The sequence below is a fragment of the Heterodontus francisci genome, unplaced genomic scaffold (genome assembly GCF_036365525.1).
Source record: "Heterodontus francisci isolate sHetFra1 unplaced genomic scaffold, sHetFra1.hap1 HAP1_SCAFFOLD_59, whole genome shotgun sequence".
Lineage (NCBI taxonomy): Eukaryota > Metazoa > Chordata > Chondrichthyes > Heterodontiformes > Heterodontidae > Heterodontus > Heterodontus francisci.
The window spans coordinates 2,734,805-2,806,893 of NW_027140758.1; the positions used below are offsets into that span (position 1 = coordinate 2,734,805).

Sequence of the window (72,089 nt, forward strand, 5' to 3'; positions counted from 1 at the left end):
AGATCGTGGATGCATTGGTTGTAATCATCTTAAATTCCCTAGATCCTGCAACAGTTCCAGTGGATATTAAACTGCAAATGTAATGTCCCTGTTCAAGAAAGCAGCAAAGAGAAAGCAGGCAACGATAGGCCTGTTAGCCTAATGTCTGCCATTGAGAAGATGCTGGAACCAATGATTAAGTCAGTCATCGCAGAAAACATAGAAAAATTGGAGCAGGAGTAGGCCATTCGGCCCTGCTCTGCCATTCATTAATGATCAAGTCTGATCATATAATTCAGTACCCTCTTCCCGCTTTCTCCCCATATCCCTTGATCCCTTTTGTATTAAGAAATATATCTATCTCCTTCTTGAATATATTTAATGTCTTGGCCTCCACTGCCTTCTGCAGTACAAAATCATGAGAGGTATAGACAGGGTGGATAGCAAGAAGCTTTTTCCCAGAGTGGGGGATTCAATTATTAGGGGTCATGAGTTCAAAGTGAGAGGGGAAAAGTTTCGGGGGGGATATGCGTGGAAGGTTCTTTACGCAGAGGGTGGTGGGTGTCTCGAACACGTTGCCAGCGGAGGTGGTAGACGTGGACACGATAGCGTCTTTTAAGATGTATCGAGACAGATACATGAATGGGCAGGAAGCAAAGAGATACAGACCCTTAGAAAATAGGCGACATGTTTAGATAGAGGATCTGGATCGGCGCAGGCTTGGAGGGCCGAAGGGCCTGTTCCTGTGCTGTAATTTTCTTTGTAGAGAATTCCACAAGTTCATCACCCTCTGAGTGAAGAAATTTCTCCTCATCTCGGTTCTAAATGGCATACCCATATCCTGAGACCGTGACCCCTGATTCTGGACTCCCCAGCCATCAGGAACATCCTCCCTGCATATAGCCTGACTAGTGCTGTTAGAATTTTATAGGTTTCTATGAGATTCCCTCTCATTGTTCTAAACTCTAGTGAATATAGGCCTAGTCAACCCAATCTCTCCTCATTGTCAATCCTGCCATCCCAGGAATCAGCCTGGTAAATCTTCTTTGCACTCCCTCCATGGCAAGAACATCCTTCCTCAGATAAGGAGACCAAAACTGCACACAATACTCCAGATGTGCTCTCACCAAAGCCCTGTATAACTGTAGTAAGACTTCCTTGCTCCTGTACTCAAATCCGCTTGCAATGAAGGCCAACATACCAATTGCCTTCCGAACTGCTTGCTGCACCTGAATATTTGCTTTCAGCGACTGGTGTAAAAGGACACCGAGGTCTCTTTGCACCTCCCCCTTTCCCAATCTGTCACCATTCAGATAATAATCTGCCTTTCTGTTTTTACAACCGAAGTGAATAACCTCACATTTATCCAAGTTATACTGCATCTGCCATGCATTTGCCCACTCACCCAACTTGTCCAAATCACATTGGAGCCTCTTTGCATACTCCTCACAACTCAGTTTCCTCCCCAGCTTTGTGTCGTCTGCAAACCTGGAAATGTTCCCTCACCCAAGTCATTAATATATATTGTGAATAGCTGGGGCCCAGGCACTGATCCCTGTAGTACGCCACTCGTCACTGCCTGCCACCTGGCAAAAGGCCCGTTTATTCCTACTCTCTGTTTCCTGTTTGTCAACCAATTCTCAATCAATGCCAGTATATTACCCCCAATCCCATCGGCTTTAATTTTGCACACGAACCTCTTATGTGGGACCTTATCAAAAGCCTTCTTAAAATCCAGATACAACACATCCCCTGGTTCTCCTTTATCTATTCTACTAGTTCCATCCTCAAAAAGCTCCAGCAGATTTGTTAAGCAAGATTTCCCTTTCGTTAACCCATGCTGTCTTTGTCCAAACCCGTTTATGCTTTCCAGGTGTTCTGCTACCACATCCTTTAGAATAGACTCTCGCACTTTCCCCACTACTGATGTAAGGCTAACTGGTCCGTAATTCCCTGTTTTTTCTCTCTCTCCTTTTTTAAATAGTGAGGTTACATTTGCCACCCTCCAATCTGTGGAACATTTAGAAAATTATAATACAATCATGCAGAGTCAACATGGATTTATGAAAAGGAAATCAAGTTTGCCAACATTATTAGCATTCTTTGAGGATGTAAGAAGCAGGGTAACTGAAGGGGAACCAGTAGATGTAGTGTATTTGTATTTTGAAAAGGCATTCGCTAAAGTGCCATGCAAAAGGTAAGAGCTTGTGGTGTTAACGGGTAATATATTGTTTATTTTATTTATTTAGAGATACAGTACTGAAACAGGCCCTTCAGCCACCGAGTCTGTGCTGACCATCAACCACCCATTTCTACTAATCCTACATTAATCCCATTACCCTCTCACATCCCCAACTTCCCTCAATTCCCCTACCACCTACCTATACTAGGGGCAATTTATAATGGCCAATTTACCTATCAACCTGCAAGTCTTTGGCTGTGGGAGGAAACTGGAGCACCCGGCGAAAACCCACGCGGTCACAGGGAAAACTTGCAAACTCTGCACAGGTAGTACCCAGAATCGAACCCAGGTCGCTGGTACATGCTTACTAACAAGAAACAGAGAATTAGGATAAATGTGTCATTTTCAGGTTTGCAAACTGGAACTCGTGGAGTGCCACAGGGATCAGTGCTGGGGCCTCAACTACTTCCAGTCTATATTAATGATTTGGATGAAGGGATCGAGTGTATTGTAACTAAATTTGCTGTTGATACAAAGAAAGGTGTGAAAGCAAGTTGTGCGGAGGACACAATGAGTCTGCAAAGAGATAAAGACAAGTTAAGTGTGTGGGAAAAATTTGGCATTTTAAGTATAATGTGGGAAAATGTGAGGTTATCCACTTTGGTATGATGTAGAGAAAAGAAGAATATTATTTAAATAAGGAGAGACTGCAGAATGCTGTGGTATAGAGGGATCTGGGTGTCCTCTTATATGAATCACAAAAAGTTAGCATGGAAGTACAGCAAGTAATTAGGAAGGCTATTGGAATTTTGGCCTTTATTGAAATGGGGATGGAGTAGAAATGTAGGGAAGTCTTGCTACAACTGTACAGCGTGTTGGTGAGACCACACCTTGAGTGTGTATACAGTTTTGGTCTCCTTATTTAAGGAGGAAAATACTTGCATTGAAGGTAGTTCAGGCAAACATCACTGGCTTGATTCCAAGGATGAATATGTTGTCTTATGAGGAACGTTTGACCTGGTTGTGCTACACTCATTGGAGTTTAGAAGAATGAGAGGTGATCTGATGAAACATATAAGATACTGAAGGGGCTTGACATGGTATTTACTGAGATGATGTTTCCCCTCATGAGGGAATCAAGAACTAGGGGGAACAGTTTCAACATAAGGGGACACCCATTTTCGATGGAATTGAAGAGGAATTTCTTCTCTCAAAGGGTTGTTGTTCTTTGGAATTCTCTACCCAAGAGGATGGTGGAAGCTGGTCATTGAATATATTCAAGGCTGAGTTAGACTGACTTTTGATTTACAAGGGAGTGAAGTGTTATTGGGACAGGCAGGATAGTGGAGTTGAGACTATGATCAGATCTGCCATCATCTTATTAAATGTTGGAACAGACTAGAGTGGCGGAATGGCCTAATCCTGCTCCTAGTTATTATGTTCTTGCATTATAATGCCAGGTGGAATTAAAAACTTGACTTGTGCAAATATCCCTGCTCCAGCAGGTATTCCCATTCATGGAGCAGTGCAGATGTTGGGTTGTTCCTGGCTGCCACTAAATTGTTATAAAACTACCAAAGAAAACCTGATCAGCAGAAGCTGAGTGCTGCAGTGGAATCAGACACTGACACTCTTTGTATTACTGATCATCCTTTGTGGTTGGTCATAATGATTATTAATTGAAATAGTATATTCATGTCTTTTCAAGCTTCCACCTCAATTGATCTTGAGTTACAAGAGATATTTTTCTTTCTTTCTGTCAGCAAATACTTGAAGGAACCAGAAGGATTGTGATGATTCCCCGGCACAAGGATATGTACAGTCCACTCCTTCTAACACAGAGTAGGTACATTATCAATCCCAGAGCTCAGAGACACAGACAGGCCATGAGTTCCACAGTCACAGAGAGCAGAAGCAGTCAGAGTCACACTGATCCCAAGTTCCAGAGACACATTTTCAATCCAGCAGACAATCAAACAAAGCAGGAGAGGCAGAAGTTGTTTCCAATTCACCCCAACTCAGTACTGCTGAAAGCTAGGTACATCAATCTTAGTTCAAAATCACACCCACTATCATATTGAAAAGCACCGGATCAATCCCACAAGAGTGCATCCTAAGCTACAAATTAAATATGAGGTAGAGCAGCTGATGGAAAGGTACAGAATGAATCCGAATAATGTAGCCCAGACTGCAGACTGAGTGACAGATTACAATGTAGTACAAACATCTGATACAGTATCAAAAGGAAAGTTACAGTATTATGTCAATTAGTGCACACTGCACTGCACATTCCATACCAATCCAATAATCTCTCCAAGAGCTGTACTGAATGATATCTTATCAATTGAATGATTCTGATTATACTGAGCATGCCATGTGTGAGTTTGAAATATATGTTGTCATTCACAAATGTGTTCATACAGTTACAGACTGAATACTAGTCCAAAAAGCTCAAACCACAACTCAGTAATACACACAGTTAAAATGTGCAGTGATCTATATTTTAAAATACTAGTGAGACAAGAAAATGGTGATACATTATGGCATTAAACAAATAGTTCTCAATACCATCCCGTAGATACATATTAAGTAAAGGTACAGAAGAATTCCACACTCATACAGCACCAGCGTCACATAGATACAGAATGTACACTTGCAGACATAACCAGCAGCTGAGAGGTACAAAATTAATCCCACTGTAATGGACTGTCCAAGAGACAGACACATAAAAAATGAATTGTAACGCATATTTCGTACCAGAGACTGCCAAATGCAAAATGAGCCGTGGATATGCGCACGCAGACTGTCCCAGAAACTGACTGATACAGAATGAGACCCATACTCATACGCGGTACCAGAGGCTAACAAGTAAAGAATAAATACAATATACACTTCCAGTACCAGAAAATAATATATGCATAACAGATATCACTCACGTACATTAGCAGAGATTGACAGACAACAGAATGAATCCCACAATCTCATTCAGTACCAGATACTGACAGGTACAGAATGAATCCCATACACACTGTACTAGGCACTGAAAGACATAGGAGGAATTGCACATTCACATACAATAGAAAACACTGACAGATACTGTTGGAGTCACATGCTCACAGTCAGTACCAGATACTGTTGAAAAGAGAGTTAATCCCACACTTGCATTCATTGCGAGAGACTGACAGATACATAAAGGATATCGACACTCACATGGAGTAACAGAGACTGACATGCAGAACTTGAACCACACATTATGCATAGTACCAAAGTCTGAAAGGTATTGAGTCAATCCCATAATCAGATACAGTGTCAAAGACTGACAGGCACATTCGAGTTCACGTGGCTAGAATACCAGAGATTTTCACGTACAGAATGAACCTTATTTCTCATTCAGTCTGGATACTGATAGATGCACAATGAATCCTACAATCATACTCGATACCAAGTTCAGACAGACACCATATATATTCCCCGCTTATTCACAGTATCATAGACTGACAGGCACAGAGTGAGTCACAAAATCAATTAATTTCAGAGACCAGCAGATAGAGAATTAATCTCACTCTCACAGAAAGAACCAGAGATTGACAGATATACAGTGAGACCATAAAATGACTCACATACAATGACAGAAACATTATTAAAACCACTGGCATATATAGTACCTGAGACTGACACATAGAGAATGAACCATACAGTCACATTCTGACTGTAAGATTGATGCATACACAATGAATCTCACACACACATTTAGTTCCGAACACTGACAGGTACCGAATGATATCCATATTCACCCACAGTAGCAGATAGATACAGAAGCTGCCACACATTCACATACAATACTCATGATTGACATACAGAATGAATCAAACAATCACATTTAGTTTCATAGACTGACACTGAAATAATCTCACACTCAGACACAGTACCACAGACAGATAGATGTAGAATTAAACTCGCTGTCACATAATGTACCAGTAAGTGTGTCAAAATTAATTTCATACAGTACAAAAGATGGATTGAATTTGTCCCACACTCAATGTAATAGGTTTTAAGCAAGTGAAGCGGGGGTGGGGGGAGGTGGGGAAGAGAACAAAAGGGAAGGTGTGTAATAGGGCAGAGGGCAGGAGATATTAACTGACAAGGAGGTCATGGGGCAAAGGCAAAGGGAGTGTGCTAATGGTGTAGTGAAAGACAAAATATTAGTGCAGTGAGAGTGTTAATGACAGAATAATCAATAGTTCTGTCCAAAAGCACATACTTGAAAAACCAAGTTTAAGGCAGGCACATGGTTAAAAAAAATGATAAAATAAAATAATAAAAAGGGTTGAGAGCCCTGTCAACCACAGTGAGGGGGAAATCGGAAACGAAGTTGATGAAATTTTCCAGTTCGGAGCGGGAGCAGGAAATGACGCTGATCCAGTCATCATTGTACCAGAAAAAGAGCTGGGGGTGGCGTCCTGAGTAGGACTGGAAAAAAGAATGTTTGACATACCTGACAAAAAGACAGGCATAACCATTTACAGAGATAGGGCACAAAGAATCATCATGGAAAGAGGCATGAGCTTCAAATCCAAAGCTGAAGTGACAGGATCAGAGGAACAGCTGTTTGTTCTGCAGTGTGGACTTCGGTCAGATCTGTAAACAAGAAGTTCCACAACAAAGGGGGAGAACTCAAAAATTAGAGTTCTGCCTTTCAGGAATATTGCCGGGAAGCACTTTTTCACACAAAGGGTAGTGGGAACCTGGAATTCTCTCCGGAAAATCAGATAAACCTGAGGGTCAATTGACAATTTCCAACCTGAGATTGAGAGATGTTTATCCAGTGATGGTCTGAGGGTTTATGAAATCACAGCAGGTAGCTGGAGTTAAGATACAGGTGAGCCAGGATCTAATTGAAAGGTGCAGCAGGCTCGAGGGGCAGAATGGCCTACCCCCATTTCTATGTTCCTCTGGCTGCAACAGGGCAGAAACAGCTGCGAACATACGTTGCATTTCATATTTCACAGCAAAAATACCAGCAGTCAGGAGCTGAAAAGGGAAAGATGACGCCTCGATGACCTGAGAATAAGTACAGAATGGCCTCCTTCAGAACTGGCGATTTTATCAGGATAAGATGCCGAACATTAGAAATTAATCCAACGGGAATCGCCATCCTCCGCCTCCAGGAATTGGACAATATAATGCTGGGATGTGGGAGTTTGGTTTGGGCAGGGGGTTGGCTGTGACACCACGAACACTCCCTCTCCACCTCCTCACTCCATCACCCCACCCCCTTCCCCTCTCCATGGGACCCCGGCATCATCCGATCCACAGATACTTTCCAGCAGACATCGCTGGGGAGTGACCGGAGTCCTGGTTCTCTGGCTCCATTTTCCCTGTCCCACCCATGGCCTTTCCAGAAAGCCGGAGCTTTTAAATATGGTTCCGCGACAATTAACACTCAGTAATATTCCCACCTAAACACAGTCCATTCTATAACAAATAACCTTTCTGGAAAGCCTTGACTATGAAGGCCGAGTCTGGAAGGGTTTGTGTGGAGAGCTGGGTTTCGGTTCCACTGTTAATAAAGGGTTTGAAATTGGCGAACCAGAGGAAACTGGAGGTGGAGCTGAAAGATGAGGGGCCGTTCTCTCTTCGTCTGTCACTCTGGGTGTCTCCTCCCCATCTGCTCTCTGTTCAATCTTCACTCTGTCTCCTCCCCTTCCTGCTCTCTCTCTGCCATTCTCAGGCAGGTCCGGGCGGTCTGCGTAAAGTAGAGCCTGCAAGAGTCTGCTTCTTATATTGTGTAGTGACCTGAGTGAAGAATCATCATGTCTGGCAGAGGTAAAGGAGGCAAAGGACTGGGCAAAGGCGGAGCAAAGCGGCACCGCAAAGTGCTTCGTGATAATATCCAAGGCATCACCAAACCAGCACTCCGCCGCCTGGCTCGCCGTGGCGGGGTCAAGCGGATCTCGGGTTTGATCTATGAGGAGACTCGCGGGGTGTTGAAGGTTTTCCTGGAGAATGTGATCAGGGATGCGGTCACCTGCACTGAGCACGCCAAGCGCAAGACGGTCACTGCCATGGATGTGGTGTACGCTCTGAAACGGCAGGGCCGCACTCTCTACGGATTCGGCGGTTGAACAATTTGACCCTTTCCAGCAAACACAAAACAAAGGCTCTTCTGAGAGCCACCCACCGCCTCACAGAGAGAGCAGTGACCGAGAAATGGGAGCTGGGATAGGCTGTTCAGAACAGTTCAATCAATCTGAAATATTTCAGATTTCCAGCATCCGCAGTATTTTACTTTTAATTCTTTGTTCAATCAATCTGCTGTGTTCGGGATGAAAAAAACTGGAATCCCCGAATTTGACATTTCATTTGCAGCAAGGATGTGCAGTGGATTTGATTTTCTAAACGGGCTGTGTAAACAGTGCCCGAGACTCTCCAGTTAGTTATTTCCCCAGTCGACACATGCCCTCAGTGAAAAGCCACATCACTCCTCCACATAGAACTTCAAAATGATTTCGCTGCAATGAGGGAATCTGGGAGTTTTGCAGCAGCCGTTGAATCGGTCACTGGAACCAAACCCACTTGTGATGTTATTTCCCCCGAGACGGTGTTTCCTGCACTGAAACTGACTTTTTTTTTATTTATTTCCAAAATATACTTTATTCATTAAAATCTGTAAAAATTACATTGCCAAACAGTTTCCAAACAGCACCAAAAAATACAAACATTGCAAGGGAGATCAGTTTCCTTCAATACTGTCATGAGTTTCTTCCCAACCCTTCCGTTTCACAATTGTCATGTCAATTACAGTTTTACATTTACAGCAATTGAGAATATTAACGGTACAGTTCGAGGGGTTTCCCATGGATCCAGCCCCTCAGTCCAGCTTGGTGGGGGGACCTGACACTGTGGTCTTTCCCCATTGAGCCTTTGCTGCGGCTGCCCCAAGCTTTAGTGCGTCCCTCAACACGTAGTCCTGGACCTTGGAATGTGCCAGTCTGCAACATTCGGTGGTGGACAACTCTTTGCGCTGGAAGACCAGCAAGTTTCGGGCAGACCAAAGGGCGTCTTTCACCGAATTGATAGTCCTCCAGCAGCAGTTGATGTTTGTCTCGGTGTGCGTCCCTGGGAACAGCCCGTAGAGCACAGACTCCTGTGTTACAGAGCTGCTTGGGATGAACCTTGACAAAAACCACTGCATCTCTTTCCACACCTGCTTTGCAAAGGCACATTCCAGGAGGAGGTGGGCGACCGTCTCTTCCCCACCACAGCCAACGCGGGGGCACTGTGCGGAGGGGGCGAGACTTCGGGTGTGCATGAAGGATCTGACGGGGAGGGCTCTTCTCACCACCAGCCAAGCTACGTCTTGGTGCTTGTTTGAAAGTTCTGGTGATGAGGCATTCCGCCAAATGACTTTGACGGTCTGCTCGGGGAACCATCCGACAGGATCCACCGTTTCCTTTTCCCGTAGGGCCTTGAGGAAATTCCGTGCAGACCACTGCCTGATGGACCGGTGGTCAAAGGTGTTTTTCCGCAGAACCTGCTCCACGAAGGATAGGTGGTACGGCGCCGCCCAACTGCATGGTGCGTTCCGCGGCAATGTGACCAGGCCCATCCTTCGCAACACCGGGGACAGATAGAACCTCAGCATGTAGTGACACTTGGAGTTTGCGTACTGGGGATCTACACATAGCTTGATGCAGCCGCACGAAGGTGGTCATCAGGATGAGGGCCACGTTGGGTACATTTTTCCCGCCCTTGTCCAGAGATTTGAACATCGTGTCCCTCCGGACCCGGTCCATTTTAGATCCCGAGACGAAGCGGAAAATGGCTCGGGTGACTGCCACGGCGCAGGAGTGGGGTATGGGCCAGACCTGCGCCACGTAGAGCAACAACGTGAGCGCCTCGCACCTGATGACCAGGTTCTTACCCACAGTGGAGAGAGATCGCTGCCCCCACAAGCCCAACTTTTATCGTACCTTGGCTACTCGCTCCTCCCAGGTTTTGGTGCACGCCCCGGCCCTTCCGAACCATCTCCCCAGCACCTTCAGGTAATCTGACGTGACGGTGAAGGGGACAAAGGATCGGTCAGCCCAGTTCCCAAAGAACATGGCCTCGCTCTTGCCGTGGTTAACTTTGGCTCCCGAGGCCAGTTCGAACTGGTCGCAGATGCTCATCAGTCTCCGCACGGACAGCGGATCCGAGCTGAAGACGGCGACGTCATCCATGTGCAGGGAGGTTTTGACCTGAGTGCCTCCGCTGCCTGGGATTGTCACCCCTCTTATGCTCGCTTCCTTCCTAATAGACTCAGCAAAGGGTTCAATACAGCAAACAAACAAGACCGGGGACAGAGGACAGCCCTGTCTGACTCCAGATTTGATCGGGAAACTTTCAGATTCCCACCCGTTGATTGACACTGCGCTACTGATGTTTGTGTAGAGCAGTTGGATCCAATTGCAGATTCCCTCCCCAAACCCCATTTTGGAAAGCACGTCCATCATGTAGGTGTGCGATATCCTGTCAAAAGCCTTCTCCTGGTCCAGGCTGATGAGGCAGGTGTCCACCCTCCTGTCCCGTACGTAGGCGATCGTATCCCTGAGTAGCGCGAGACTATCAGAGATCTTCCTGCCGGGTACAGTACAGGTCTGATCGGGGTGAATCACCAACTGCAGAGCAGACTTGACTCGACTGGCTATGACTTTGGACAGAATCTTGTAATCAATATTAAGCAGTGAGATGGGCCGCCAATTTCTGATTTCTGCCCTCTCCCCCTTCTGCTTGTAAATGAGGGTGATGATGCCTTTTCTCATGGATTCTGACATGCTGCCGGCCAGGAGCATACTCTCGTATGCTTCCAGCAGGTCCGGGCCGACCCAGTCCCACAGGGCCGAGTACAACTCGACCGGTAAGCCGTCGCTCCCGGGAGTTTTACTCGTCTCGAAAGACTCGACGGCCTTTGTCAGCTCGTCCAGAGTTAGCGGCTTGTCCAGTCCCTCCCTCCTGCTGTCATCTAAGACCTCTGTGATAGATGACAGGAAGGACTGGGAGGCTCAGCTGTCTGTGGGCTTCGCGTCATACAGCCCAGCATAAAAGGATTTGCTGATCCTGAGTATGTCGGACTGCGAAGACGTTACCGAGCCATCTTCTTCCTTCAGGCTGCTGATCACAGAGCTCTCTCTGTGTACCTTTTGGAAGAAGTAACGCGAGCACGTCTCATCCTGCTCGATGGAGCGGACTCTGGACCGGAAGATGATCTTGGAGGCCTCCTTGGCAAAGAGCCTGCTGGCTCTTCACCTCTTGGAGGTCCTCCTTGACCTCGACCCCCATTGACTGCAACCGGAGTAGATTTTGCATAATTTTCTGGAGTCGGGACAGTTCCCTCTGTCTCTCTCTCGCCTTCTGAACACCTTTGTGGATGAAGAACCTCTTGATGTTCTCCTTAATCGCTTCCCACCAGTGAACTGGAGACTCAAAGAGGGGTTTCACGGTCCTCCAACCATTGTAATCCCTTTTGCGTTCCTCAACGTTCTCTGGGGTCAGCAGTGTCGCATTGAGCTTCCACGTCCCTCTGCCAACCCGCTGGTCGTCCTGTAAGTGACAGTCGGCCAGTAAGAGGCAGTGGTCGGAAAAGAACACCGGCTTGACGTCGGTGGATCCGACCGTGACAGCACGGGACACAAACAGGAAGTCAATCCTGGAACGGGCAGACCCGTCCGATCTTGACCATGTGTATCTTCGCTGCGCTCCGTCTGCAGGTTTGCTGAAGACGTCGTGCAGTTTGGCATCCTTAACTGTTTCTATTAGGAATCTGGACGTAGCGTCCAGTTTGCTGTCGTCACTGCCGGATCGTCCAGCAGCATCGATGATGCAGTTGAAGTCACCGCCTAGGATGACTGGCCTGGACGTCGCCAGCAGCAGTGGGAGCTGCTGGAAGACGGTCAGCCGCTCGCTGCGTTGTACCGGGGTGTGCACGTTGATCAACCGGAGCGGAGCGTTGTTGCACATCACGTCTGCTACGAGGAGGCGGCCGCCCACCACCTCCTTAACTTCGGAGATGGTGAAGTTACCTCCCCGCAGCAGAATACCCAGGCCGGAGGAACGGCAGTCATTACCCCCCGACCAGATCGATGGCCCGTGGGACCACCATCGCGACCACTGCCTGTAGGTGCTGAGGTGTGGTATTCCACACTCCTGCAGAAACAGTAGGTCAGCTTTGACCTTGGCAAGGTAATCCAAGGTTGAAACACATCGCGTAGTCGATTTAATGCTACGCACATTAATGGAAGCAATTCTTACACCCATTTTTTACTAAAAATTAGTTGTTGCTTCCCATACCATTTGTCCTCGCTAGTCCCAGTCCTTCCCCTTCGGGATGTTCCTGCATACCCATCGTCTGCGCAAGCAGTTTCACGTTGGTTGGGCTCAGAAACCCCTCCTGATTTTTCATGCAGGGTTTGTGCCGCTCGGGTGACATCGGGGGGGTCTTGTAGGCAGAGAGGATTGGGTTGTCCTCAGCTGCTTCCATCTGTTCCTCCTCGAAAACATCACAGCTCCCGGTCTCCCGGAGCTCAGGTGCGCCAGATGTGTCTTTGCTCCCGGTGTCCCGGAGCTGAGATGCGTTCGCCACGTCGTTACGTGTGGGGCATTGGGGTTGGGCCACGCCGGGCCCATCACAGCTTCCAGTGCCCGGGGGCTGGGATGCTTTATCATCCATCTCGGAGCTCTGCCGCCTCTTTTGAAGGGGCTGTCGTTCCAGCATTTCCCCGTCCAGTGAAGAGGAGTTGTTGCAGTCTGATTCAGAAGAGAGCCTCCTCTTGCCACTGGTTTGGGTGGTGGCTTTGGGATGTTTTTTCTTTGTGGTTTTCCTCTGGACCACTTGCCACTGACCTGTTGCATCTCTTTCCACATGAGGCGGCCATTCGCCCCATCAAGTCCATGTCGGGTTTCCAATCTGTTCAGTCCCTGACTCGATCCCCAAAGCACTGCATAACCCCTTTGGGTCAAAATGACCGTGGCAGAACTCGAACCTACAATCTTCCGATAACCTCATGAAATACACTGAAGTCAAACGCCTTATTCATTCCGCCACACGGCCATTAGATAAAATGAATGATCCAATCGGAGAACCTCGAAGCACAAAATACAAAAATTCATTGGCTGAACCTGTCAACCTGGCAGAATATTTGAATTCGTGAAAGCTGCCAGTTTCACTGTGGAAAAGAAGTGATCGACTGGAAAAGTACATAAAAATCTATTTTCCCGTCACGCTTTAAAAAAACGCTTTTAAAACACAATTTTGCTTTTACCGACTCAAATTGCTGGTGCTATTTTATGAACAGCTTTATTTTGCCATTTTTTGTCAACTTCTTATCCGTAACTGACAGGAAAAGACTCCGTTCAGCAATCTTTCACGTGAAAAATAACTCAAACTCGGTGTGGAAGTAATAAATTACAGACTATTGGTAATTCCCCTTCACACAGGCTTCAGGGGGACAGTGAGAAGCCACTGAAATAGTTGCTTCATTCTTTTAAAGGTTCCCAATCTGTCCTGTTACTGACATGTTGGAATCAGATTTGTATCTAACAAGATATTTCTGTGAAAACAAAATCCTCAACGGACCTGCTGGGAATCTGGGAATCACTGTCGTAAAATAAAAGGCTTTTGATTGAGAAGCCGGGACCTTCTCACCAGCAGACGGGTTACATTCCCCTCACATCCTTACACAGTGAGCAGCTCTTTCCCTCAAGAAATAGACAGCAGCAGTTGGAAGTTCAGTGAAAGGATCAGTTCATTGAGACAAGTTTCTGACTGACAGGTGGTGCTGAATATTAATACAAGTAGGTCCTGGAATGGGAAGCAAGTGTCCAGAGTGGGGTCTGAAATCAGGACAGGGAAATGGCCAGCACTGACACAGATCATTTCATTATTACATTGATATCTGACTGTCTATAAGGAGAAGCGAGTTAAACACATGATGGTGAAAGGAATGGAAGATGACGCTGGTTGTTCTAGATGAAGAGGGATAGACAGAGGTGTGGGTACAGCAGACTTCAGACAGTAATCAGCCCTTTCTGATGCTGTGGGTGGATCTGAAAAGAGCCTTTGGGTATTTGATAAAATCCTGGCAGATTGACTTGGTTTTGGTGCCCAGAGCGCTGGTTTTCTTGGGCAGCAGCACGGCCTGGATATTCGGCAGCACCCCGCCCTCAGTGTCCTGGAATCAAAAGCAAGTGTCCAGAGTGGGACCTGAAATCAGGATGCGGGAAAAAGCTCTTTGTTTAAAAACCCTCAAATAGCTACCTTGTAATTGGTCAGGTTACTAATGTTTTAGTTAGTGCAATTTCTAATAATTACTAATTAGAAAGTGCTGTTTGGACAGAGTGTAAAGCTGTGAGTTGATGTGTGAGGGACTTCACTGACTAGGGGAAGGAGGTGCTGTTTGGTCTCTTTTCTTTTCTGCTTTTTCAGCCTCCATGGTACAGGGGAAGAAGCTGATTGGTGAGTAACTGGTAAATTAATCTACTTATTACACTTATTACACGAGAAAAAATGAGTTTGTAAAGCTTAGTTATGGCAGGGCAGCTCGGCCAAGTGGAATGTGCCTCCTGTGGTATGTGGGAAGTCATGGATGCACCATGTGTCCTTGACAAACACATCTGCAGGAAGTGTCACCAGCTGCAGAAGCTTGAGCTCCAGGTTTCAGAACTCGAGCAGCAACTGGAGTCAGTGTTGTGCATCCGCAAGGCAGAGAACTACGTGGATAGGACTTTTCAGCAGGTTGTCACCTCGGAGTTGAAGAGAGCACACGCTGAGAGGGATTGGGAGTTTGCCAGACAGACAAGAAGGTCAAGGCAGGTAGTGCAGGAGTCCCTGGAGGGCATCCCACTTTCTAACTGGTATTCAGTTTTGAGTACTGATGGGAGAGAGGGTTCCTCTGGAGAGTGCAGTGAGAGTCATGACCAGAACTCCATGGGTGGCTCAGCTGTGCAGGGAGGGAGGAGAAAATACAAGCGAGCAATACTGGTAGGGGATTGTACAGTTCGGGGAACAGATAGGTATTTCAGTGCTCGCAAACCAGGTTTCCTCCTTGGTGCAAGGATCATGGATATCACTGAGTGGCGACAGAGCATTCTGGAGGGCAAGGATGCACAGCCAGAGGTCGTGGTCCACATTGGTACCAACGATATAGGAAGAAAGAGGGATGAGATCTTTCAGGCTGAGTTTAGGGAGTTAGGAAAGAGATTAACAAACAGGACCTCAAAGGTAGTAATCTCCAAATTACTCCCAAGGCCACATGCTAGTGAGTATAGAAATAGGAGAATACACCAGATGAATGCATGGCTGGAGAGATGGTGCAGGAAGGAGGGCTTCCGATTTCTGGGGCATTGGGACCAGTTCTGGGGAAGGTAGGACCTATATAAGTCGAACGGTCTACACCTGAACAGGACCGGGATGAATATCCTTGCAGGTACTGTTGGGGATTGTTTAAACTAATTTGGCAGCTTGATGGGAACCTGAGGGCAGTTTCAGACAGGGCAATTTCAGGGCAGCGAACGGGAGGCAGAAAATTAGCAAATGACTCTGAAAGACAGAAGAAGCAAAGTTTAAAAAGTGTGCAGCAGAGGAATTTGGCAGTGTTAAAGGATATTTATTTATTTAAAGAGGCAACTTGATTGAAACATATCAGATCCTGAGGAGTCTTGACAGGGTGGATGTGGAAAGGATGTTTCCCCTTGTGGGAGAATCTGGAATTAGGGGTCACTGTTTAAAAATAAGGGGTCACCCATTTAAGACAGGGATGAGGAGAATTTTTTTCCCTCAGAGGGTGGTGAGTTTTTGGAACTCTCTTCCTCAATAGGCGGTGGAAGCAGAGACTTGGAATATTTTTAAGGCAGAGGGACATCGATTCTTGATCAGCAAAGGGGTGAAAGGTCATCGGGGGTAGGCGGGAATGTGGAGTAATCAGTTCAGCCGTGAACGTATTGAATGGGGAAGCAGGGTCGAGGGGTCGAATGGCCTACTCCTGCTCCTAATATTTATACTTGTATGTATATTCATATGGTAAATAAAGCTGATGAGCTGAGGGCACAGATAGACACATAGAACAATACAGCACAGGAACAGGCCATTCGGCCCTCCAAGCCTGTGCTGATAAAGTAACATCACACTTTTTATTTTTACTTAGAGATACAGCACTGAAACAGGCCCTTTGGCCCACTGAGTCTGTGCTGACCAACAACCACCCATTTATACTACGCCTACAGTAATCCCATATTCCCTACCACCTACTTGCACTAGGTGCAATTTACAATGGCCAATTTACCTATCAACCTGCAAGTCTTTGGCTGTGGGAGGAAACCGGAGCACCCGACGAAAACCCACAGGGAGAACTTGCAAACTCCACACAGGCAGTACCCAGAATCGAACCCGGGTTCCTGGAGCTGTGGTGCTAACCACTGCGCCATTGTGCCCACACATGGTAACACAATATCATTGCAATAAGGGAAACTCGGCTTCAAGAGGGCAAGAATGGCAGCTCAACATCTCTGGATATAGAGTTTTCATGTGGCATAGGGATAAAAAAAAGGTGGGAGTGTAGCATTATTAGTTAAGGAAGGCATACAGCTTTGAGGAGGGATTATATTATATGCTAAATGAATCATCAAATGAGGCCATATGGGTGGAGCTCAGAAATAAAAAAGGGGCAGCCACACTACTAGGAGTGTACTGTAGACCCCCAAATAGTGAGAGAGAGATAGAAGAACAAATATGTAGGCAAATTGCTGAGTGCAAAACTATAGGGAAATAATAGTTGGGGATTTCAACGATCCCAATATCAACTGGGATACAAACAGTGTGAAGGGCACAGAGGGCACAAAATTCTTGAACTGCATTCAAGAGAACTTTAATAGCCAGCACATCACAAGTCCAATGAGAGGGGGCACAATTCTAGAGCGAGTCTTCAGTAATGAAGCTGGGCAAGTAGCAGTGAGTGACCATTTTGGAGATAGCTTTTTTTAATTCATTCATGGGATTTTGGGCGTCGCTGGCCAGGTCAGCATTTATTACCCATCCCTAATTGCCCTTGGGAAGGTGGTGGTGAGCTGCCTTCTTGAACCGCTGCAGTCCATTTGGGGTAGGTGCACCCACAGTGCTATTCATAATGGAGTTCCAGGATTTTGACCCAGTGACAGTGAAGGATCAGCGAAATAGTTCCAAGTCAGCATGGTGTGTGTCGTGGTGGGGAACTTGCAGGTGGTGGTGTTCCCATGCATTTTATGCCCTTGTACTTCTAGTTGGTAGAGGTCATAGGTTTGGAAGGTGCTGTTCAAGGAGCCTTGGTGCATTGCTGCAGTGCATCTTGTAGATGGTACACACTGCTGCCACTGTGCGTCGGTGGGGGAGGGAGTGAATGTTTGTAGATGGGATGCCAATCAAGTGGGCTGCTTTGTCCTGGATGGTGTTGAGCTTCTTGAGTGTTGTTGGAGCTGCACCTATCCAGGCAAGTGGAGACTATTCCAACACCCTCCTGACTTGCGCCTTGTAGATGGTGGACAGGCTTTGGGGAGTCAGGAGGTGAGTTACTCGCCTCAGGATTCCTAGCCTCTGACCTGCTCTTGTAGCCACGGTATTTATATGGCTACTCCAGTTCAGCTTCTGGTCAATGGTGCCCCTAGGATGTTGATAGTGGGGGATTCAGCAATGGTAATGCCATTGAATGTCAAGGGGAGTTAGTTCGATTCTCTCTTATTGGTGATGGTCATTGCCTGGCACTTGTGCGGCCCGAATGTTACTTGCCACTTATCAGCCCAAGCCTGGATATTGTCCATGTCTTGCTGTATTTCTACACGGACTGCTTCAGTATCTGAGGAGTCATGAATGGTGCTGAACATTGTGCAATCATCAGCGAACATCCCCACTTCTGACCTTCTGATTGAAGGAAGGTCATTGATGAAGCAGCTGAAGATGGTTGGGCTGAGGACATTACCCTGAGGAGCGCCTGCAGTGATGTCCTGGAGCTCAGATGATTGACCTCCAACAACCACAACCATCTTCCTTTGCGCTAGGTATGACTCCAGCCAGTGGAGGATTTTCCCATTGACCTCAGTTTTGCTCGGGCTCCTTGATGCCATACTCGGTCAAATACTGCCTTGATGTCAAAGGCAATCACTCACACCTCACCTCTTTTGTCCATGTTTGAACCAAGGCTGTCATGAGGTCAGGAGCTGAGTGGCCCTGGCAGAACCCAAACTGAGTGTCACTGAGGCAGGTTATTGCTAAGCGAGTGCCGCTTGATGGCACCTTCCATCATTTTACTGATGATTGAGAGTAGACTGATGGGGCCTAAAGTGATGGAAGGTGTCATCAATATTGCCATCAAGCAGCACCAGCAGATATGTCCTTTTGGATTCGGCCAGTAGAGATGCTTCCGAGCCACTCTTGGTGATGGACATTGAAGTCCCCCACCCACAGTACATTCTGTGCTCTTGCCACCCTCAGTGCTTCCTCCAAGTGCTGTTCAACATGGAGGAATACTGACTCATCAGCTGAGGGAGGGCAGTAGGTGGTAATCAGCAGGAGGTTTCCTTGTCCATTGTTTGATCTGATGCCATGAGACCTCATGGGGTCCAGAGTCGATGTTGAGGACTTCCAGGGCAATTCCCTCTCTACTGTACCGACACCTCTGGTGAGTCTGTCCTGCCCGTGGGACAGTACATACCCAGGGATGGTGATGACAGTGTCTGCGACATTGCCTGTAAGGTATGATTCTGTGAGTATGACTACGTCAGGCTGTTGCTCTCCCAACTTAACACAAGCCACCAGATGTTACTAAGGAGGACTTTGCAGGGTCGACAGCGCTGGGTTTGCCATTGTCATTTCTGGTGCCCAGGTCGACGCCGGATGGTCCGTCTGCTTTCATTCCTTTTTATTGACTTCGTAGTGTTTAGTTTCAACTGAGTGGCTCGCTCGGCCATTTCAGAGGGCATGTAAGAGTCAACCACATTGCTGTGGGTCTGCAGTCGCATGCAGGCCAGACAAGAACAGCAGATTTCCTTCCCTAAAGGACATTAGTAAACCAGATGGGTTTTCACAACCATAAACAATGGTTTCATGGCCATCATTAGACTTGCTTTTTAATTGCAGATTTATTATTTGGATTTAAATTTCAATGGTGGGATTTGAACCCACGTCCCCTGAGCAATACCCTAGGTGTCTGGGTTACTAATCTACTGACAAGTCCACTGACAAGACCACTACGCCACCACCACCCCTAGTGACCATACTGCAATTAGTTTTGGCATAATCATGTAAAAGGACAAAGGTACAACAGAAGTAAAAGTTCTAAATTGGGGGAAGGCAAATTTTACAAAACTGAGAGGTGACTTGGTGGATGTGGACTGGATACAACTACTTGAAGGAAACCCCAAAGATGTTCTATCAGTACATTAAGAGCAAGAGGATAACTAAGGAAAGGGTACGGCCTATCAGAGATGTACAAGGGAACGTATGAGTGGATGCAGAAGATGTGTGTGGGGTTCTTAATGAGTTTTTGTCTCTGCCTTCACAAAGGAGAGGGATGATGCAGACAAAGAAGAGGAGTGTGAAATATTAGATACGATAAGCATAATGAGAGTGGAAGTACTAGAGAGTCTGACATCCTTCAAAATGAATAAATCACCAGGGCCAGATGGTTTGCATCTGAGGTTGTTAAAGGAAGCCAGGGAGGAAATAGTGGATGCGCTGAGGATCATCTTCAAATCCTCACTGGATATGGGGGAGGTGCCGGAGGATTGGAGGTCTGCGAAAGTTGTACTATTATTTAAAAAGGATGTGAGGGATAGGCCAAATAATTATAGGCCGGTCAGTCTGGCCTCGGTGGTGGGTAAATTATTAGAATCAATTCTGAGGGACAGGATAAACAGCCACTTAGAAAGGCAAGGATTAATCAGGGATAGTCAGCATGGATTTGTTAAGGGAAGGTCATATCTCACTAACTTGATTGAGTTTTTTGAGGAAGTAACAAGAAACATTGATGAGGATAGTGTGGTGGATGTGGTCTACATGGATTTTAGTAAGGTCCCACATGGCAGACTGGTCAGTAAAATGAAAGCCCATGGAATACAGGGGAATGTGGCAGGTTGGCTCCAAAATTGACTCAGTGAAACAAAGGATAGTTATCGACGGATGTTTTTGCGAATGGAAAGCAGTTTTCAGTGGCATTCCACAGGGCTCAGTGTTGGGTCCCTTGCTGTTTGTGGTATATATTAATGATTTGAAATTAAATGTGGGAGGTATGATTGGGAAATTTGCTGATGACACAAAAATTGGCCGTGTAATTGATAGTGAGGAGGATAGCTGTAGACATCAGAATGATATGAATGGATTGGTTGAGTGGGCGGAAAAGTGGCAAATGGAATTCAATCTGGAGAAGTGTGAGGTAATGCATTTGGGGAGGGCAAACAAAGCAAGGGAATACACAATAAACGGGAAGATATTGAGAGGGGTAGAAGAAGTGAGAGACTTTGGAGTGCATGTCCACAGGTCCCTGAAAGTGGCAGGACAGGTAGCTAGAGTGGTGAAGAAGGCATATGGAATGCTTTCCTTTTTTGGCCAAGGTATAGAATAGAAAAGCAGGGATGTAATGCTAGAACTGTATAAAACGGCGGTTCGGCCACAGCTGGAGTATTGCGTACAGTTCTGGTCACCACATTACAGAAAGGACATAATTGCTCTGGAGAGAGTACAGAGGGGATTGACAAGAACGTTGCCAGGGCTTGAAAGTTGCAGCTATGAGCAAATATTGGAGCAACTCGTGTTGTTTTCCTTAGAACAGAGGAGTCTGCGGGGTGACTTGAATGAGGTGTACAAAATTATGAGGCGCCTAGACAGAGTGGACAGTAAGGACCTGTTTCCCCTGGTGGGGAGGTCAGTTACCAGGGGGCACAGACATAAGGTGATTGGTAGAAGGATTAGAGGGGACATGAGGGGAAACGTTTTTACCCAGAGTGTGGTGGGTGTCTGGAATTCGCTGCCAGGAATGGTGGTGGAGGCAGAAACCCTCAACTCATTTAAAAATACCTGGACATGCACCTGAAGTGCTGTAACCTGCAAGTCTACGGATCAGGTGCTGGAAGGTGGGAATAGATTGGGTGGCTAGTTTTTTCGGCCAGAGCAAACGCGATGGGCTGAATGGGCTCCTTCTGTGCCCTAATTTTTCTATGATTCTATGGAAATTGCCAGCACTGACACAGATCATTTCATTAGTACATTGATATTGGACTGACTATAAGGAGAAGCTAGTTAAACACATAATGGTGAAAGGAATGGAAGATAGCGTTGGTTGTTCCAGATGAAGAGGGATAGACAGAGGTGCGGGTACAGCAGACTTCAGACAGTAATCAGCCCTTTCAGATACTGTGGGTGGCTCTGAAAAGAGCCTTTGAGTGTTTGAAAAAATCCTGGCAGATTGACTTGGTTTTGGTGCCCGGAGCGCTGGTTTTCTTGGGCAGCAACACGGCCTGGATATTAGGCAGCACTCTTCCCTGAACGATGGTCACCCCTCCCAGCAGCTTGTTGAGCTCCTCATCATTGAGGACGGCCAGCTGTAGGTGTCTGGGTATGATGCAGGTCTTCTTGTTGTCCCGGGCCGCGTTACCGCCCAGCTCGAGGATTTCAGCGGTCAGATACTCGAGCACAGCAGCCAGATAGACCTGGGCTCTGGCACCCACACGCTTAGCATAGTTACCCTTTCTCAGGAGCCTGTGAACACGGCCCACCGGGAACTGCAGTCCAGCCCGGGAGTAGCGAGACTTGGCCTTGGACCGAGCTTTCCCGTTGGTCTTTCCTCTTCCAGATATTTCCACAATCTCACAAATACTTTCACAATGAATGGATAATTTCGTCAGCATTAAACATACACATGGGGTAGTCAGGATTGTCGAGCAGTCTGAGACGGTTCATTCAGATCACAATTCTCTCTGCAGGGGTGGGTTCAAATTCCCCTTCTGATAAGTTGTGTTTTGACATGACTAGAGGTATTTGGGAGTAGCGATGAAGAACAAACAGAGATCACGAAAGAATATTGACAAGCAAAATCAAAACAAATCCAAAGATGTTTCATCAATACATTGCAGTCAGAGGCAACTGAGGAAAGAGTAGGGCCCATCAAAAACCTAAAAATGTAACCTATGTGTCAGTGTGGAAGATGTTGGTATGTTTATTAATGAATATTTTACTGTCTTCACAAATTCGGGGGGTGATGCAGATATTGTAATTAAGGAGAAGGAGTGTGAAGTATTGGACATGATAAACTGAGGGAGAGAAGAAGTATAAATGGGATTAGCATCCTTGAAAGTGGATAAATCATCAGGGCCGGATGAAATGTACCCCAGGCTGTTAAAAGAAGTCAGGGAGTTATTGTGGAAGGTCTGACCATCAGTTTCCAATCCCTCACTGGATACGGGTGTGATGTCAGAGGATTGGAGGTCTCGTAACACTGCAATAAAAGCAAAATTCTGCAGATGCTGCAAATCTGAAATAAAAACTAGTTGCATTGGAAATACACAGCAGATCTGGCAGCAACTGTGGAGAGAGAAGCAAAGTTAACGTTTCTGTTCTGATGAAAGGTCACTGACCTGAAATGTTAACTTTGTTTCTCTCTCCACAGATGCTGCCAGACCTGCTGTGGATGTCCAGCACTTTTTGTTTTTGTTGCTAACATTGCACCATTGTTGAAAAAGGAAGCGAATGATCGACCAAATAATTAAAGGCCAGTCAGCCTAACCTCAATAGTGGGCGAATTATTGGAATTAATTCTGAGAGACAGGATAAACTGTCACTTAGAAAGGCACAGATTAATCAAGTACCGTCAGCATGGATTTGTTAAGGGAAGCTCCTGTCTGACTATCTTGATTGAATGTTTTTGAAGAAGTAACAAGGAGGATTGATGAGGATAGTGCAGTTGATCTGATCCACATGGATTTTAGCAAGACTTTTGACAAGGTCCCACATGGCAAACTGGTTAAAAAAAAATAAAAGCACATGGGATCCAGGGGAATGTAGCAAGCTGGACACAAAATTGGTTCAGTGGCAGGAAACAAAAAGGAATTGGTTACAGGTGTTTTTGCAACTGGAGGACTGTTTCCAGTGGTGTTCCACAGGGCTCAGAACTAGGTCCCCTGCTTTTTGTGGTATATATTAATGATATGGACATAAATGTAGAGGGCACAATCAAGATGTTTGCAGATGACATAAAAATTGTCCGTGTTGATCGGGAGGAGGATAGCTGTACACTGCAGGAAGATATCAATTGACTGGTCAGGTGGGCAGAGAAGTGGTAAATGGAATTCAAATTGGACAAGGGTGAGGTGATGCATTTGGGAGGTCAAAAAAGGCAAAGGAATACACAATTAATGGGAGAACACTGAACGGTGCAGAGGAAGTGAGGGACGTTGGAGTGAATGTCCACAGATCCCTGAAGGTAGCAAGGCTGGTCAATAAGGTGGTTCAGCAGGTATATGGAATCCTTTCCTTTATTAGCTGAGGTATAGAATATAAGGGTGACCTGGGTGTCCATGTCAATAAGTCACTGACAGCTAACATGCAGGTGCAGCAAGCAATTAGGAAGGCTAATAGTATGTTAGCCTTTATCACAAGAGGATTTGAGTACAGGAGTAGTGAATTCTTGCTTCAATGGTATAGAACCTTGGTTAGACCGCACTTGGAGTACTGTGTGCAGTTTTGGTCTCCTTACCTTAGGAAGGATATTATTGCCATGGAGGGAGTTCAACGAAGGTTCATCAGACTTGTTCCAGGGATGGTGGGACTGTTCTATGAAGAGAGATTGGGGAAACTGGGGCTGTATTCTCTAGAGTTTCGAAGAATGAGAGGTGATCTCATTGAAACCTACAAAATACTTAAAGGACAGTCAGGGTAGATGCAGCTAAGATGTTTCATCTGGATGGGGAGTCGAGAACCAGGGGCTCAATTTCAAAATAAGGGGGAAGCTCCTTAGGACAGAGATGAGGAGAAATTTCTTTACTCGGAGGGTTGTGAATCTTTGGAATTCTGTACCCCAGATGGCTGTGGAAGCTCAGTCGTTGAGTATGTTTAAAGCAGAGATTGACAGATTTGTAAATACAAATGACATAAGGGAATATGAGGAAAGTGTGGGGAAAAGGGCATTAAAGTGGATGATCAGCCATGATCATATTGAATGGTGGGGCAGGCTCGATGGGCTGAATGGCCGACTCCTGCTCCTATGTTCCTATGTTCCTAACTCCACATGATCGGCGAGGCACATCTTCAGGCCGACTTGGTGGATGGTGTAAACAGATATCACTGCTTCTGATCTTCACCAGAACAGAGAGTGAGATGTAACATTGATCATCAAACAGACTGTGAGAGAATACAACAGAATAAAACACATGGAGAGACACTGTGGAATAACAAATAGATTTGATTGGAATGTTGAATTCTGATTGGAATGGACAAAACACCAGAAACAACAGATTAAATTGGGATTCTCATCACTATATTGATCTGAGACAGAAAAGCGAAACTGATGGAAAGAAGGGAAGAAGGAAGAAAAGAAAGGATGGAACTGCTCACTTTTTTCAGTTTTTTCACTTGCCCCTCAAAGCTGGATAAAAAAAAAGTTGCATATAACAGAGAATTTCACCAAAAAGGGAGATTAAATGCTGCAGAAACCTTGGATCGAAGGATGCCCCAATAGATCACCTGTTTAACTGTCTCCTCACTGGGGGATTTCAATCAGTGAGTAATATTATTCTCTACCTTTTTTTGTTAAATGAACCCAGAACGGTCACTTGGAATTAATATTTGTGTTCCGACTCCTGAATAATAAAATTGTGAGTTTCTCGATATTTTCGGGACACATTTCCTGCTGAAAGAACTAAGAACTCTTTTCTAATTTACACAATACTATATACACACTCATCAAGCCTCCTGAGCTAGCATCCTTGGTGCTGCTCTCTCCTCCCAAACCTCATCTCATGTGACTGTTACATCATCACTCTGACAGTGGGAGTGATTGATCCCAATGTCTTCAGCATTAACCCTTTACATCCTTATACTACACTGTCTGTCCAAAAAAATGGGTGGAGGGAACTTGATTTATCGAAACACCAACAGCTGCCGGTTGAAAATCAACTCAAACCCATCAGCGAGAGAGAGAGAGAGAGACTGTCAGAGAACTTCCTGCATCCAGTCCTGACCCTGTCACACTCAGCAGCTGCTCACCCAGACCCCACTCTCATCAACACTGAACATTGTTACCGAGACACTTCAAATACTGTTTATAAAAGGCAGGAAAGGTCAATGTTCACACTGCTGTATTGAAAAGAACAAAGTTTAATATCTCCTCACTGTTTCTCGGTCACCACATGAGACATAGGTTTTCTTATTTGGTTCCTTTGATTTTTCTTGTTCCTGACTGACAAATATTCCAAACCTCAGATAAACCCTCCCACTTGCGTCATGTCCCAGTCTCAGTCACAAGCAACACATAACAACACAAACACTCTGAAACATACAACGCAGTCACACTTTCCTTCAGTGACATTAATGTCGAGCTGTTTTCCAGGTTGAATGCAACTGTGAACAAATTTGTATCAAAGAAGTTGCCTTTGAAATATCAGCACTGAATTTCTGTCCAAGAAGGAACAGCCATTCCAAACTCACATCCTTCACAAAGGCTGTTTTCTCTTGTGACGAAAATACATCACATAATTTGAATTCTCACTGAAAGTTCAGAAGACACAGATGGAAGTGGTTGACAAGGTAACTTACACATCACAAATGAGAAACAAGGCTCTACTGGGAATTGAACACAGGATCTTCTGTTTACAAGACAGGTGTTTTAACCAACTAAGCTACAGAGCCAGATGTTGTTATAATTAAAATCAGAGGAGTGCACTATTTATTCTCATATAATATCAATATCAAAGGAAAATACAGCAGATGCTGGAAATCTCAAATAAAAACAAGAAACGCTGGAAATACTCATCAGGTCTGGCAGCATCTGTGGAGAGAAGCAGAGTTAACGTTTCAGGTCAATGACCCTTCTTCAGACCCTTCTATATATTCTCATCCCACTTCTCCACAGGTCACAACATATATTTTAACTTTTCCCACTTCCTGAAACAGTCAATCACATACTCTATTCTTCCCAGAATAGAAGACACTGACCAGGTTTCTTTAATGAACAGCAAAATTATCAGTTTATTACAGAACAAGTTTTAACTAGTCATGAAATAAAGCATAAATACACAGGTAGAAATTTTAAAAGTTCCCTTTTTACCTTAACCATTATTTAAAGCCCCTTTCTTGCCACAGCCCCACACACGCACACACACATACACCGGTTAACTGAAAAAAAAAGAATTATTTTTTCAATTCTGAGTTCTGTTAAAGACAAAAACAACACTTGGGCTGATTACTTGTTCATTCCTGAAGAAAACAGCAGATGAGATATGTTGTTCCAAAACTGGCAAACAGTCTAACTTCTGAGTATGCGTAGACAGGTCACCAGGGTCTTTTAGAACAGTTTTTTAGAGGCAGTGTTGAGAATTAATTTTAGCAGGCTTTCTTCAAAGACAGGAGAAGAGATGAATTGACACAGTGAAGTTCTCAGGGTCTTTTAAAGATTTGCTGCAAAACAACGTGGGTTGTGATCTTCTCTCCTTCCTTGACACTTCTTCAGCCTAACTTTATCAGCTGCTCACTCCAGAAGGTAAAACACAATGACTGCGACAAATAAAAGCTTGTGATTTTTCTGCCCTCTTCAGTGAGTGCTGCTGCTGCCGGGTTTGTCCAATCAAGAGGCGCAACTGACTTCTCTGTCCACATTTCCCCCTGTTACCAGGGTTTCTGTTCGACATTTAACTTGAGTCATGTGACAACCAGTAAACATAGTTGCCAAATTAATACTTTCAGTACCCTCTTGAAAAAGAACTGGTCTGACATTTATTAAGTTTGACGATGAATTCCTCAAAAAGAATTTCACAAAAAAAAATTCTAAATCACTTCCATAACATCATGTACTTTCCCTGAGCTACAGGTTATTGCAAGTCTCTCTGGCTGTGTTTATTTTTGTTGATTTTGCACTCAGGTTCTTTCTGAATCCATGTGTTTGCAGAACTTTGTCAGTGAGAAACATGGAGATATGCTTAAAGATTTCCCTGCAAATTATTCATATCTCCGTCTTTCTCCGAACTTTGTAGAAACACATTAATGTGGGAATCACACACATCAGGCCGTCAAACCTCTCCGTTAAACATTGAAAGGTGACAGTGTTTATTGTGACGGGGTTCCATTTATTCAGACACATCTGGTATAAAAGTGCTCAAGAAATGATTCACACATGTAATGTATTTGTATATTATGTGCATGACATAATGACGTAAGTAAACAATTCCTTGCACTTGCCACTCTTGGTGTATATTTTCTCTGCTGAGGCCCCCTGAATATATTGGAGAAAATGGTGATGAGGATGAGATAAAAGTCTGTAAATATAGGCAGCAAACAGCAGCAGGGACTGCAGTGAACAAGATCAGGCAGCTCCTGGTGACCTACCTGCTCGGATGGTGGAGATTTTAGGTGGATTGTGTGAAGCCTGGGCCACAGAATGTCTCTTCAGTTGAATGAGATACCGCAGGGTATTCCTGTGCATCTGATTCAAATTGCTTATTTGGGACAATATGGCTGCACACATATGGGATACATCGGAAGGTGAGGAACTTATGAGAGGGCTTGAGAACCATTCAGTTCATATATTGAAAGAATGGACATGTTTTTCAGAGCTAATAACATTTTGGAATTTGAAGGTGAAAGTACAGAGGTCAAGACTCAGAATAAGGCAATTCTTGAGGGCAAGAAAGCAATTTTGCTAATGGAAATTAGCCTGGAAGTGTATGACCAGCTAACAAAGCTTCCTGCTCCCATCAAGGCAAAAGATGTGCCATTCAAAACAATCATCACCAAGTTGGAGGAACATTTCAACCCAAAGCCACTAGAGATCACGGCAAGCTAGAAATTTGGAAGCAGAAATCAGAAAAGTAGTGAAACAGTTGGTGAGTACATTGTGGCATGAAGAATTTATCACTACATTGCAACTTTGGCATATTCTTAGACCGTGCATTATGAGACAGATTTGTGCTTATATTGGTGGATGAGAAAAGATACCAAACACACAAAATGTCACATTCGAGCTCGCATGTAAGATTGCTCTTTCCATGGAGATTGCATCAAAGAATGCTCGAGAATTTCATCCTGTGCCAGTGATTGTAACACACTTCAGGGGAGCTTAAAAAAACTGGTAAAATGGGCTTTCACATGGCAGTTAAAATTTACACAGAGAATTGTGAAGAGACACAATTTGGGAGGAAGAATAAGGAGAGGCCATATAAATGAAATGTTACAATTCTAAAGTGGGTGCCAGAACAGAGAGACAATGTACACCAATCTTAGAAGGTTTGAAAAGGCTTCTAAGAGCAAACAGGACACTTGGCTTTATTAATAGAGACATATAGTAAAAGCAAATAAGTTATGATAAACCTTTATAAAATACTGGGTCTGAATGGCCTACTCCTCTACCTCCACAGAAAGCTTCCATTCCAGGTTTGCACACACTCGTCAGGATCAGTCTCCACAGATCCCGCCACTCCAGGCTCGGACACCCTCTTCAGGATAACGTTCCATAGATCCCACCACTCCATGCATGGATATCTCCCTCATGATCAGATCACAGGTCCTTAGTCCTGCCACATCCAGTCATGAATGATGGTGGACAATTAAATAACTAACCAGATGAGAAGGCTCCAAAAAATCCCCATCCTCAATAATGGTGGAGCCAAAGCTAAATCATTTACAACCATCTTACATCAGAAATTGCTCAGTGGATGATTCATCTCGGCCTCCTGAGGTCCCCAGCATCACAGTTTCCAGTCTTCAGCCAATTCGATTCACTCCACATGATCACATGATAGCAAGAAACAACTGAAGTCACTCGATACAGCAACGACAATAGGCCCGAACAACATCCCGGCTCTAGTACTGAAGACTTGTGCTCCAGAACTAGCTGTGCTCTCAGCCACACTGTTCCAGTAAAGCTACAACACAGGCATCTACCCGACAATGTGGAAAGTTGCCCAAGTGTGCCCACTCCATAAAAAAAAGCAGGGCAAATCCAATCTGACCAATTACCACCCCATCAGTCTCCTATCAATCATCAGCAAAGTGATGGAAGATGTCATCAACAGTGCTATCAAGCACCAGACACTTAGCAATAATCTGCTCATCGATGCTCAGTTTAGGTTCTGCCAGGGTTCCTCGACCCCAGGCAAATACTTGGCAGGTAGAGTATAATGTGGGAAAATGTGAGGTTATCCACTTTGGTAAGAAGAATGGAAAAGCAAAATATTATTTAAATTGTGAGAGATTACAGAATGCTGCGGTGTAGAAGGATCTGGGTGTCCTCGTACATGAATCACAAAAAGTTACCATGCAGGTAGAGCAAATAATTAGGAAGGCAAATGGAATGTTGCCCTTTATTTCAAGGGGGATGGAGTATAAAAGAAGAGAAGTCTTGCTGCAAATGTACAGGGTGTTGGTGAAACCACACCTAGAGTACTGTGTACAGTTTTGGTCTCCTTATTTAAGGAGAGATATACTTGCATTGGAGGCAGTTCAGAGAAGGTTCACTGGATTGATTCCTGTGATGAAGTGGTTGCCTTATATGGAGAGTTGATCAGGTTGGACCGATACTCATTGGAGTTAAGAAAAATGAAAGGTGATCGTATTGAGACATATAAGATTTTGAGGGGGCTTGACAGGGTGGATGCTGAGAGGATGTTTCCCCTCATGGTGGAATTTAGAACTAGGGGACACAGTTTCAGAATAATGGTCTTCCATTTAAGAAGGAAATGAGGAGGAATTTCTTCTCTCAGAGAGTCATTAATCTTTGGAATTCTCTACCACAGAGAGTAGTGGAGGCTGGGTCATTGAATGTCTTCAAGACTGAGTTTGACAGAATTTTATCTGCAAGGAAGTCAAGGGTTATGGGAGGCAGGCAAGAAAGTGGGGTTGAGGACATGATCAGGTCAGCCATGATCCTATTGAATGGTGGAGCAGACTCGAGGGGCCAAATGGCCTACTCCTGCTAATATTTCTTCTGTTCTTATTTTTTATTGCAGCTTGGTTCAAACAGACACAAAAGAGTGGAGTTCTAGAGGAGAGGTGAGAGTGATTGCCCTTGAGTGAGTGTGGCATCAAGGATCCCGAGCAAAATTGAAGTCAATGAGAATCAAGGGGAAAACTCTCCACGTGGTGGAGTCATATCTCACACAAAGCAAGATGGTTGTGGTTAGTGGAGGCCAATCATCTCAGCCCAGGACATTGCCTCAGGAGTTTCTCAGGGTAGTGTCCTCGGCCCAAACATCCTCAGCTGTTTCATTGATCACTTTCCCTTCAACATAAGTCAGAAGTGGGAATGTTCGCTGATGACTCACAACTCCTCAGATCCTGAAGCAGTCTGTGCCCACAAGCAGCGAGACCTGTACAAACTTCAGGCTTGAGCTGATAAGTGACAAGTAACCTTCTGGCCACACAAGTGCTCAGCAGTGAACATCTCCATTGAGAGAGAATCAAACCATCTACCTTTTGATATTCAGCAGCATAATCATCGCTGAATCCCCCACCATCAACATCTTGAGGGTTACCACTGACCAGAAACTAAACTGGACCAGTCACATCTATGCTGAAGCTATAAGTGCAGGTCAGAGATTAGGAATTCTGCAGCAAGTATCTCGCCTCCTGACACCCCAAATCCTGTCCACCATGTACAAGGCACAAGTCAGGAGTGGGATGGAATACATCCCACTCAACAACACTCAAGAAGCTCAACACCATCCAGGAGAAAGCAGCCCACTTGATCGGCACCTAACCCACCACCTTAAACATTCAGTTCCTCCACCACCAGTACACAGTGGCTGCAGTGTGTACCATCTCCATATGCACTGCAGTATCTCACCAAGTATCCTTCAACAGCACCTTCCAAACCCATGACCACTACCACCTCGAAGAACAAGGGCAGCAGATGCATGGGAACTCACTACCTGCAGGTTCCCCTCTAAGTCACTCACCATCATGACATGGAACTATATCGCCATTTCTTCACTGTTGTTGGGTCACAATCCTGGAACTCCCTCCCCAATAGCACTGTGGGTGTCCCTGCACCATATGGACTGCAGCAGTTCAAGAAGGCAGCTGACCACCACATTCTCAAGGGCAATTAGGGATGGGTAATAAATGCCAGCCTTATCAGCGATACTCGCGCCCATTAATGAATAAAAAACAAATCACTCTCCACAGATTCCCCACAATCTGGGCTTCGACATTTACTTCAGGAGCACAGAGCTTTATATAACTACAACATGAGTTCCAATCTTCATATTCCGTTCACTTTTCACATTATTTTTCTACCAGTCCACTAGCTTTTAGTGATTCAGTATTCGGGTCTCTGCGCCTCCGCAGTTTCTATCATCTCACCACTTAACAAAAAACACTCTTATCTATCTTTCGTAGGTCCTAGATGACCCCTCATTTTAAACTCCATCTGCCAAAACATTGCTCACTCACTTAATCTATCAAGAAGATTTGAAAATAAATTTCTTGCCAAAGGATAATGTTCTGCTTCTGCTCCCTCGCCATTTGCTTTTCCCGTTAGTCGTTCACTTGGTGTAAATCCAGAGAAAGTAAAGATGGAAGGAAGGAAGGAGGGGAGGGGAAATCCTGCTCCGTTTCGTGATCCCTATTTGATCTTCATTCCAGTCCAATTTGGGTGATGAATTCCAATTGTCTGTCTCAATTTTAATAAAGTATAAACAATTCTGGAACCACCGTCAAGATACTGACAAGAACAGGTTTCCAGGCCTACATTACATTGAAGCTGGAAACAAGAATGCAACAGGCAGTTGATAAACTAACAACAAGGATGGGATTCAAACCCACGCGTGCACAACACAACGGATTAGTAGCCCATCGCCTTAACCTCTCAGCCACCTCGTCACCTGGCAAGTAACAGAAGCACAACCGTCACCTTCACACAGATCCTGACTGTGCAGCCAGATGTGCAATGATGGAAATGTAGCTTCTGTAAGTAAATGAAATTTCCATCACATCAGGTCATGGCCTGTTGGGAATGGAGCTATGTGAAACATTTCCAGACCATGTCCAACACGTTTCTACTCAGTGTGAAAACCCACCACGGAAAGACTGGAACATACAATCATTTGATCACAGCATGATTAACATCACTCAGACACCTGAACCATTAGGTCACTGACGAAGTCATGATGACTTCGAATTTCTCATGAAATGACAACTGAACTAACTGACTGGAAGAATTGCTTCAACTCCACGTGATCAGCGAGGCACAGCCTCAGCCGACTTGTCAGGTGGTGTAAACAGATATCACTGCTTCTGATCTTCACCAGAACAGAGAGTGAGATGTAACATTGATCATCAAACAGACTATGAGAGAATACAACAGAATAAAACACATGGAGAGATACTGTGGAATAACAAATAGATTTGATTGGAATGTTGAATTTTGATTGGAATGGATAAAACACCAGAAACAGCAGATTAAATTGGGATTCTCATCATCATATTGATCTGGGACAGAAAAGAGAAACTGATGGAAAGAAGGGAAGAAGGAAGAATGGAACTGTTCAGTTTTTTCACTCGTCCATCAAAGCTGGATTTTAAAAAGTTGCAAAAGTTGCAAATGCTGCCAAAACCTTGGATCGAAGGATGTCCCAACTGTTTAACTGTCTCCTCACAGGGGGAATTTCAATCAGTCAGCAATATTATTCTCTATTTTTTTTGTTAAATGAACCCAGAACTGTAACTTGGAGTTAATATCTGTGTTCCGACTCCTGAATAATAAAATTGTGAGTTTCTTGATATTTTCTGGACACATTTCCTGCTGAAAGAACTAAGAACTCTTTTCTAATTTACACAATACTCGACACACACTCATCAAGCCTGCTAAGCTAGCATCCTTGGTGCTGCTCTCTCTTCTCCCAAACCTCATCCCATGTGACTGTTACATCATCACTCTGACAGTGGGAGAGGTTGATCCCACTGTGTTCAGCATTAACCCTTTACATCCTGATACTGCTCTGTGAATCAAAAAAAATGGTGAGAGGGAACTTCCTTCATTTATCGAAACACCAACAGCTGCCAGTTGTGAACCAACTCAAACCCATCAGAGAGAGAGAGAGAGACTGTCAGAGAACTTCCTGCATCCAGTCCTGATCCTGTCACGCTCAGCAGATGCTCACCCAGACCCCACTCTCATCAACACTGAGCATTGTCGCTGAGACCCTTCAAATAATGTTTATAAAAGGCAGAAAAATTCAAAGTTCATCGCAGCTGGATTGATTGAAACGAAGTTTAATATCTTCTTACCACTAGGTAACCACATGAGAAAGTCCTTCAATCGTTAGCATAAATTATCAGCTGCAAGAATGTTTGTCATTGGGTTGAATCATTTCTGTGTGAGGAATGTTCCAGCATCATAAACCAGGGGAACGTGTTGACTGAGCTGTGTCTTCATCTCTTCTGGACAGTTCATCCTTCATTCTGCTCTGATTCACTTTCCCAAAGCGGATCTGCAGATTCTCAAATCTGGAGACTGGGTTTTCTTATTCGGTTCCTTTTGATTTTTCTTGCTCCTGAATGATAATATATTCCAACCTTGGATCAACCTTGCGTTGTGTCCCAGTCTCGGTTAAAAGCGACACTTCATGGCACCAACACTCTGAAACATACAACACGGTCACACTCTGCTTCAGTGAGATTAATGTTGAGGCGGTTTCACGTCAAATGCAATTGTGAACAAATTTCTCTCGTGGAAATTGTGGGTGATTTGAGTATTTGCACTGAATTTCTGTGCAAGGAGGGACAGTTTCAAACAGCCATTCCCAAAATCACTTCTTTCACAAAGACAAAGACTGTGCTGTCTGAACGTGTCACTCAACTTCACAAACAAATTTGAACTCGAAGTTCAGGGGAAGACAGAGATGTGAATGATTGACAGAGTAATCTTTAAATCATAACTTTCCGTTTCTTCACTGCAGTGAGGCTTTGTTGGGGTTTGAAGTTAGGTTCTGCTGTTTATTAGACAGAGGCTTTAACCAACTAAGCTACAGGGCAAAATCTCGAACACATCCTTTCCTGGAGTTACAGGTTATTGCAGGACTATCTGTCTCTGGGTTCTTTCTGAATCCACAAGTTTGCAGATCTTTGTGAGTGAGAGACATGGAGATATGCTTCAAAGATTTCCCTGTAAATTATTCATATCTCCATCTTTTCCTGAACTTTGAACAAACACATTACTGTGGGAATCACACACATCTGGCCCTCACACTCGTCCGCTAAAATTGAAAGGTGACAGTGTTTATTGTGAGGGGATCCATTTATTCAGACACATCTTGATCGGGAGGTGTTTCACACATGTAATGTTTTTGTATATTATGTTTATGATGTAATATTGTAAATAAACATTTCCTTGCACTTGTCGCATTTGGTCTCCATTTTCTCTGCTGATGCCCCCTGAATATATTGGAGAAAATGGTGATGAGGATGAGATAAAAGTCTGTAAATATAGGCAGCAAACAGCAGCAGGGACTGCAGTGAACAGGATCAGTCAGCTCCTGGTGACCTAACTGCTCAGATGGTGGAGAGTTTGGGTGGATTGTGTGAAGCCTATGCTACAGACTGTCTCCTCAGTTGAATGAGATGCCCTAGGGGAAAGCATGGCTACCCAATCCGACTCCGACCAGACCGGATGACATGTGCCAGGTTCGGGTCGGGTCTCTCTTCCGTGTCCGGCATTCGGGTTAGTGACGGGTCGGGCTGGAGGCGGACACAGTGCTGCCTTGCTCAGGGAGGGAACTTCTGCATGATTCCGCAGGAATAGCCAGCTTTCGGAATGGAGGATCACAACATTTGGACTAGGTATGTTTGATATAATTAACTTTATTATGGTAGTCGGGTCGGTTCAGGTCGGGTGCGGGAAAAAAATCAAAGGACTCGGGCCCGGGTCAGATTCAGGTTGGATGTGGTCAGGTCGGACTGGGTCGGGTTTCAATTTCATAAACGAGCAGGCCTTTACCGCAGGGTCTTAGTGTGCATCAGATTCGAAGTGATTATTTGGGACAATATGGCTACACCCAAGGGATACATCAGAAGGCTAGGAACGTATGAGAGGGCTCGAGAACCATTCAGTTCACATATTGAAAGAATGGACATGTTTTTCAGAGCTAATAACATTTTGGAACATGAAGGTGAAAGTGAAGAGGTCGAGACTCAGAATAAGGCAATTCTTGAGGGCAAGAAAGTAATTTTGCGAATGTAAATTATCCTGGAAGTGTATGACATGCTAACAAATCTTCCTGCTCCCATCAAGGCAAAAGATGTGAATTCAAAACAATCATCACCAAGTTGGAGGAACATTTTAACCCTAAGCCACTAGAGATCACGGCAAGCTAGAAATTTGGAACCAGAAAGCAGAAAAGTAGTGAAATAGTTGGTGAGTACATTGTGGAACTGAAGAATTTATCACTACATTGCAACTTTGGCACATTCTTAGACCGTGCATTACGAGACAGATTTGTGCTTATATTGGTGGATGAGAAAAGATACTAAACACGCAAAATCCTACATTTCAGCTCGCGTGTAAGATTGCTCTCTCCATGGAGATAGCATCAAAGAATGCTGGGGAATTTCGTCTTATGCCAGTGACAGTAACACACTTCAGGAGAAGATAAAAAAACTGTCAAAATGGGCTTTCACATGGCAGATAAAATTTTACACAGAGAAGTGTAAAGTGATAAAGTTTGGGAGGAAGAATGAGACAATGTGCACCAATCTTAGAAGGTTTGAAAATGTTGCTAAAAGCAAACAGGACACTTGGCTTTATTCATAGAGGCATAGAGTAAAAGCAAATAAGTTATACTAAACCTTTATAAAACACTGGGGCTGAATGGCCTACTCCTGCACCTCCACAGAAAGCTTCCACTCCAGGCTCAGACACCCTCTTTAGGATCACTCTCCATACATCCTGCCACTCCATGCACGGATATCTCCCTCAGGATCAGATCACAGCTCCACAGTCCTGCCACATCCAGTCGTGAATGGTGGTGGATAATTTAATAACTAACAAGATGAGGAGGCTCCAAAAACACCCACATCCTCAATGATGGTGGAGCCGAGCACGTCAGTGCAAAAGGCAAAACTGAAGTATTTGCAACCATTTTCAGTCAGAAGTATTAAGTGGTTTCGATCTGTGCTAATTTCAGCTCCTCATGCTCGCTGGTGCCTTGATTCTCTGGTGCTAATTTCAGAGTAAATCATGCAGCTTGACAATTGGAGCCAAAGAAAAAGACACAGGAGAGGTTGAAAGTGCCAAAACCTGGGATTGAACCAAGAACTGCGATTTTTAGTGCAATGCAAATCCAGCTGATCTATTTCAGCCACACACTAAAACCAGCCTTCGCTCATTGCTTTGGAAGACAATATTTACATTCAAGTGTTTGTCAAAATTTACAGAACACAACATGAGTAATATTTCCCATTGTTTTCTCAGCACTGATGGAATGTGAAGCGGGAGAAATCCCACTGATCCACACTGACCCAGAGCTGAGAGTGAAATGAGATAAAGTTCAATCTTTAGCAGCGAGACGCTGGAGAGACGTAAGAGTCCTGAATCAAGGAGAGACTTTCTGATATAGTAAAAGCAAAATACTGCATATGCTGGAAATCTGAAATAAAAACAAAGGTGCTGGAAATACTCAGCAGGTCTGGCAGCATCTGTGGAGAGAGAAATAGAGATAAAGTTTCAAGTCTGCGACCTTTCATCAGAACTGCCAAAGGTTAGAAAAGAATTAGGTTTTAAACAAGTGAAGGAGAGGGGCCTGTGGGAGAGAACAAAGGGGAAGGTGTTTGATAGGGCAGAGGGCAGGAAAGATTAAATAACAAAGTTGTCCTGGGACAAAGGCAAAGAGTCCGTTAATGCTTGTGGTCAAAGACAAAGCATTTGTCCAGAGAGAGTGTTAATAGCAGAATAATGAGCAGCACTGGCTACATGAAAAACAGGCACATGGTTTCAAACACACTGTGTTTTGTGCTCCCCCTTTGGTGAATCCTTGTTCACAGCTTTCCAATTATAATGCAAAGAAATGAACACAAACAGGCTTTCTTTGGTTTAAAGAAGAAAAGTGAAACATATTAAACTTGCTTAAACTTTAATACGGTTCATGCCGACAGATATACGATGCACCCATGCTAGCATGCACACGTGATATACAGATGAGGCTAGGGACAGAAAAAATAAAAGATAAAGTGGAACAGTTTGAGGCAATATCTTGTTACTGTGCTTCGAGCTCACGGTATAGCACTTTTGTAGGTAATTCTTGCATTTCGTAGGGCCCAGTATTCTCCTTAAACCTTGTACATGTTGGAGACTTTTCTCTCTTTGAGATTCACATGTTTTCACAAGGTTCAGTTCTGTGGTAAAGAGATGGAGGCAGGCAGGACTGGAGAGGGTCTGCCCCATCCGGGAGCACATGGTGTTCTGAGTTCAAATCTGTGGCAAGTTCAAAAAACCAACAGCCAACTAGTCATGTGACTAAAACTGGTCTGACCACTTCTGCTGTGTATTGGGGAAGCAAAAGACTGCGTCCCTTTGTTTTAATACTGTTTGTTACTATGCAAATTTCTTTCCAGTCAGGCGCTTGCAATTTTAAGTTTTAATGTTCATGTGGCAAAAATCATGTGTGCCTCAGTCTTGGCAGGTGGGGTGGGGGGGGTTTGCCTGACACCAGTCATGTTCTGAAGTTATTGAACTCAAGGATCAGTCCACAAGGCTGTAGAGTGACGAATCGAAAGATCAGGTGCTGTTCCTCGAGCTTGCGTTGATGTTCACTGGAACACTGGAGCAGGCCAAAGACAGAAATGTTGACATGAGAGCAGGGGGAAGTGTTGAAATGGCAAGCAACCAGAAGCTCAGGGTCATGCTTTCGGACTGAGTGGAGGTATTCTACAAAGCGGTCAGCTAATCTGCGTTTGGTCTCCCCAATTTAGAGAAGACCGCATTGTGAACAGAAAATACAGTACACTAAATTGAAAGAAGTACAAGTAAATCGCTGCATCACCTGAAAGGGGTGTTTGGGGCCTTGGATAGTGAGGAGAGAGGAGGTAAAAGGGAAGCTATTGCACTTCCTGTGATTGAATGGGAAGGTGCCGTGGGAAGGGGACGAGGTATTGGGGATAATGGAGGAGTGGACCAGAGTGTTGCGGAGGGAACGATCCTTTCGGAATGCTGACAGGGGAGGGGAAGATGCATTTGGTGGTGGCATCACGCTGGAGGTGGTGGAAATAGCGGAGGATAATCCTTTGGATGTGGAGGCAGGTGGGGTGGAAAGTAAGGACAAGGGGAAACCTGTGGCGTTTCTGGGAGGGATGGGAAGAGGGGAGGGCAGATGTGTGGGAAATGGACCAGACACACTCCTTGAACTCTCTGCTGACGAAGTCTGAAAAAGGGAAGAACAACCACACAACAAGGGTCTCAAATCGAAGACCCTGGGATTAAAAGTCTCATTCTCTACCAACTGAACTAACAAGGCCTGATACAGTACTTCCACTCTGTCTGTTATTGGACGGATGCAGCTGTTGGCTCCACCCCAAGGGCGGGCGTTTGTTCCACCAACCATGAAGCAGCTTCCTATCAATTCCCAAAGTTATCATCTCCAACAAGAGAGAATCTAACTATCTCCCCTTGACATTCAATGGCATTATCATTGCTGAATCCCTCACTATCAACATCCTGGGGGTTGCCAATGAACAGAAACTGAATTGGAACAGCCATATAAATACCATAGCTTCAAGAGCAGGTCAGAGGCTGGGAATTCTACTGTGAATCACTCACCTCCTGTCCACCATCTCCAAGACACAAGTCAGGAGTGTGATGAAAGGCTCCTCACTTGCCTGGATGAGTGCAGCTCCAACAACACCAAAGAAGCTCAACACCATCCAGGACAAAGCAGCTCACTTGATCAGCACTCCATCCACCACGACCTCGACCACCTAGAAGGACATTGGATGATGGCAACACCACCATCTGCAAGTTCCCCGCCAAGCTACACACCATCCTGTCTTGGAACTATATCATGATTCCTTCACTGTCACTGGATCAACATCCTGGAACTCACTTCCCAACAGCAGGTATTGCAATGGCTCAAAAAGGCGGCTCACCACCACCTTCCCAATGGCAATTAGGGATGGGCAATAAATGCTGGCTTTGCCAGCAATGCCCACATCCCATGAAAGAATAAAACAGAGATTTGCCACAATGGCAGCAGGGTGAGGGATTTCAGTTATGTGGAGAGATTGGAGAAGCTGGGGTTGTTCTCCTTGCAGCAGAGAAAGGTCGGAAGAGATTTGACACATTTGTTCAAAATCATTTTAAATAAGGCGAAACTGTTTCCAGTGGTAAAAGGGTCAGTAAGCAGAGGACACAGATATCAGGTGATTGGCAGAAGAACCAGAGGTGACATGAAGAACCATTTTTTACACAGCAATGTGTTGTGATAAAGAAAGAAAAGACTTGCATTTATATAGCACCTTTCAAGACCACTGGATATATCAAAGCACTTTGTAAACAATGAAATACTTTTGAAGTGTAATCACTGTTGTAATGTCAGAAATGCAGCAGCTAATACCCACAAACAGCAATGTGATAATGACCAACTGATCTGATTGAGGGGCAAATATTGATCACAACACCAGGGAGAATTGCTCTTCACTTGTTTGAAATTGCAACATGGGATCTTTTACATTCACCCAAACATGCAGACCAGGTCTTGGTTTAACATCACACCTGAAAGGCAGCACCTTCAACACCCTCAGTGCTGCACTGGAGTGTCAGCTGTGAAATCTGAACCCAGAAGCTTGTGATTTCGAGGTGAGTGTGACCAACTGAGCCACAGCTTTTACCTGAGTCTCAATCCTTCTACCAACAATTTCTCTCTATCAGGTCTGTCACGACCCCTCATGATTGTGAACACCTCTATCAAATCTCCTCTCTAAGGAGAACAACCCCAGCTTCTCCAATCTATCCACAAAACTGAAATCCTAACCACACGTTGCAGAAAGGAATTTTTCCTCATGTTCCTTCTGGTTTTGTGAGTCACCTTAAATCTGTAACCTTCGTTATGGACCGTTCAGCAGTTAGAAACAGTTCCTCAGTATTTACTCTACCTCAAACCTTCAAGGAAGCTCTGCAAAGTAACTGAAAATCAAGTTGTCAGAAGTGGGATTTAAACACATGCCTCCAGTGAAAGCTGCAACCTGAACAGAAAAGCTGAAACCGCTCAGTCACCTCAACTGGTCAGACCTTTTTCACCTCGTCATCACTTCTGTACTTTGAAAGGTTCACTCAGTTCAGGAACTTGTTCAATGTTACTGGTATGCTCGGTGATTGGGATATTAACTCCCCCGGGTTTTCCTGAGCTTGTTCTCGGTGTATGGGGATGTTTGTCCTGGTCTGTGGAATCTTGCATCCCTGTAATGGACATTAACCCACTGATTGAATCTGTATTCACTGCTTTCTGCTGATGCTGGGTAATTGCAGAGTGTGGGGCTGGAATGTTGCTGCTTGTCTCGGCCTCACTCACTCTGGAAAAGAGTGAATAATTGATGCGTCTGTTTCTGTATCTGAAATGTGACTTCGATCTGCTGTTATTAACCGAGGCAGCGCTGCAGGAGGATACGTTAATAATCTCTCACTAATCAACTGCAAACAGTCAGAATGTGTAACTTTGAGCAGCACTTTCTGCACCGTCAGGGCTGGAAAGTTGAGGGAGGGAGAGACAGTGTCAGTATCTGAGTGTATACAGCACTGTACAGAGAAAGAGTCAATATACCGGGGCTGAGACACAGTGCATCTTTTCACATTTAATCACAATAATATCCACAGTCAGGACTGAAAAGGATGAAAAACCAAATAGCAAGAGCAAAAATAAGAAAACTAAGCAATTATAGATTAGCTGATAAGCTTTCACTGTGTTACCTGGTAGTCTACAGTTTTATATTCAATGCTTTCTCCACTGTGGCCAGGGAATGGTTTCTTCTCAAGGGCTGAATATTAACAAAACTTCTTAGAATTTAAATCTTTTAAAAGTAATTCCATGGAGCTAATGGCGAAAAGTCAAATAACTGCACCAATTATGGGAGAGCTGGTTGGTGATGACGTGGATGTGTCTGCAGTGTGCAGGACCAGACTGTTTCTATAGATTCACAATGAATGTTCCATCTTTATTTGTAACAGTGAAACTGATAGTGGACAATGGCTATTCTGGTTGCAGCAACCTGGAGATTTAACTCATTAACACCCTGCTTTAGGGTAATTTAGAAAGCACAACATGCAGCTCTGTCAGTTAGTGTGCTTGTTTGTTCACCCACAATTTGTTGGTTTCAGCACATAAAAGGATGAGGCTTTATTAACTTAAACTCTTCTACATCTGCTGTATTACTCTTGCTGTTGATTCTTCAAAGATAAGGTTAATCAAGTCTTTCTTTGTGAAATCCATGCTGACTGTGCTTTATTATATTTTCATTTTCATATGTATTTTCTAGTTTTGGGGATTATTGTCTTTTTTATTGATTTCATTTTTATTTATTGCATTTATTGCCCATCCCTAATTCCCTGGAGAAAGTGGTGGTGAGCTGCCTTCTTGAACCACTGCAGTCGATGTGATGCTGTTCGGAAGGGAGTTCCAGGATTTTGACCCATCAACAGTAAGAGAACAGTGATATATTTCCAATTCAGGATGTTGTATGGCTTAGAGGGGAACTTGCAGGTGGTGGTGTTCCCATGCATCTGCTGCCCTTGTCCTTCTAGGTGATAGAAGTCACGGGTTTGGAAGGTGCTGTCGAAAGAGGCTTGCTGCCTTGCTGCAGTGCATCTTGTGGATGGTACACACTGCTACCACAGTGCATCGGTGATGGAGAGAGTGAATATTGTGAATGAGGTGCCAATCAAGTGGGCTGCTTCGTCCTAGATGGCGTTGAGCTTCTGAAGTGTTGTTGGAGCTGCACCTATCCAGGCAAGTGGAGAGTATTCCATCACACTCCTGACTTGTGCCTTGTCGATAGTGGACGGGCTTTGGGGAGTCAGGAGGTGAGTTACTCGCCGCAGGATTCCTAGTCTCTGACCTGCTCTTGTAGCCATGATATTTATATGGCTACTGCAGTTCATTTTCTGGTCAATGGTAACCCCCAGGTTGTTGATAGTGGGAGATTCAGCAAACGTAATGCTGTTGAACGTCAAGGGGAGATGGTTAGGTTCTCTCTTGTTTGAGATGGTCATTGCCTGGCACTTGTGTGACTCGAATGTGAAATATCCTTATTGCAGGGTATTGTATTGCACTGTACAGTGACAACACTTGGAAAGTCCTTCATTGGCTGTAAAGGGCTTTACAAGGTCCTGTGAAATGCATGTGTTGCTTTTTCCATTGTTATCAGTGTCATTTTGATCAAAAGATAGGATTCGTGAGCACAAATTTTAAATCAATGTTGATTCAAATAATGTAAAAGCATCTATATTCTTGCACCATACTTAATAATCACCATCTTCCTATCCTTACAGAGTACAATGTCTTTGACCCTGAAATTGATTCCACAATCTCAGTCCCTCAGACAATTTCAGCCCAGTTCTGATGAAAGATCACAGATCTGAAATGTTAACTCTGTTTCTCTCCCCACAGATGCTGCCAGACCTGCTGAGTATTTCCAGCATTTTCTGTTTTTATTTCAGATTTCCAGTATCTGCAGTATTTTGCTCCTGTGTTACTTTGAAAGTTAAAACTGACCCACCTGTCGACAATTCACACTGGGGTCTCCCATGAAATGATTCTGTATAATGTTGATGTGATGAATACAGAGTCTGAGCACAGAGCTTCCTGTGGGAAATTGGGGATATGAAAACCAGCAGACTCTGCAGGAATTTCCACTGGGAGCACAAATTCACAAAATCTACCTTTTATATATGGATTCATTTTGATTGTCCTTCTGGAAAATTATTTTGAAACAATTTAAACATCAACCCACAGCTCCATGACCGGGTCAATTATGAGGTCATCCTCTGACAGGTCATGTGACAGCTGGAGCCACAAGACATCAGAACCAGATTTGTGACTGGATTAAAACCCGGAATCCTGTCCCAATGGCTTTTCAAATAAAGCTGTTGCTGTTTGAAAACACAGCAGTTAAACTTTCTGCCTGACCATGAGGGGAGCTAGGGAGAAATTTACAAAACTAAATCCTTTTACAAAATAGTTCGAAAACCATTAATATAGAAATCATGTGAGGATTCATCTGCAGGAGAAACAAGCAAAATACAGAAAGTACAAAGGACAGCTGAAAAGGGAAATGAGATCAGCAAGAGAGTGTGTGAGAAAAGAGTAGTGGGTCACATAACTGGGATCACTGAAGTCTTTTCCCAACATATGGACTGTCAAAGAAAGGGTGGGTCAATTAGGAGATCCTGTGGAGCCAGAGGGCGTGCCTGAGGCACTAATTAAGTACATTGCATCTGTCACAAAACAAGCAGATTGTGCAAATGTCACACAGAAAAGGAGGAGGATGTGGAGAAATTGGAGGGGATGAAAATAGATAAAGAGGAGATAATTACAAGGTTGGCAGCGCTCACAGTCGAAAAGTCACCCGGTCTGGATGGGCTGCATCCTGGGTTGCTGAGGGAAGTCAGGGTGGAAATAGTGGAGACTTGAGCCACAATCTTTCAATCCCCCTTTCTATGGGAATGATGCCAGAGGATTGGAGGATGCAGGTAAGCTTAGGTAGTTCGATCTCAGTTTAACTTGACCATTTTTAGAATGTATCTGTTGTAATAACTAATAAGGTCAAGGAAGCCATTTTACAATTAACACATGACCAAAGGAGCCATTTTGTGTTCAGTCCTAACGTTTGTATCCTGCATAATTAATGAGTAGCTACCCATCATGAAACAGATGATTGTAAAGGTAATGAACCTTGATTGAGTTATAAATAATGAATCAATAATCATTTTAGAGAGAATGGGTTTTCATTTAAAGTTAGGTCAATCTAATTACTGTGAGTTTCTGTGTCTGTGTGGGAAAGGGCAGTTTCAGCGGAACGTATTCAAACAATGGACCTTTCTAGAACACCTGATAAAACCCATGGTCTGGTACATCGTGACCTTCAAGAGTCTCGATTTAATGAATAGGAAACTTGTTTCAGATCAGTTTGGGAGACAGTGTGAAACCACTCCATTGTACTCATGTCTGAGATTCTGAGGACAGGTGACTGTTAGTGGAAGACATCATTAAGAACTTATTAAATGTACCTGACAACAGCTCGGACCAAATATTATTTTACAAGGTGGTGTGATGGCAATCCAGGGGTTAAAAGTAGGGATTTTGTAAGGGTTCAGTGTGCAGGAACACTAGAAGACCTCAGGGGTAAAGGCTCAGATCATCAACCAAGTTCTCCACCTGATGAGGGATCTAGGCTGGACAAAGAGGACCGTGACACTCTGAGACCAAGCTCGACCAGTCCACACACCTGCTCGAGCAGTAAAGTTATATAGTCCAAGTTTGTTCAAGATAATTTTGCTTTCAATTATTAAGTACTATTTTACTCTCAATAAAAGTTCTGGACTTATTAATCAAATATCCTGTTGCTTTAATTGGTTAAAGTCATTCCCAAAGAGATTGTCCACAATAGACTTTCCAGAATTAAAAGATACATCTGCAAGGATTACTAATTTTACAGCCCTGTTTAAAAAGAGAGATAAACCCAGGAACTACAGACCAGTTAGTCCAAAGTCGGTGGTGGGGAAACTTTTAGAGACAATTATCCAGGAGGAAATTAACTGTCACTTGGTAGAACATGGGCTAATAAATGACAGCCAGTACAGATTGGTTAACAGAAGATTGTGTATGAATTAATTAATTAATTAATTTCTTTGATGAAGTTTCAGAGAGAGTTGACCAGGGTGGTGAGGTTGATGGTGTGTGTCTGGACTTCAAAATTGTGTTTGAAAAAGTACCATAAAATAGACTTGTGAACAAAATTCGAGCAGATGGGATTAAAGGGGGTCGTGGCAGCGGGGATACAAAATTGGCTGAGGGACAGAAAGCATAAAGTAGGGTGAATGCTTGTTTTTGGGAATGGAGGGACTAATCCAGGAATGTCACTGTTGTTGCAGTATGTGCAGTGTCTGACCCTGAACTGTCCGAGGGAGGGGGATGTTTGTGATGTTCCTGTGGGGTGCATTATCATCAGGGTCACTCTCTGAGCTGTCACAGGGATGGGGCAGTGTGTGATATCCTTGTGCATGTCATGCAAGCCCACTGGCATGTGGTTCCATCCTGATGCCAAGAAACAGAGCCCCAGATATGGGCAAAAAGTCTCACTTCCCTGTGGGTGTCTTGAGAGAGAAGAAGGCTGAGGGAGTAAACCTGGACAGTAAATCCGGAGTGGAGTCCCGTAGGCAGTTACCTGTTACTTATCAGGTAGTTTTCCAGCAACTCCGACAGCAGAGCAATACCAAACAGTACTGTTTTTTCCCTTTCCTTTGGACAATACTAGCAATGCTGAGAGGGGGTCCTGATGCTCAGTGTCTCCATACTATTTGCCCAGGCCTGTGCCCTGGAGAGGACACTCCAGCTTTGTGGTTAAACATTAGCACAACACGGGAAGAACCAGTTGCTGATTGTAAGCTCTCACTCAATTGGTGTAGAGTATGAGCACCAGGGGTTACTTCTGACAGTGAGAGAGATCATCATGTCTCATTGGAGAACTACCACCCACTCAGTTAACTGCTGTCCTGCCATGACCTACTTGCTTCAATGGATGCTTGGAGCTTAGAGAGTCATCTCTCAACAGGCAGTTCGATAATCTATGCACCAGGCAAGACAAACTTAACAAAGAAGACACCAGTCCTTCGCATCGCAAGCTGGAATGTGAGGACCATGAGTCCTGGCCTTACTGACAACCTTCTGCAGGTTGATGACACACACAAGACAGCTGTGATCGACAAAGAACTCACAAGGCTCAATGTGGACATTGCTGTTCAGCAAGAAACTAGACTCGTTCAAAGTGGATCCCTCAAAGAGAAACACTACACCTTCTTCTGGCAGGGGAAAGCCCAAGAGGCAACTCGTGGGTTTCACAGTAAAAAACACGCCACTTGCAATGAGTGAACCACCCACAGTAGGCTCAGAGAGACTTCATACTCTTCACTTGTCAACAAGCGCGGGCCCAGTTAATCTCATGTGCATCTATGTCCCGCCACTCACCTCCACCCCAGATGTCAAGAATCAATTCTATGAGACACTTGACGCTGCCATCAATGGAATTCTCAGCACTGAGAGATTGTATCTTCTAGGAGATTTCAACGCAAGTGTGGGAACTGACTATAGCTTGGCCAACTAACATAGGGCACCAGGGGATTGGCAAGATGATCAAAAATGGACAGAGGTTGCTGGATCTATGCTGTCACCATGGACTCTGTGTGACAAACAGCTACTTCCAGTTCAAGCTGTGCCACAAGGTGTCCTGGAGCCATCCAAGATCACGCCACTGGCACCAGCTAGTACTTAACATCACCAGACGTACCACCCTCAGCAGTGTCCTCATCACTCACAGCTATCACAGCGCTGACTGTGACACTGACCACTCCCGAGTGCGTAGCAAGGTCAGGCTTCAGCCAAGGAAGCTTCACCCATCCAAGAAGAAAGGTCCTTCACGGATCAACACTTGCCGAACCACTGATCCAGAAAGGTCCCAGGAGTTCCTCAACATCCTCGATCAGGCTCTTTCAGAAAACACCCAAGGCCTCAGTGCGGTGTCAAAGTGGAATCATCTGCACGCCACCATCTATAACTCTGCACGGGAAAAGAGATGGGAGGAATGCTGACTGGTTTGAGGCTTATTGGACTGAAATGGAGTCAGTTACTGTAACTTAGAAGAGAGCCCTCATGAACTACAAACCAGTCCCCAGCAAACAAACTCTCGATGCTCTCAGAGCTGCCAGAAACAAGTCTCTGCAGACTGCTCGGCACTGCACCAATCAATACTGGTTAAGGCTCTGCAACAGCATACAATCTGCCGCTGAATCTGGGGGATGCTCGAGGGACATATGAAGGAATTCAACACACCAAGGTTCCTTAGACAGCACCTTCCATACCCGCAACCTCTACCAACTAGAAGGACAAGGGCAGCAAATTCATGGGAACATCACCACCTGCAAGTTCCCCTCCAAGCCACACACTATCGTGACTTGGAGCTCTCTCGCCTTTCCTTCACTGTCGCTGGGTCAAAATCCTGGAACTCCCTTCCTGACAGCACTGTGGGTGTACCAACCTCACATGGACTGCAGCGGTTCAAGAAGGCAGCTCACCACCACCTTCTCATGGGAAATGAGGGATGGGCAATAAATGCTGGCTTAGCCAGTGATGACCACATCACATGAATGAATAAAAGAAAAATTATGAAAGCAACGGGCCCAGCAGTAACTAAATCAGCACCTTTGAAGACAAAGCCAGGGACAATCATCACTGAACCTAACAAGCAGATGGAAAGGTGAGTGGAGCATTACCTTGAACTCTACATAACGGAGAACATTGTCATTGAAGTAGCTCTCAGCGCCATTCCAGACTTCCCTGTCATGGAGGAGTTCGACAGTGAATCCACTATAATAGAGCTCAACAACGCCATTGATCGTCTTGCCAGTGGTAAAGCCCTGCGAAATGATGGTATTCCACCTGGAATCATCAAAAGTGGAAAAGCGGCTCAGTTGCAGCATCTCCATGAACTTCTGTGTCTCTGTTGGAAGGAGAGATCTGCGCCTCTCAACATGCGTGATGCAAACATTGTCACCTTGTACAAAAATAAGGGGGGATCGCAGTGACTGCAGCAATTACCGAGGCATCTCCTTGCTAAGTATTGGAGGAAAGGTCTTTGCTCACATTGCTCTGACCAGATTGCAGACCCTGGCATCACACATCTATCCTGAGTCTCAGTGCAGCTTCAGAGCTGGTAGATCGACAGTCGACATGATTGTCTCACTTCGGCAGTTACAGGAGAAGTACTGTGAACAGTACAGACCACTCTACATTGTCTTTATAGACATCACCAAGGCCTTCAATCTTGTCAGCAGAGACGGACTCTTCAAACTGCGATGGAACATAGGCTGCCCTCCTGAACTATTGGGCGTCATCTCTTCTTTCCACGAGACCATGCACAGTTCCATCAGTTACAATGGAGCAACATCAGATGCTTTCAAGATCAACAGTGGGGTAAAGCAGGGCTGTGTCCTGGTGACAACTCTCTTAGAAACAGAGGAACATAGGAGGAGGCCATTTAGCCCATCGAGCCTGTACTGCCATTCAATTAGATCATGGATGATCCTCTGCCTCAACACCACTTTCTCGTGCAATCCCCATATCCCTTGACGTCATGAGTATCAAGGTTTCTATCAATTTCTGTCTTGAACATGCTCAATGATTGAACTTCCACATACCCCTGGGGTAGAGAATTCCAAAGATTCACCACCCTCTGAATGAAGAAACTCCACCCTATCTCAGTTTTAAATGGCCTTTTAAATGAAACTTTAAGGAATACAAGCCCAGTTTCCTGATCCCAGGGATTAGTCTGGTGACCGTCCATTGCACTCTCTCCATGGCATGTATATCCTTCTTTAGATAAGGAAACCAAAACTGTACACAATACTCCAGCGCAGTCTCACCAAGGCTCTATACAATTGCAGCAAGACATCTTTACTCCTGTACTCAAGACCCTTTGTGTGAAGGCAAACATACCATTTGCCTTCCTAATTGATTGCTGCACCTGCATGCGAGCTTTTCGTGTCTCATGAACAAGGACACCCAGGTCCCTTTGAACATCAACACTTCCCAAACTCTCACCATTTAAGAAATACTCTGTCTTTCTGTTTATTCTGCCAAAGTGGATAACTTCACACTTATTCATATAATGTTCCATCTGTCATTTCATTTAGTTATCCTCTCCAAGTCCCCTGGAAGCCTCCTTGTAAACTCCTCACAGCTCACATCCTTTACAATTAGCATACTCTTCTCCATGCTGCAATTGTACACTTTCAGTGACTCAGATGGGGGTGTCCACCTGCATACCAGAGCTGATGACAAGCTGTTCATCTTGGCAAGACTGCGCGCCAAGACTAAAATGAGTCAGTTCCGAGTCTGTGAGATGCTGTTTGCTGATGACGCTGTGCTGACATCCCATAATGAAATTCACTTGCAGCAGTTTGTATATCGGTTCTCCCTGGCCTGCAAGGAGTTTGGACTGATGATCAGCATCAAGAAGATGAAAGTTATGGGCCAGGACGTCGAGACTCCATCTTCCATCAAAATCGACAACCTCACTTTGGAGGATCAACAATCACCAGCAATCTGTCCCTTGATGCTGAAATCAGCACCAGAATTGTCAATGCTGCAGCTGTCATGTCAAAGTTGAGAAGACCAATGTGAACCAACAGCAAACTGACCAAAAATACGAAGCTCTGCGTGTACCAGGCTTGTGTTCTCAGCACCCTCCTTTATAGTAGAGAAGCATCAACAACTTATACAAGTCAAGAAAAGCAGCTGAACAGCTTCCACCTCCACTGTCTCAGATGGATATTGGGCATCTCCTGGCAGGACAGAGTGCCGAATGCAGAAGTACACCAGCGTGCAGGGATCCGCAGCATGTTTGTCCTCTTGAGTCAGCGGTGACTCTGTTGACTGGGTCATGTGTGCTGAATGGATGACGGTCGCTTTGCCAAAGACATGCTCTATGGTGAGCTTGCTATCAGCATGAGACCAACAGGTCACCCACGTCTATGATACAAGGACATCTGCAAACGAGATCTCCAGCAGACTGGGAGTGTAGTCGATGCATGGGAAGTCCTTCCTGCTGACTGGAATTCCTGGAGAAAGGCATTCAGGAAGACGATGGGAAAAGCAGAGGACAAAAGAAATGACCAGTTGGGGGGAAAGAGAGCTCAGAGGAAGGAAAAATTATCAGTCGACCTCGGGCCAATGATATTCATCTGTACCAGCTGTGGAAGGGATTGTCACTCACGAGTCATCCTCTACAGCCACAACAAACGATGTTTAATACAGAAGTGACCTACACGGCAGGCGAAGCCCATCGCCGTCCGAGACGGACAGTTGCCTATTAATATTACAGCGACAGCTACAACTACAAGAGCGGGTCAGAGGCTGGGAACTCTGCGGCGACTAACTCACCTCTTGACTCACCAAAGCCTGCCCACCATCTACAAGGCACAAGTCAGGAATGTGATGGAATACTCATGCCTGGATGAGTGCAGCTCCAACAACACTCAAGAGATTGACACCATCAGGTCAAAGCAGCCCACTTGATTGGCACCCCATCCACCACCTTAAACATTCATTCCCTCTAGCACCAGTGCAGAGTGGCAGCAGTGTGTAACATTTACAATATGTAATGCAGCAACTTGCCAAGCCTCCTTCAACAGCACCTTCCAACCCACAAACTCAACCACCTAGAAGGACAAAGGTAGCAGACGCATGGGAACATCACCACCTTCAAGTTCCCCTCCAAGTCACACACCCTCCTGACTTGGCACTATACCGCCATTCCTTTACTGTTGCAGGGTCAAAAACCAGGAACACCCTCCCAAAAAGCACTGTGGAGGTGCCAGAGGACTGAACAGTGGCAAATGTGACTTCCTATTTCAACAAAGGGTGTAAGGGGTAACTGCAGGCCAGTGTGATTAACAGCAGTGGTGAGTAAGGTTTTACAAACAATATTAGGGAAAAAATCAACAGTCACTTGGAGAGATTTGAGTTAATTGAGGAGAGTGAGCATGGATTTATAAATGGGAGTTCATGCTTGACTAACTGCATTTTTTGATGAACTAACAGGAAGATGATGCAGCGAATGTTGTTGATATGGATTTTAAGAAAGGATGGATGGATGGATTAAGAATGAATGATAAGGTAGCACATAAAAGGGTGGTTAACAAAATTGAGGTTCATGGAATAGGAGAGTCACTGTCCAATTGGATAGAAAATTGCCTTATGGACAGAAAATAGCGAATCATAGTAAATGGTTCTTTGTCAGACTGGAGGATAGTCGACAGTGGGTGTTCTCCAGTGGTCACTGCGAGAACCACTGCTTTTTCTGCTATATGTAAATGACTCGGATCTTGGAATATCGAGTAGAATCTCAAAATATACCGATAACACCAAACCTGGAGGAGTGGTAAACAGTGAGGATGATATGACCTGCCTGCAACAGGACAGTGATAGGCTAGCAGAATGGGCAGACAGGTGGCAGATAGAATTTAATAGTGACTCGTGTGAGGTGATGCACTTTATCAGAAGGAATTGGGAGAGACAATATATACTTAATAGCACAGTTCTAAACAGAACTAAAAATAATGCACCTTGTCAGTGGCTTGTTGGTCCAGGGGTATGATTCCCACTTTGGGGGTCTGATTGGTTAATATGCGAGAGGTTAACAGACTAGCCCTTCTTCATTTGTGTTTTTAGTTGAAGGTCATCAATTGGTTGCAGCCTCACAGAAAGCGAAATTGACGTTCATACAGATCCTGTTTGAGGACCAGAGAACTGGATTCAAAGAGCCTGTTGACAAAATTGAAATGAACAAAATGTACAGGTCGCCAAGTGGGTGTCTGAAGGTGGAGCAGTAACTGAGAGCTGGATCCAAAAACAACATGACTAGTAGCTAGTATGGAATGGAATTCTTCTGTGTTTCTGTTGTTCGGTTTCGATTAGGGTGGCACAGTGGCGCAGTGGTTAGACCCACAACCTCACAGTTTCAGGGCCCTGGGCTCAATTCTGAGTACTGCCTGTGAGAGTTTGCAAGTTCTTCCTGTGTCTGTGTGGGTTTTTGCTGGGTGCTCTGGTTTCATCCCCCCTCCAAAGACTTGCAGGTGATAGGTAAATTGCCCGTAGTGTAGGTAGATGGTAGGGAATATGGGATTCCTGTCGGGTTAGTATAAATGGGTGGTTGTTGGTCGCCACAGACTTGGTGGGCCGAAGGGCCTGTTTCAGTGCTGTATCTCTAATAATAATATCTCATCGATTTTCTTGTTTTTCTCTTTTTTGATGCGTTTGAATAATTGTGGATCCTTCTTCAGGGTGTTTCCATTCACCAGGAAGCTCTGACCTCTGATGATGTTGATCATAATAAGCTTCTGATAGTTTTAGAACTGAGCAAATTTCCTTTGCTTGAGTCTGCAAGATGTAACTCAGTCTGAGATGTGGATCCAAGGGAGGATTTGAAAGCCACCCCTGCATTGGAGCATACAGTTGTATCCATCCAATAAGAGAGTGAGTAGAAGTGACAGTTCAGTCAGTCGAATATGAGACTTTTAATCTCAGGGTTGTGAGTTTGAGTGCCATTCTGTTTTTCCCTTTTTTGAGGCTTCATTAGCAGAGAGTACAAGGAGTGTTTGAAACGAAATTCAACAACAGTATGAGAAAGTCTCACTTTGATTCAGGACTCTTCTCTCTGCAGCATCTCGCTGCAAAAGATAGAACTTTATCTCATTTCTTTCTCAGCTCGGGGTCAATGCGGCTCGGTGGCTGTCTCCCGCTTCACAATCCAGCAGTACTGAGAAAGCAATGGGGAATATTACTCACATGTTGTGTTCTGTAACCTTTCGGAAAAATTGAATGTATGTATTTTCTTCCAAAACAAGGACACAAAGACATTAACCAAGTGGGGCTGAAATAGCTCAGTTGGGGGAGTGTTAGATTGAAGATCTAAAGGCAATTTCAATTCTTTATGCGTCCCATGCCTTTGTACTGATTTTCCAGTTGCACAATTTACTTTGAAATTATTTACCAAGCACCGGTGGATTGGATTTGAGAAACAACACAGAGTCATTTACAGCACAGAAGGTGGTCGTTTGGCCTATCATGTCCATGCTGGCTCTTCCCGGAGCAATCTAGTCAGTTCCACTCACCAGCTCGATCCCTTTCCTCCTGCAAGTTTCTTTCCTTCAAGTATCCATCCAATTTCCTTTTCAAATCATTGATTGTCTCTGCTTCCACCACACTCGTGGGTCAGGTCATTACCACCCACAACAGAAAAAAGTTCCACCTCATCAAGGATGGGAAATATTTATATCTTCTATATTTAGCTTATTGTTTATTTCTATGAGAAGAGAATGGCAGTCAACATGAAAGGGAACCCAAAGATCTTTGAGCAGTAGATAAGTAATCAGTGGGTAGTAAGAGGTGGAGTGGGCCTTATTAAAGACAAAGAGGATAGTACATGCTGAGAGGTGCTGGGCAATGTTAATATATTTAATGAGTACTTTGTATCAGTGATCACGAAGGAATTGGAATCTGACAAAATATCAGTAGAAGCGGAGAGAGTAGAGGCAATGGATCGGGTACAAATTGAGAGAGGGAGCTACTAAAAAGGCTGGCTGTGCTTCGGGTAGATAAATCACCTGGTACGGATGGCTTACATCCCAGGTTGCAAAAGGAAATGCGTATGCAGATAACAGAAGGGCTTGTTATAATCTTCCAATCTTCCCTGGATACGGGGGAGGTGCCAGAGGATTGAACAGAGGCAAATGTGACACCCTTATTCAAGAAAGGCTGTAAGGACAGTCTGGGTAACTACAGGCCAGTTAGATTAACAGCAGTGGTGGGTAAGGTTTTAGAAAGAATAATCAGGGTAAAAAAATCAACAGTCACTGGAGAGGTTTGAGTTAATTAAGGAGAGTGAGCAGGGATTTATAAATGGAAGTTCATGCTTGACTAATCTAACAGCATTTTTTGATGAACTAACAGAGAAGGTCGATGAAGGGAATGCAGTGGATGTTGTTTATATGGATTTTATGAAAGTATTTGATAAGGTATCACATAAAAGGGTGGTTAACAAAATTGATGTTCGTGGAATAGGAGGATCAGTGTCCAATTTGATAGAAAAGTGGCTTCAGGACAGAAAACAGTGAGTCATATTAAATGGTTCTTTGTCAGACTGGAGGATAGTCGACAGTGGTGTTCCCCAGTGGTCAGTGCTAGAACCACTGCTTTTTTTGCTACAGATAAATGACTTGGATCTTGAAATATAGAGTAGAATCTCAAAATATGCCGATAACACCAAACCTGGATGAGTGGCAAACAGTGAGGATGATATGAATTGTTTGCAACAGGACAATGATAGGCGAGAAGAATGGGCAGACAGGTGGCAGATGGAATTTAATAGTGACTGATGTGAGATGAAGTATTTTAGCAGAAGGAATAGGGAGAGACTCAATGCTACAGTTGTTAAGAATGTGCAGGAGTAGAGGGACTTGGGTGCATGCCCATCAATCTTTGAAGTTGGCAAGACATATTGCGAGAGTGGTTAGCAAAGTATATGGGATCTTGGGCTTTATAAATAGAGGTATTGAGTACAAAAGCAGGGCAATTATGCTGAACCATTATAAAGCTCTGGTTTGGCCCCAATTGGATGTTGCGTCCAGTTCTGCTCACCACACTTTAGAAAGAATGTGCGGATCCTTGAGAGGATGCAGAGGAGATTTACCAGAATGGTTCCAGGGATGGAGGATTATAGTTTCAAGGTTAGGCTGGAAAAGCTAGGGTTGTTCTGCCTGTATCAAAGGAGATTGAGGGGAGAATTGATAGAGGTGCAAAAGGCTATGACAGTTTTAGATAAGTTGGCAAGGAAAAATTGTTCCCATTAACTATTGGTACAAGGACTAGGGACACAGATTGAATGTTTTGGGCAAGAGATGCAGGGGGAATGTGCGGAAGAACCTTTTTTACACAGTGATTGGTAATGATCTGCAAATCGCTGCCCACGAGGGTGGTGGAAGTGGAAACAATCGATGATTACAAAAGGAATTTGGATGGGCACTTGAAGGAAATAAATTTACAGGGCTACGGGGATCGAGCATTCGAGTGGGACTGACCGGATCGCTCCCTGGAGAGTCGCCATGGATTCGATGGGGCGAATGGCCTCCTTTTATAACACAAATGACTCAGTGTCTCGATGACTCCAGGTCACTCGCAGAGTCAAGAAAACAGAGTGATGGATTTAACACAACATTATAAGTTATGTTTGTTTTGACAAAATGCAATAATAACTCGTCTCCACTCCTCGTATTTCTAAATCCCACACATTCACTATAATGTGAACAATTATTTCCTGTTGTGTCTCACTCAGATTTGTAAACTTCACTGTATTGGAGTGAGGTGACATCTACTGGCAGGACACAAGAACTGCAGTCAAGCGGCAGAAACTCCACAGTCTGTCAGGGTTAAAGAAACATTGCAATGTGAGGAAATAGTGAAGGGGTTTGATTGGGTAGATGGAGACATGATTCCACTTGTGGTGGTGTCTGAAGCAAGGGCCGGAAACATGAAATTGTCATTCATAAAAGAAATGAGGAATTCATGAAAAATGTAATTACGTAGTGAATGGTTAGAATGTGGATAGAATAGAAAGTGAGATTGGATGGACAGAAGCAGTCTGAAAGGATGGCTGAGACAAAAGGTGAACACCCTGAAACGTTAACTGTGTTTCTCTCTCCACAGATGCTGCCAGAGCTGTTGAACATTTCCAACACTTTCTGTTATGATTTCAGCATTTACAGGATGTTGCTTTGATCTGAAAAAAAATGGATGAACAGCTTTTCCACAGGAGCTAAAAATACATGTATTGTCAGTGGCTCGTTGGTCTAGAGGTATGATTCTCGCTTTGGGTATACAATTGGTTAATATGCGAGAGGTCCCGGGTTTAACTCCCGGACGAGCCCATTCTCTTTTGTGTTTTTAGTTGAAGGTCATCGATCGGTTGCAGCCTGACAGCAGGCGGAATTGACTTTCATGCGGAGCCTGTTTGAGGACCAGAGAACTGGATTCAAAGAGCCTGTCGACAAAATTGAAATGAACAAAATGTACAGATCATCAAGGGGGTGTATGAAGGTGGAGTAGTAACTGAGAGCTGGATACAGGAACAACACGACTAGTATCTGGTATGGAATGGAATTCTTCTGTGTTTCTGTTGTTTGGTTTGGATTAACTCATGGATTTATTGGTTTTTCACTTTTTTGATGCGTTTGAAGAATTGTGGATCCTTCTTCAGGGTGTTTTCTTTCACCAGGTAGTTCTGACCTCTGATGATGTTGATCGTAATCAGCTTCAACTCACTGATAGTTTTGGAAGTGAGCAGATTTCCTTTGCTTAAGTCTACAACATGTAACTCAGACTGACATGTGGATCCATGGGAGGATTTGAAAGCTGCCCCTGCAGTGGAGCATACAGTTGCATCCATCCAATAAGAGACTGAGGAGAAGTGATAGTTCAGTCAGTCGAACATGAGACTTTTAATCTCAGGGTTGTGAGTTTGAGTGCCATTCTGTTTTTCCCTTTTTTGGGGGCTTCATTAGCAGAGAGTACAAGGAGTGTGTGACATGAAATTCAACAACAGTATGAGAAAGTCTCACTTTGATTCGGGACTCCTCTCTCTGTAGCATCTCGCTGTGAAAGATTGAACTTTATCTCATTTCTTTCTCAGCTCGGGGTCAGTGCGGCTCAGTGGGACTTCTGGCTGTCTCCCGCTTCACAATCCATCAGTGCTGAGAAAGCAATGGGGAATATTACTCATATGTTGTGTTCTGCAACCTTTCAGAAACAATTGAATGTATGTATTTTCTTCCAAAACATTCATTCCCAGTACTGAGAAAAATAGAGTATATGATTGACTGTCTCAGTAAGTGGGAAATGTTTAAAATATGTTGTGACCAGTGGAGAAATGGGATGAGAATATAGTGCCCTCTTCTGATTTCAACTGTAAAAGCATTTGTTATTTGGTTCTGGAGCTTAGTTGGCGAAAACACCTGCCTATTAAATAGGAAATCCTGGGTTCAACTCCCAGCAGAGCCTCATGTCATTATTAGCAACATGGTTTAGAAGGTCACATCTGTGTCTTGTGAGCTTGAACTCATAATTCAAGTTACATGATGAATTTCAGTCACAGGAGAAAACAACCTTTGTGAAGGATGTGAGGTTGGAATGGCTGTTCCTCCTTATCCAGAAATTCAGTCCTGATATTTCAAAGGTAACTTCTTTGATAGAAATGTGTTCACCGTTCCATTCAACCTGGAAAACAGCTTGACATTAATCTCACTTAAAGAACGTGTGATCGCGTTCTGTGTTGCAGAGTGTTTGTGTCATTATGTGTTGCTTTTGACCGAGACTGGGACATGACACAAGTGGGAGGGTTTATCTGAGGTTTGGAATATTTGTCAGTCAGGAACAAGAAAAATCAAAGTAACCAAATAAGAAAACCTATGTCTCGTGGTTACCGAGAAAAGGTCAGAATATATTAAACTTTGTTCTATTCAATACAACTGTGTGAACTTTGACCTTTCCTGCCTTTTATAAACAGTATTTGAAGTGTCTCAGTAAAAATGTTCAGTGTTGATGAGAGTGGGGTCTGGGTGAGCATCTGCTGAGTGTAACAGGGTCAGGACTGGATGCAGGAAGTTCTCTGACAGTCTCTCTCTCTCTCTCTCTCTGATGGGTTGAGTTGATTTTCAACTGGCAGCTGTTGGTGTTTCGATAAATCAAGTTCCCTCCACTGATTTTTTTGGACAGACAGTGCAGTATAAGGATGTAAAGGGTTAATGCTGAAGACAGTGGGAACAACCCCTCCCACTGTCAGAGTGATGATGTAACAGTCACATGAGATGAGGTTTGGGAGAAGAGAGAGCAGCACCAATGATGCGAGCTTCGGAGGCTTGATGAGTGTGCATATAGTATTGTGTAAATTAGAAAAGAGTTCTTAGTTCTTTCAGCAGGAAATGTGTCCAAAAAATATCGAGAAACTCACAACTTTATTGTTCAGGAGTCGGAACACAGACATTAACACCAAGTGACAGTTCTGGGTTGATTAACAAAAAAAAGGTAGCGAATAATATTGCTCACTGATTGAAATCCCCCAGTGAGGAGACAGTTAAACAGGTGATCTGTTGGGGCATCCTTCGATCCAAGCTTTCTGCAGCGTTTAATCTCCCTTTTTGGTGAAATTCTCTGTTATTTGCAACTTTTTTTAATCCAGCTTTGATGGGCGAGTGAAAAAACTGAAAAAAATTGAACAGTTCCATTCTTTCTTTTCTTCCTTCTTCCCTTCTTTCCATCAGTTTTGCTTTTCTGTCTCAGATCAATATAGTGATGAGAATCCCAATTTAATCTGTTGTTTCTGGTGCTTTATCCATTCCAATCAGAATTCAACATTCCAATCTAATCTGTTTGTTATTCCACAGTGTCTCTCCATGTGTTTTATTCTGTTGTATTCTCTCACAGTCTGTTTGATGATCAATGTTACATCTCACTCTCTGTTCTGGTGAAGATCAGAAGCAGTGATATCTGTTTACACCACCCGACAAGACGGTCTGAGGCTGTGCCTCGCTGATCATGTTGGGTTCGGAACATAGGAACAGGAGTCGGCCATTCAGCCCATTGAGTCTGCCCCGCCATTCAATATGATCATGGCTGATCATCCACTTCAATGTCCTTTTCCCCACACTTTCGTCATATTCCCTTATGTCATTTGTATTTAGAAATCTGTCAATCTCTGCTTTAAACATACTCAATGACTGAGCTTCCACAGCCCTCTGGGGTACAGAATTCCAAAGATTCACAACCCTCTGAATAACAACATTTTTTCACATCTCTGTCCTAAGTGGCTTGCCCCTTATTTTGAAATTGCGTCCCCTGGTTCTCGACTCCCCAACCAGGGGAAACATCTTAGCTGCATCTACCTTGACTGTCCTTTAAGTATTTTGTAGGTTTCAATGAGATCACCTCTCATTCTTCGAAACTCTAGAGAATACAGTCCCAGTTTCCCAATCTCTCTTCATAGAACAGTCGCACCATCCCAGGAACAAGTCTGATGAACCTTCGTTGAACTCCCTCCATGGCAATAATATCCTTCCTAAGGTAAGGAGACCAAAACTGCACACAGTACTCCAAGTGCGGTCTAACCAAGGTTCTATACAATTGAAGCAAGAATTCACTAATCCTGTACTCAAATCCTCTTGTGATAAAGGCTAACATACTATTAGCCTTTCTAATTGCTTGCTGCACCTGCATGTTAGCTGTCAGTGACTTATTGACATGGATACCAGGTCACCCTTATACTTTATACCTCAGTTAATAAAGGAAAGGATTCCATATACCTGCTGAACCACCTTATTAACCTGTACTGCTACTTCAGGGATCTGTGGACATTCACTCCAACATCCCTCACTTCCTCTGCACCGTTCAGTGTTCTCCCATTAATTGTGTATTCCTTTGCCTTTTTTGACCTCCCAAATGCATCACCTCACACTTGTCCAATTTGAATTCCATTTACCACTTCTCTGCCCACCTGACCAGTCTATTGATATCTTCCTGCAGTGTACAGCTATCCTCCTCCCTATCAACAACACGGACAATTTTTGTGTCATCTGCAAACATCTTGACTGTGCCCTCTACATTTATGTCTATATCATTAATATATACCACAAAAAGCAGGGGACCTAGTTCTGAGCCCTGTGGAACACCACTGGAAACAGTCCTCCAGTTGCAAAAACACCTGTAACCAATTCCTTCTTGTTTCCTGCCACTGAGCCAATTTCGTATCCAGCTTGCTACATTCCCCTGGATCGCATGCGCTTTTATGTTTTTTAAACCAGTTTGCCATGTGGGACCTTGTCAAAAGCCTTGCTAAAATCCATGTAGACCACATCAACTGCACTATCCTCACAATCCTCATTGTTACTTCTTCAAAAAATTCAATCAAGATAGTCAGACAGGAGCTTCCCTGAACAAATCCATGCTGATGATACTTGATTAATCTGAGCCTTTCTAAGTGCCGGTTTATCCTGTCTCTCAGAATTAATTCCAATAATTCGCCCACTATTGAGGTTAGGCTGACTGGCCTTTAATTGTTCCCTCGCTTCCTTTTTCAAGAATGGTGCAATGTTAGCAATAAAAACAAAAAGTGCTGGACATACACAGCAGGTCTGGCAGCATCTGTGGAGAGAGAAGCAAAGTTAACATTTCAGGTCAGTGACCTTTCATCAGAACAGAAACATTAACTTTGCTTCTCTCTCCACAGATGCTGCCAGACCTGCTGTGTATTTCCAGCACTAATAGTTTTTATTTCAGATTTCCAGCATCTGCAGGATTTTGCTTTTATTGCAACGTTGCGTGACCTCCCATCCTCTGGCATCACACCTGTATCCAGTGAGGGATTGGAAACTGGTCAGACCTTCCACTATTTCCTTCCTTGCTTCTTTTAACCTCCTGGGGTACATTTCATCCGGCCCTGATGATTTATCCACTTTCAAGGATGCTAATCCCATTTATACAACTTCTCTCCCTCAGTTTATCATGTCCAATACTTCACACTCCTTCTCCTTAATTACAATATATGCATCAGCCCCTCATTTGTGAAGACAGTAAAGTATTCATTAACAAACATACCCACATCTTCCACCCTGATGGGCCCTACTCTTTCCTCAGTTGCCTCTTACTCCAATGTATTGATGAAACATCTTTGGATCCATTTTTATTTTGCTTGTCAATATTCTTTCATGCTCTCTGTTTGCTCTTCGTCGCTGCTCCCAAATGCCTCTAGTTAAGTCAAAAGACAATTTATCAGAAGTGGGATCACAAGGCCGAAAGTGGGGATGTTCAATGATGATTGCACAATGTTCAGCACCATTCATGACTCCTCAGATACTGAAGCAGCCCGTGTCCAGATGTTGCAAGACCTGGACAACATCCAGGCTTGGGCTGATAAGTGGTTAATAACATTTGCGTCACATAAATGCCAGGCAATGACCATCTCAAACAAGAGAGAATCTAATCATTTCCCCTTGATGTTCAATGGCATTACCATCACTGAAACCCCCACCATCAACATTGGGGGAGTTACCATTGACCATAAACTGAACTGGACCAGCCACATAAATGCATTTGCGACAAAAGCAGGTCAGAGGCTAGGAATTCTGCAGTGAGCAACTTACCTCCTGTCTCCCCACATCTTTACATTTTTCCACCATTTACGAGGCACCAGTCAGGAGTTTGATGGAATACTCTCCACTTGCCTGGATGAGTGTAGCTCCAACAACACTCAAGTAGACTGCTTGATTGCCCCCATCCAGCAGCTTCAACATTCACTCCATTCACCACTAATGCACAGTGGCAGCAGTGTGTACAATCTACATGATGCACTACAGCAACACACTAAGGCTCTTTCAACAGTACCTTCCAAACTCTGAACCTCTACTACCGAGAAGGACAAGGGCAGCAGATGCAAGGGAGCACTACCACCAGCAAGTCCCTCTCCAAGCCACACACCATCCTGACTTGGTACTGTATCGCCATTCCTTCATTGTCGTTGGGTAAAAATCCTGGAACTCCCTTCCAAACAGCACTGTTGGTATTCCTGCATCTCAAGGACTGCAGCGGCTCAAGAAGGCAGCTCACCACCACTTTGTCAAGGGCAATTTGTAATGGGCAATAAATGCTGGCATAGCCAGCGATGCCTATGTCCCAGGAACAAATGAAAAAAAGTGAGGAAACAGTGAAGGGCTTTTATAGAATACACAGAGACATGTTTCCACTTGTGCTGGTTTCTGAAACAAGAGCCAAAAATATAAAATCAACATTCATAAAACCAATGAGGAATTCATGAAAAATGTATTTATGCAGTGAATGGATAGAATCTGGAATTTGCTATCACAGGGAGAGGTTGGGGTGAATAGTATTGATGCACTTAAGGGGAGGTGGAACAAATGAACAAGTGTATGGGGAGAAATGAATTGAGGGATATACATATCGGGCTTCATTTTTTAAAATTTGTGCATATGAAGCAGGATGGCTGGAAATATGTGTGGAGCAGAGAGCAGTTGGGATGATCCCAATGCAGTGTTTTGTCTGGATGGATCTGCCCAGAACACTTGTGATGCAGGAGCTGGGAGCTTCAGTACTTCAGTGGAGGCTGATACTGACACTGGTTTTCAGTTGTGGGTGTTCTTAATGATTATTAATTGAGAAATTAAATTAACCTCTTTGATATTTTGCCCCTCACCTGTTCTTGAGTTATAAGATATATTTTTTCTTCATAGAGGCAAATATTTGAAGGTATCGTGATGAATGTGATGGTTGCTGCACTTGAGGCACAAGGAACAGTGCAGCCAACTCCTCTCACACACAGTAGGTACATTATCACTCAGAGTACAGAGGGATAGACAGTTCATCAGTTCCCTAGTCTCAGACTGCAGAAGTAGTCAGGCCCACATTGATTCCAAGTTCCAGAGACACATTTTCAATCAAACAAAGCAGGAGAAAAAAAAGTTGTTTCCATTTCGCCCCAATTCAGTCCCACTGACAGTCAGATACATCAATCACAGGTCAAAATCACACCCACTAGCAGATTGAAATACAATGTGTCAATCTAAATATAATGCAGACTCAGCGAGCAATTAAATATCAGATAGAATTGGCACACGCTACTGATTGAATGACACAGAATCTAAGCTAATGATGTACCCTGAGATTTAAATTAAATATCATACCCAAAGCTCACACCCATTCATTATAAAGGATGTTTAAACATCCCCATAGTGTACCCTGAGATACAAGTTACATACAAGTCCAACATTCATTACAGTGAAAGTTTCAAAGATGCTGAAAGATATTGTAAGCTGAGACACAAATTAGATACCAGTTCAGAACTCACGCACGCTGTGAAATTGAAAGATACAGAATCAATTCGATTAGTGTAGATTGATCTAATCATTATATACCATTCTAAAAACTCATACAATATCAAACTGAAATACAGTATTAATTCCATTAGTGTAGATTGATCTAAACATTATATACCATTCTAAAACCTCATACAATATCAAACTGAAATACAGTATTAATTCCATTAGTGTAGATTGATCTAAACATTATATACCATTCTAAAAACTCATACAATATCAAATTGAAATACAGTATCAATTCTATTAGTGCACATTGACCTAAACATTACATACTATTCCAAAAACTCATACAGTATCAATTCCATTAGTGTAGATTGATCTAATCATTGCCAGTCCAAAAATCACATATAGTATCAGATTGAGCAATGCTGATATGAAGTGTAAACTGTGATGTAAATTAGATGCCTGGACAGAACTCACCCAGACTGCGGAAATAAAAAATACAGTTGTCTATGATACGCATTATTTTCCAGCCAAAAACATCTCATACATGATCAGAGTGAAATAGATTATCAATTCCATTTGTGTAGACTGAACTCCACATTATGGCGGCACAGTGGCGCAGTGGTTAGCATTGCAGATTCAAAGCTCCACTGACCTGGGTTCAGTTCTGCGGAGTTTGCAAGTTCTCCCTATGACCGCGTGGGTTTCTTCCATGTGCTCCAGTTTCCTCTTACAGCCCAAGAATTGCAGGTTGTTAGGTAAATTGCCCCTCGTGTGAAGATGTGGGAGGGAATATGGGATTGATGTAGGATTAGTGTATATGGGTGGTTGTTGGTTGGCACAGACTCGGTGGGTTGAAGGGCCTGTTTCAGTGCCGTATCTGAAAATAAAATTACAAACCTGTAAAAACTCTCATCCAGGGGTATGGTGATTTTGTGGTTACTTTACAGGACGAGTAATCCAAAAGTCTCCACTAATGGACCAGAGACATGAGTTCAAATTCCACTGCAGCAGCTGGGTAATTTATAGAATCAAAGTAAGTTTATGGCACAGGAAGAGGCCAGTTGGCCCATTGTGTCTGTGCCAGATGAAAACGGTCCACCCATTCTAATCCCACCTTCCAGCATTTGGTGCATAACCCTGCAGATTACGTCATTTGAGGTGTATATCCAGACTCATTTTGAATGAGTTGAGGGTTTCTGTCTCAACTCCCCTATCAGGCAGTGAGTTCCAGACCCCCTCCACCCTCTGGCTGAAAACAAAATTTCCTCATCTCCTCTGTAATCTTTAGACCAATCACTTTAAATCTATTCCCCTAGTCACTGACCTTTCTGCTAAGGTGAACAGGCCCTTCACTTCAACTCTATACAGGCTCCGCAAAATTTTGTACATTTCAGTCAGATCTCCCCTCAGCCTCCTCTGTGCCAAGGAGAACAGCTCCATCCTATCCAATCTTTCCCCATAGCTGCAGTTTTCCAGTCCCGGCAACATCCTCGTAAATCTCCTCTGTACCCTCTCTAGGGCAATTACATCCTTTCTGTAATGAGGTGATCAGAACTGCACACAGTACTCAAGTTGTGGCCTGACTAATGATTTATACAGTTACAGTACAACCTCCCTGCTCTTATATTCTATACCTCGGCTAATAAAAGAAAGGATTCCATATGCCTTTTTACCACCTTATCAACATGTCCTGTTACCTTCAAGGATCTGTGGACATTTACTCCAAGGTCTCTCACTTCCTCTACACCTCTCAGCACTTTCCTATTAATCGTGTATTCCTTTGCCTTGTTTGACCTCCCCAAATGCATCACCTCACACTTCTCTGGATTGAATTCAATTTGCCATTTTTCTGCCCGTCTGACCAGACCATCAAGATCTTCCTGCAGCCTACAGTTATCCTCCTTGCTATTTACCACATGGCCAATCTTTGTGTCATTTGCAAACTTCTTGATCATGCCCCCTACATTTACATCCATGCAGACTACATCATAAACTGCACTACCCTCATCTATTTTGCTTGTTAATTCTTCAAAATTTCGATCAAGTTGTTCAGACAGGATCTTCCCTTAACAAATCCATGCTGACTATCCTTGATTAGTCTGTGCCTTTCTAAGTGACATTTTATCCTGTCTCTCTGAATAGATTCCAATAGTTTTCCCACTATTGAGGTTAGACCGACTGGCCTGTAATTATTCGGTCTAGCCCTCACTCCCTTTTGAAACAGAGGTACAATGTTAGCAGTCCTCCAATCCTCCAGCACAACACTTGTATCCAGTGAGGTCTGGAAAACGATTGTCAGACCTTCCGCTATTTCCTCTCTTGCTTCTTTTAACAGCCTGAGGTAGATTTCATCCATCCCTGGTGATTTATCAACTTTCAAATAAGCTAATTCCATTAGTATGTCCTCTCTCCCTCTGTTGATCATATCCAATACTTCACACCCCTCTTCCTTATCTACAATATCTGCATCGTCCCCCTCTTTTGTGCAGACAGATGCAAAGTATTTATTAAGAACAATGCCAACATCTTCTGCCCCTACATATAGGTTACCTTTATGGTCTTTTCTGTGCCCTACTCTTTCCTTAGTTATCCTTTTACTTTTAATGTATTGACAAAACATCTTTGTGTTTACCTTGATTTTGATTGCCAATATTCTTTCATGCCTCTCTTAGTTTTCCTCCACATTCTATAGACCTCTCGGCTTTCTGTAGTATTGAGTTCTCTGTGTCGGGCATAATTTTTCCTTTACTGCCATATCATACCCATAAGCTCCTTGACATCCATGGGGCTCTAGATTTGGCCTTCCCACCCTTTTTCTTTGCGGGAACATGTTGACTCTGAACCCCTGGAATCTCCCCTTGAATTCTTCCCATTGCTCTGACACTGATTTACCTTCAAGTATCTGTTTCCAGTCCACTTTCGGTAAATCACTCTTCAGCTTAGTAAAGTTGGCCTTGTCCCAATTGAGAACTCTAACTCTTGTTGTATCCTTGTCCTTTCCATAATTATGTTAAAACTGACTGAATTATGATCACTACCACCAAAATGCTCTCCCACTGCCACTCCTTCCACCTGCCCATCTTCATTTCCTAAAACTGCGTCCTCTCTTGTTGGACTTGCTACATATTCACTAAAAAATTTCTCCTGAATGCATCACAAGAATTCTGCTCCCTCAATTCCTTTCACACTAAAACTATCTCAGTTAATGTTTGGGTGGTTAAAATCCCTTTCTATTGCTGCCGTACTGTTGCTTTGACAAAAATTGCCACTCTCCCTCCTTTCTTATCTCCCTCCCTATCGTGTCTGAAAACCCTGTAACCAAGACTGTTGAGCTGCCATTCCTGTCCCTCCTTAAGCCATGTTTCTCTCAGAGCTATGATATCATACTGCCACCTGTCTAACTGTCCTCAGCTCATCTGCTTTATTTGCTATACTCCTTGCATTGAAATAGATACACTTGAGCACTGCCAAACACTTCTTTTTTAATTTTCTAAACTTTGTTTCCTCAGTCTTCCAGACTCATCCATTAATTTTCTGCCTTCCATTTTCATTTCTGATTTTGTCCCATCTGACTCTACCTTCCAGTCCCCATCCCCCTGCCAAACTAGTTTAAACCCTCCCCAACAGCACGAGCAAAATGCCCCGCAAGGAACTCCGTCCCAGCTCTGTTCAGGTGCAACCCGTCCGACCGGTCCCAATAAATGCCTGACTGTTCCCTTGACTATTGAATCACCTATCACTATGGCTTTTCCAGTTTTCCTTGTACCTCCCTTTGCAGCTGAGTCACCCATGGTGCCATGGACTTTACTCTGGCTGCACTCCCCAGGGAAGCATCACTGTCCTCCATATTCAGAACTGAAAACCCGTTGGAGAGCGTCATGCAGTCAGGGTGTCCTGCACTACCTACTCGATTCTTTTTGACGGCCTGGTGATCACCCATTCCCTCTCTCCCTGCATACTCTTAAGCTGTGGGGTGACCACATCTATAAACGTGCTATCCATGTAGCTCTCTTCTCACGAATGCACTGCAGTGTCACCAGCTGCCACTCAAGTTCCAAAACACAGAGCTCAAGCTGCCACAATTGAGAGCACTTCCTGGCACAAATGGTTCTCTAAGATAGTGGAAGCATCCTGGAGCTCCCACATATCACAGGAGGTGCACTCTCAAGGTTGAAACATCCCTGTCATTCGTTGACCATTTGCTACTGCTTAAAAAAATCCTTAACAGTACTACAACACCTTAGAATTATAAATAAAACTTTCCTAGTACTGATAAATCCCACTAAAAATCAATACAGTTCACTAGTTAAGATAAACCTTACTCCAAAAAACTCACCAATGATTCACTTGTCCCTTATCATTAATACTTAATTTATACTCTTTTTATTCTGCCTGTTGTTGAAATGCTATAACCCAGCCATTTACACACCCACCCTAACAGTGGTGTACTAACTATTTACTGTTACTCCCTAACAGCCGTTAATCACAACCAGTCACCTTGCAGCTTTCCTGTGATGTCACTATTCACTTTGTTTCCAAAATCCAGCATGCTTGGACTCCTGTCCACTCCGCTTTCACCGTTTCCTGCTCTCTGAGTGAACTCTTGCTTGCTCTCTCTCTCTCTCCCCACCCCGGGCTCTTTATGCTCCACTCTGCTCTCACTGTTTCCTGCTCTCTTGATGTATCAATATTTGTTTGCCTTGTGTTTAATTTAAAATATGGATTAACTGTATTTCACAGTTGTAGGTTTTATTTGGTAGTCCTGTACAAGTTGTGGATTGGTATTCAATATTTAGCTCTGTGAAAATGATTGTGAATGAAAACATAACTTTCAATCTTATACATGGGCTGGTCTGCAAGCTCCAAGTCCTTCACTTTGTAGTAATGGAATTGATACTGTATCTTTCAGTCTTAATCTCTGTGGGATTTTTGAACTGGTATGTAATGCATAGCTCGGTCTAACGTCTGATGTACATTATTGGGATTCATAGGATCATAGGAAATCGGGGCATTAGGCCATTCAGCCCATTGAGCCTGCTCTGCCATTCAAACAGATCGTGGCTGATCATATCCCTCTTTGCCATTTTCCCTGCTATCTCCATATCCCTTGATCCCGGTAGTATTTAGAAATCTATTGATTTCTGTCTTGAATATGTTCAGTGATTGAGCCTCCACAGCCCCCTGGGATAAAGAATTCCACAGATTTCCCACCCTCTGAGTAAAGAAATTCCTGCTCATCTCAGTCTCAAATGGCCAGTCCTTATTCTGAGACTGTGTCCCCTTCTTCCAGACTCACTAGACAGAGGAAACATCCTATCCATATCTACCCGTCACACCCTGTAAGAATTTTGCAAGTTTCAATGAGATCACCCCTCACTCTTTAAAACTCCAGAGAATTTGGGCCCAGTTTCTGCAGTCTCTCATCATAAGGGGATTAGTCTGGTGAATCCCCATTGCATTCCCTCTGTGACAAGTCTATCCTTCCTCAGATAAGGGGAGGTGATGGCGTAGTGGCATTGTCATGGGCGGCACAGTGGTTAGCACCGCAACCTCACAGCTCCAAAAACATAGGTTTGATTCTGGCTACTGCCTGTGCAGAGTTTGCAAGTTCTCCCTGTGACCATGTGGGTTTTTGCTGGGTGCTTTGGTTTCCTCCCGCAGCCAGAGACATGCAGGTGATAGGTAAAATGGCTGTTGTAAATTGCTCCTAGTGCAGGTAGGTGGTAGGGAATATGGGATGACTGTAGGGCGAGTAAAAATGGGTGGTTTTTGGTCAGCACAGACTCGGTAGGCTGAAGGGCCTGTTTCAGTGCTGTATCTCTAAATAAATATAAAATAAGGAAACCAAAATTGTACAGAATACAGTGCTCTACCCCAAGGGTCACTGTTGGAACCACTGCTTTTTTTTTGCGACAGATACATGACTTGGATCTTGGAAGATAGAGCAGAATGTCAAAATATGCCGATAAAACCAAACTTGGAGGAGTGACAAACATTGAGGATGAAATGAACCGCCTGCAACAAGACAATGATAGGCTAGCAGAATGGGCAGACAGGTGGCAGATGGAATTTAATGGTGACTAGTGTGAGGTGATGCATTTTGGCAGAAGAAATAGGGAGAGGCAATATATACTTAATGGCACAGTTCTAAAGAGTGTGCAGGAATAGAGGGACTTGTTCACTAGAATGTGAACAATTTGTCTTGTTGTGTGGCTCTCAGATTTGTAAACTTCACTGCACTGGAGTGAGGTGACATCTACTGGCAGGAAGCAAGAACTGCAATCAAGCAGCAGAAATTCCATCGTCTGTCAGGGTGAAAGAAACATTGCAATGTGAGGAAATAGTGAATGGGTTTGATTGGGTTGGTGGAGACATGATTCCACTTGTGGTGGAGTCCAAAGCAAAGGCCAGAAATATAAAATTGTCATTAATAAAAGAAATGAGGAATTCATGAAAAATGTAGTAACGGAGTGAATGGTTAGAATGTGGATAGAATAGAAAGTGAGATTGGATGGACAGAAGCAGTCTGAACGGACGGCTGAAACAAAAGGTGAGTGCCCTGAAATGTTAACTGTGTTTCTCTCAGCACAGATGCTGCCAGAGTTTCTGAACATTTCCAACACTTTCTGTTTTAATTTTAGAATTTGCAAGATGTTGCTTTGCTCTGAAAAAAAATGGATGATCGGCTTTGGCTGCCAGTGAAATTCCACAGGAGCTAAAAGGAAGTTCTGATATCAGTGGCATGTTGATCTAGGGGTATGATTCTTGCTTAGGGTGAGTGATTAATTAATGTGTGAGAGATCCTGGGTTTAAATCCTGGACAAGCCCTTCTTCTTTGGCATTTTTAGTTTAAGGTCATTGATTGGTTTCTGCCTTGCAGAAGGCGGAATTGATTTCCATATGGAGCCTGCTTGAGGACCAGAGGGCTGGATTCAAAGAGCTTGTCGACAATATTGGAATGAATGAAATGTACAGAGAGCCAAGTGGGAATATAAAGTTGTAACTTTAACTGAAGCCTGGCTCCAAAAAACAACAGAACTGGGTTCTGGTATGGAAAGGAAACCTTTCCCATTTCTGTTGTTTGGCTTGCATTGACTCATCGATTTTCTTGTTTTTCACTTTGTTGATGCCTTTGAATAATTGTGGATACTTCTTCAGGGTGTTTTCTTTCACCAGGTAGTTCTGACCTCTGATGATGATGATCGTAATGAGCTTCAACTCACTGATAGTTTTGGAACTGAGCAGATTTCCTTTGCTTGAGTCTGCAACATGGAACTCAGTCTGACATGTGGACTCATGGGAGGTTTTGAATGCCACCCCTGCGTTGAAGAATACAGTTGCATCCATCCAATAAGAGACCGAGTAGAAGTGACAGTTCAGTCAGTCGAACATGAAACTTTTAATTTCAGGGTGGTGAGTTGGAGTGCCATTTTGTTTTCCCCTTTTTACGGCATCATGAGCAGAGAGTACAAGGAGTGTTTGAAATGAAATTCAGCAAAAGTATGAGAAAGTCTCACGTTGATTCGGGACTCTTATCTCTCTGCAGCATCTCGCTGTGAAAGATTGAACTTCATCTCATTTCATTCCCAGCTCGGGGTCAGTGCGGCTCAGTGGGACTTCTGGCTGTCTTCTGCTTCACAATCCATCAGTGCTGAGAAAGCAATGGGGAATATTATTCACGGCTCTGTAACCAGAGGACACCGATTTAAGGTGAATGGCAAAGGAACCAAAGGCAACATGAGGAAAAACTTCTTTTGCACAGCGAGTGGTTAAGATCTGATTTGCACTGCTTGAGAGTGTGATGGAGGCTGATTCAACCATGGCTTTCAAAATGGTATAAGATAATTATCTGAAGTGAAAAAAATTGCATGTTTTCATGGAATACATGAGTCTGTGGCATGAGCTGAGTTGCTCGTGCAGAGAAGCAGCACAAGCACAATGAGCTGAATGGCTTCCTTTTGTTCTGTAACTATTCTATGATCTATGATTCTTTTCAGAGTGAAATCAACACTCACATACAAGAAACTGACAGGTACAATGTAAACCCCACACTAACAGACCAGCGAAAGCTAGGGACAGAGTAAAATCAATCAGTCCTAGACTAGAAACTGACAGGTGCACAGTAAACTTCGCATTACCAGACAAGAAATTGACAGATACAGTGTGAAACCCACAGTCACTTTGCAGCAGTTGGCAGGTAACGTGTAAAAATCTTTCTTTCATATCCCAGCTGCAAGGTACAAAGAAAATTAGGTGCAAACCCAGGCTCACACTTCAAAGACTGAGAGATACAAAGCAAAACACATACTCACCTACAAGTACAGAGAAGAAGACACACTCAGAGGAGGTGCAGATTAAAGACACATGCATGTAACAGAAACTGATAGTGATAGAATCAAACCCTTTCTCACTTCTCAGAAACTGATAGATATAGACAAAAGCTGATGCTCACATACAAGTTGTTGAAATATATGTGGTGAAACTCACAGAGCAATAGCAGAAACAAACAAGTACTGAATAATACCCACAGTCACAGACCAAAAACTGAAATATACTGAGTTAAACACCACTTTCTCACACCAGAAACTCATGGCTACAAAGTGAAGCTGACTCTATCCTCCCAGGCATTGACAGGTACAAAAGAAAACACTCACGACGATTCCAGGTCATGAAATGTATGGAATAAAACCGATCAGCTGAAAGAATAGCATTAATGACAGGTGTGGTACACAGAATGCTCAGCGGCCTAGAATCCGCCAGATCTGTGACAGGAGCGGGGAGCGCAGGCGCAGTAGAGACAGCTCTGTCAGCATCTGGAGCTGCGGGTTCGGAGTTGGAGCGGGATATTCACAAAGTGCGAGAAGACCGCGGCCTTTGCGGGCTCACACAGCTGGAGCAGGGCCTCAGGGCCACAATAAGATGGACCAATCCCATCTGTATCCCTGCGGATGGTGGCGATGAAGCTTTTCCCGGTGAGGCTTCCCGAAACCGCGTCTATAAATGGATAAGAATTGGGGACTGGGCAGGGAGCGTCT

General features: G+C 44.0%; 1 non-coding gene across 1 annotated transcript; it reads right to left on the minus strand.

The window, feature by feature from the left end:
- Positions 1-25,986: 25,986 nt before the first annotated feature.
- On the minus strand, positions 25,987-26,060 carry trnat-ugu (transfer RNA threonine (anticodon UGU)). The gene has a single exon. It is a non-coding gene; the product is annotated as a tRNA-Thr (tRNA).
- Between the last annotated feature and the right edge of the window lie 46,029 nt (positions 26,061-72,089).